At 41.2% G+C, this 72,089-nt stretch overlaps 1 protein-coding gene and 2 non-coding genes across 3 annotated transcripts; 2 read left to right on the top strand and 1 right to left on the bottom strand.

Moving 5' to 3' along the window:
- Window positions 1-17,615: 17,615 nt before the first annotated feature.
- LOC134290987 (uncharacterized) lies at window positions 17,616-27,899 on the bottom strand. Its single transcript, XM_062858229.1, has 3 exons — window positions 27,541-27,899; window positions 24,049-24,181; window positions 17,616-23,774 (listed from the first exon to the last, which is right to left on the bottom strand). The coding sequence occupies exons 1-3, from the start codon at window positions 27,897-27,899 to the stop codon at window positions 17,616-17,618; spliced, it is 6,651 nt and encodes a 2,216-aa protein (XP_062714213.1).
- Window positions 27,900-55,393: 27,494 nt separating this feature from the next.
- Window positions 55,394-55,475, top strand: Trnal-aag (transfer RNA leucine (anticodon AAG)). The gene has a single exon. It is a non-coding gene; the product is annotated as a tRNA-Leu (tRNA).
- A 306-nt stretch (window positions 55,476-55,781) lies between these two features.
- On the top strand, window positions 55,782-55,853 carry Trnae-uuc (transfer RNA glutamic acid (anticodon UUC)). Its single transcript has one exon. It is a non-coding gene; the product is annotated as a tRNA-Glu (tRNA).
- Window positions 55,854-72,089: the final 16,236 nt, after the last annotated feature.

Genomic DNA, 72,089 nt, shown 5'->3' with positions numbered 1-72,089 from the left:
AAACCGAAAGTCCCAGGCACGAAGCAAAAAGCAAAAACTGCTCATACTCTACCCGGGAATATTAAAGTCCCTGGTAAGGTGGCATTGGCAGTAGCTGAGAATCGTCTATCAAGGAATCTAAAAGTCCCAGATAGGAAAACTAAGCCCACTGCTACTCAAAATCCGCTATACACGGAGGTTGTGAGCCAAGTACGCATAGGAATAATACCAAAGGACTATCCGACTACAGCTCTAACAACACAACAGCTAATATTGGTACAAGACACCATTATTAACAAAGTAGTTGAAAATCGGGGAACAGATGTAAAACCAATTTTCAGAGGCTGCACCATAAAAACAGGCTTCCTTGTTATCAACTGCCACGACCAGGCTACAGCGGACTGGTTAAAAAGGATAACTCCGAGCCTACTTGTATGCGAGGGAGTTGAGTTGATAGCGGTCGACGAAAAGAACATTCCTAGATCGGAAATCTTGGTAGCCTACCTGCCGAAAAGCGCCACTAAAAGCAACGAGCAAATAATGTCATTCATCGAGTCACAGAATGACTTGGACACGGATTCCTGGAGAATTCTGCAAAGATCTTCCCCTAACGGGAATGATGTTGAGCTGGTTCTCACAGTGAACGAGGACTCGATGCAGAAATTGACAAGATGGGGATTCCAAATCAACTACTTGTATCACACTGCAAAACTACGTCGGGTCAAGAAAAGCAGGATCGACAAGCAGGACAGTAACACTGACTGTATAGAGGTTCAGGATATGGCAATGGAAACGGAAGTCGCCAGTATGATACAGGGCAAAGACCTAGGGAACACGCTGCCGGGCCCTCAAGTGGACCAGCAGCAACAAATTCCTGGGCCAAGTCCGGTAAATACTACTGGTGATGAATGTGAAAGTTCGTCTAAAACTGAATCCCAAGAAGGAACTGCTAAAACGAATCCGAAAAAGGATAACAACCGTGGTGAGAACAACAGTTGTTCACTGGGAATGCAAAAGAAGGTCCCAGAAATCTCCAAAGAGTCCACCACAAAAGGCACAAAAACTAAGCCGACGATCCGCCAGTCACAAAAAAGCGGATCGTCAACGCAATGACCAACATAAAATTGGTTCAGGCAAACCTACAGCATGCAAGAGGGGCATCAGGCGTACTTTTGCAAAGGTTTGCCAAAGAAGACCTCGACCTGGCGTTAGTACAGGAACCGTGGGTCAACAATCATAGGGTGATGGGCCTTACTACACCAAAATGTAAGTTACTCTATGATGATAGCCATCCTTCTCCAAGGACAGCTATCTTAGTAAATGGAAGGATTAATTTTACTCCCTTTACAGAATTTATCAAACGAGACATCGTAGCCATCAGGGTGGAGGTTCCAACAACCAGGGGTAAGTATATCGTTAATATAGCATCAGCTTACTTTCCTGGTGATGAAGAAGAAGCTCCGACGTCCTCAATCTGCGAATTTGTCACCAGCTGCAGACAACAAAACCAGCAATTTATTATCTGCTGCGATGCCAACGCTCACCACACTGTATGGGGAAGCAGTGACATCAACAAACGAGGTGAGTCCCTTTTAGAATATATTTCTGTTAATAACATTGATATATGTAACAGAGGGGACAAACCAACATATGTTAACTCAAGGCGACATGAAGTACTTGATTTAACACTTTGTAGCCAAATTCTAATAGATAGAATTACCTCTTGGGAAGTATCTGACGAGGTATCTGACGAGGTATCTCTCTCAGATCATAAGCATATCACCTTCTCAATAGAGAGGGGAGAGACCGTGAGGGAATTCTATCGAGACCCCAGGAACACCAACTGGGATCTCTACAAGCAAATTCTTGCGACCAAGCAACCTCTGCTGGACGAAAAAATAAGAACAGCAGAGCAACTAGAAGAAGCTTCTAGGATGGTCACTAACAAAATTATACAAGCATACTACGAAAGTTGTCCACAAAGGGAAAGGAGTTCAAACAGGAAAGTCCCTTGGTGGAACAACGCTCTACAAAAAGTGAGGAGGAAAGTAAGAAAACTCTTCAACAGAGCAAAAGCAACTTCGGATTGGGGCCAATATAGAAAGGCTCTAACCGAATATAGCACTGAAATAAGGAAAAGCAAACGAAGACATTGGAGATTCATATGTGAAAACATCCAATACACTTCAGAAGCGGCCAGGCTTCAAAAAGTCCTTTCTAAGGAACACTCAAATGGCCTAGGCAACGTTAAGAAGGATAATGGCACATTCACCAGAAGTCCTTCAGAAACATTGGAAGTACTGATGGAAAAACATTTTCCAGGCTCATTTGCTGTTGATGAAAATTCATCGGGACAATTGAGGACAAATTCTGGACGCAATATGAACAGAAAAGATGCACTCATGGAATCCCGAAAAAATTTCACAGTGGCAATGGTGGACTGGGCAATAAATTCCTTCGACCCTTTCAAATCTGCTGGAGAAGACGGCATTTTTCCGGCGCTAATACAGCACGGTAGGGACATAATCATCCCTGCTTTAGTTGAGATGTTTATTAGTAGCATGACACTTTGCTACATTCCCAGTTGTTGGAATAAGGTAAGAGTGATATTCATACCAAAAAACGGCAAACGGGACAAAACACAACCTAAAGCATACAGGCTAATAAGCCTAACCTCAATTATACTCAAAATAATGGAGAAGATTCTGGATGAGTATATCAAAGGCTCGTTTTTAAAAGCTCACAAGATAAATAAATTACAGTTTGCCTATTGCAAAGGCAAGTCGACGGTAACAGCCCTTCACACGTTGACACAAAAAATAGAAAAAAGCATCAAATACAAGGAAGTAGCGTACTGTGCATTTCTTGATATTGAAGGTGCGTTTGATAACGCTTCACATGCTTCAATCAGATCAGCTATGAATAAACGGGGTTTTCATGGCTCAATCGTTGACTGGATCACTGCAGCGCTGAGAAATCGATGTATTGTCTCCAGACTGGGCGAATCAACCATTAAAGTAAGTACGTCTAAGGGCTGTCCCCAAGGAGGTGTACTTTCACCATTGCTGTGGTCTTTAGTTGTTGATGACTTGCTTAATAGTTTAGTGGCAATGGGATTCGAAGTCATTGGTTATGCAGATGATATCGTGATAGTGGTAAGAGGGAAGCATGATGAAACGCTATCAAACAGAATGCAAATAGCGTTAAACTACACTCTTGCCTGGTGTAAAGGAGAGGGACTAAACGTAAATCCCTCAAAAACTACTCTTGTAATTTTTACAAGAAAAAGAAATGTCAATATAAAGGCACCGTCCTTGGATGGGGTACAGTTGACATTCTCCTCCAGGGTGAAATATTTAGGAGTCATACTAGATAAAAAACTGAACTGGAGTGAACATCTAGAGCATGTAGTAAATAAGGCAACAACTGCTCTTTGGGCCTGTCGGAGAGTGATCGGGGGAAAGTGGGGGCTAAAACCCAGGATAGTTCATTGGATCTACCTGGCAGTTGTTAGACCCAAAGTCTCTTATGCCTCTCTAGTCTGGTGGCCTAAAACCAAAACCAAAACAGCCCAACGAGTGCTGGCTAAACTTTAACGTTTAGCAACATTGTCAATAACAGGAGCTATTCGAAGTACTCCTGGTTCAACACTAGATGCCTTAATGCATCTGCTACCCTTGCACCAATTTGTGCAACTAGAGGCGAAGAAAAGTGCCTTGAAGTTAAAAAGATATAAGAACATCTTAGAAGGCGATCTAACAGGACATTTGGAAATCTTAACCAATGTTACTGTAAATCCACTAGTAATACAAAATGAAGACTCGATGGAACCAAAATTCATCTTAGATATACCATACAAAGTTTCGATTGATGATCGGAGCGTATGGGAATCAGGAGGACCAACGGTTCGACCAGGATCTATTGTATTCTATACGGATGGATCGAAACTGAGTGATAGAACTGGGGCTGGAGTATATGGACCCAGGACTAAACTCGCCATACCAATGGGTAAATGGCCAACGGTGTTCCAAGCTGAAATTCAAGCTATTTTGGAATGCGCTGCCATCTGTCTTAAAAGAAAATATAGACATGCGAATATCTATATCTTTTCAGACAGTCAGGCAGCTTTAAAGGCAGTCTGCACATTTGAATGTTATTCTAAGCTAGTATGGGAGTGCATTACACTACTGAAGGAACTGGCTGGAAGGAATACTGTAAAATTATTCTGGGTACCAGGTCATTGTGGAATTGCAGGCAACGAAATTGCGGACCAGCTAGCTAGGGAGGGATCTCTGGGTGCCTTGTATGGACCGGAACCCTTCTGTGGAGTATCATCAAGTGCTCTATCGATGGAGCTAAAAAAATGGGAGAAACAGAGCGTAGGAGCAAACTGGCATACTGCACCTGGAATATCCCAGTCAAAGAGATTCATCGTGCCAAGCGTAAAAAACACGAACACACTACTGAAACTTAGTAAACGCGAATTAAGTGTGTACACAGGATTGTTAACCGGGCACTGCCCATCTCGACACTTTCTATTGAAGCTCAAGAAGATTCAATCAGAAGAATGTCGGTTCTGTGGTTTCAACTCTGAAACCTCGGAACATCTACTTTGTGAGTGTAGTTTTCTCTTTAAGAAGAGAGAACGTTATTTCGGTGGATGCATCATGCATCCCCGAGATATCTGGTGGAATATAAATCCCAAGAAGGTAGTGGCTTTCATTTTGGAAGCTATTCCAGACTGGGGTATAATGCAGGCCTAAAAAAAAAAAAACAATCGCTAGTTCTTAATACTAGTGAGTGTACTAATGTACTGCATAAAGCAACTGGGTCTTACCACAATAGATCAATTAATGGTCGCAGTGGTTGTGTACCCCTACAGGGGAAAAAAAAAACCTCAGGCCGATTGTTTAAAAAAAAATGAGAGCGGAAATTTACTGAAGTGGCACATATATTATAAAAATTCGACCTAAAAGTGCTACGCCATTTATAGACGCTCCCTCACAGAGATATATTTGGACTTGACAACAGCCCTAGGTTTCGGTTTGTCAACCAGTTTTGAAGTATTCTATTTGGATGCAAAGCAATAGCCTTTTGGGGCCCTTTCACTTGCGCTTCGTTGCAATAATCTGGATCGTATTGGTACTAATCGATTTCTATAATGGCTCGATGATCTTCTTGCTTCCAAAACTTTGCTTTTGAAAACTTTAGAATGTATATCTGACAGAATTTTATAAGATTCACACATATAAGCTCAAGCATAACATTCAAGTCTTAAGCGATGCCCTAGCCAATCATATATATTATGAAGTATAGGCCCTTCGATCTACATGGATAACAAGGTATCAATTATGTATCAAACTCGGTATTGTGCATTTTACAAATTCAGATTTTTTCGTCTTTATTGAGACTTTCAGCCTGAGGCAGGTTCGTCTCTCGAAATGCAGTTTTGATTATTAAATGCATAGTAAACTTTATAGATAAAAGTGAAGTTCTAGACCATCAAAATTAAATTATTTTGAAGATTAAAAGTTTGGCCAAATTAAGCAATTTACTCTCATACCAAGAGCAGGCATATTTTCACGTCCGCATTTGCTACACAAAGCTATGTAAGAATAATTTCTAGAGCATCAACTATCTCCGAGGGTTCTCAGAACTTTTTGGAGTTAAAGCATCCAGTAAAGAAATATCGCGTACATGTTTGACTTCTTCTGTGAAATGCATGTGGATAACACGAAGTATTTTACATATGTATCACCGTCTGAGGTCATCAAAACTGTTTTGGATTTAAGGCCTTTGGATCTCGTAATGCAATTTTGGGTATGTTTCAATCTTAATCGAGTTCATTCCATGAGTTCAGAATTGTTAATTCGAAGCATTTCATACTTCTGGAACACTCCGAAGGATTCTTCTGAACTTTTTCTTTTGAATTCCTCTTACATTGCTGTCTGAGACTGTTTCTAAAATTTCTCCAGTGGTTCTTTCCGCAATACTTTCAGAGATTGCTAGATTCCTAGGATTTCTCTCGGAATTATTTCCGGTGTTATTCCTGCGGTTTACCCTAGAAAAATATGTAATTTTCTTGATTTTCTCCACGAGTTTTCTTTACTTTTTGAAGGAATCCTCCCGCAGTTCTTCCAAGGATTCTCCTCTCCTTTTTTTCAAAGTTTTTTTTTGCAGTTTCTCGTTAAATTTCTTTAGGAAATTTCTCCCAGGTAGTCCTTTCTAATTTCCTTCATGTATACCTCCCAGAACATCCTTCAGATTCCTCTCACATTTTCTTATTACCCGTAACTCCTACAGGTTTTTTCCAACAAAGCTTACAGATAATCATTCTGAAATTCATTCAAGGATTCCTTCCTGAGTTCTTCCTAGTATTTCCTCCGATTTTTTCCATGAATTACTTCCGACGTTCTACTTGCGATTTTCTCGGAATGTTTTTTTTTTATTATTCTAAAGAGTCCTTCCCGGATTCTGCCGAGGATTCTTGGAGGATTGTTTTCCCGGGATTTACCTTGGACTTTTTCATGAGATTTCCCTAGGTTTTTTCGTGATCAAAAAAAATATCTCCTAAGGCGTTCAGCAACTCTCGCACAAATCTTTCAGGCATTATTTGCGGAAATCTAGGGTTTTTTTTCTGGTAATTGTAGTGATATAAGTTGGATGATGAAAACGTTTTCATGATCCAACCCATATCACTACAATCGCCTCCTTCTCTTAACTTCATTTTAGAATAAAAGAGGAATACATATTATTTTGTTTTCTTTTATATACAGGCATACCTCGATAGTACGTACACCACCGCTTCGTTTAGTGTACGTACTATCGAAACGTACGTACTATCGAGTCACAAATTTTTATTTCAAATTTCATTTTCAAATCAAAGAATGTTATTTCTAGAACGTCAGGATTGCCAAAAAATTACATGTGGCCTAAGGGTCCGTTTATTAATTACGTAATTTTGCTTGTTTAGGATCCTATCTCTATTGGAAAAATCATCTTGTGCTCTGAGGAGGCTTCGTTGAGGCATCTCATCCTGGGAACTTGTATTGATTTTATTAGAATTATCTTTTAGAACCATCCAAACTGGTCTAGATATAATTAAATCAATCTAGATCAGTTATATCTTGCTATAAAAACATTCAAGAAGTATTTTCTCCTGCAATATTTATTGCCGTGATATTTTCAAAATCTTCTGAACATTGCTCCTTCTAGGACACCTCCAAGAGTTTAAATTTTTACGAGAAGGGATTCCTAGAGGTATCCCGGAGCTCTTGGAGGAAACCTGGATTTCTAGGAGGAATTCAAGGAAAAATTATTTGATGAATCTTAGAAAGAATTCCTGTAGGAATCTCGGAATGAATTTCTAGAGGAATCTTGGAATGAATTCATGGAGAAATTCCTGAAGAAATCCTGGAAGTCCCGCAAGTATTACAGAAGAAATTCTTGGTGAAGTTTCGGAAGGAATCTCAGGAGAAATCTCTGAAAGAAACCCTGGAATCTCATTAGGAATCGCAGAAGAAACTCCTGGAAGAATCCCTAAGTAATCCCAGAAAGAAGTCCTGGAGGAATCTCGGAACCCACACCTAGAGGAATTTCTGAACTGAAAGAAATTTGAAGCCTGAAGAAATCCCTAAAGCAAGCGAGATAGCGAAATGTCTTTCTTCGAATCTTAAAATTCGGGTTCACCCATAAACAATTGAGTTGGTACAGCCTATAGGACAATGCAAACCACGGTTGCTAAAGAATTGTTTTCTAAGTTTTTGATGTTTTGTGACCTATTTGTGTACGATCGGACTTCAAGAGATTTCTTCCAGAATTTCTCAAGAAGTCCCCGGAATCCTCCAGGAATTTCATCCGAGATTCGCCGAATATTGATTGATTTGTCCTTGGATTTGTCTTTATTCAAAAGCTTTCGCCGAATAGTTTCTTTTAGGATGTCTCTGGATTTTTTTTTTGACTTCCAGATGGTATTCCTGGAAATTCTAGCAACTTCACCCAGGATTTCTCTAGGAGTTCTTACGAAAATTGTATCAGAAATTCTTACCGAGATTCCTTCAAAAACTCCTTGCAACAATCCGTAATGATTTATTCCTGGAATTTCATACGAGATTCTTCCCGGAGTATCTTCTGGGAATTCTTCAGGAATTCCTTCTGAAACCCGTCCAGAAATCCTACAAGATCCCTGACAAGAGCTTCATTCAGTATTCCTCTAAAAGCTTCTCCGAGATCCCTCCAGGAACTTCTTCCGATTTTTTTTTCGGGTGCTACTTCTGATTCAAGTATTCCTTTTGGGATTCCTACAATGATTTCACCAGGTAATCCTTCTGGGATTTTTCCAGGATTCTTTCGGATATTCCTTCCGGGATTCCTCTGGGAATTTCTTCTGGGTGACTGTCAGGAGTTACTTTTCAGGAACTTTTTCCGGGATTCCTCTTAGAGCTTCTTCTAGGAATTCTTTCAGAAACTGATTCCGGGTTTTCTTGGAGAACTTATTCCGGGAATCATCTAGGGACTGTTTTTTGGTTTGTACCAAGAGCTCCGTAAGGAATTCCTGCAGACCCTTCTGGAATTCTTTCAGATGTTTGTAGTGGAAGCTTGTTCGATTGGTTACCCGCTGGTGGTGACGAATCGATCAACTTTTCAGTGCAAGCCGACATCCAGTTCTTCTTATTTGCGGACTTCAAAATTTGAGGTGTGGCTTTCTTCAAATCTTCACCTTAAACTATTTTTTTTCCTTAGGGGCTGTCCATAAACCACGTGGTCATGAGGGGGGGGGGGAGTTCGGTCAATGACCATTTTGTATGGACAAATAAAAAATTTTGTATGGACTAATGACCACGCGGGGGGGGGGGGGGGGGTTTGAAAAGTCCCAAAAAAATGACCACGTGGTTTATGGACAGCCCCTTACCCGCTGTTGGGTATGTACAATGGAGTTTATAAACTCCAAAACCTTCACAAGTTCTGCAGACCAGATCGCTCTGGGTTGCAAGCAACAACTATTTAGAAATCTTTGCCTGCGCGTGTATAAAGTACCATCAGATGTCCCGAGGTTTCATGCCCCGTGTTACAACAGATATCACTCTGAATCTGGCCTATATTTTTTAAGTGATACCTGCTCGGATAGTGTCCAGTTACTAGGGCAGTGTATGTACATAGAGCTCTATTATTGAGCTTTAAGGCATTGTTCCCCAATCTGTAGGTCGCGATCCCCCAGGGGGTCGCCGGTCTTCATCCAGGGGGTCGCGAGGGACAGTGGAATATTTTACTGTCATAGACAACAAATAAGGTAATTTCTATGGTGGGTCGCGAAAAGTACGTCTGCTGGCAAAAAAAGGGTCGCGCACCTGAAAGTTTGGGAACTTAAACTCTAAGGGTTTTTTGTTGATGTTATTAATCGTTTAGACTAATTGCAATTTTGACATCAGTATAAAAAACTATAAATTTTATCCGACGTTTCGACAACAGATTCGGTGCCTTCTTTAGGGAAATACGTGGTTTTTCTTTGTCTTAAGTGATGCTTGTTCTTTTACGATCAGTGTTAGGTTTTGGTCAGTTCATATCATATGAGTGGTCGACTACATAACAACGTTTGTCTTACTAACATTCCTTCCCATCCTCGATGACCGTAAGGATGTGGCCGGCGCCTTTATTGACCTTGCTAAAGTTGAGAGTTCTCGAACTGTGTACATTGTGCAATTTCGATTGCTCCGGTCAATCACGGAGTAGAAACTACAAATTGTGCGGTCATCTATGCTCAGGCGCTGTCCATAAACTACGTACACTTTTTTTGGCCATCTCAGAACCCCCCTCCCCCCTCGTAGATTTTTGTTCATACAAATTTTTCGAAATTTGTATAGAGCGTAGGCTTTGGCCAGACCCCCCCCCCCCTCCCCTAAGAGTCTATGTAGTTTATGGACAGGCCCTATGCGCAGTTCATATAATATGAGTGGTCGATATTTTAAAATATAAATTTATAATGTAGCCACTTTTAATTGCTCACTCTGCTTTCGGGATCGAATGTAAGAGCTTAACAGATATCTCTGTGATTAAAGAACACAATTTGTGGTATGCCGTTTATGCTACGGAATATTAAGCGTCGTCATTAGCGCAACAAATTGTGTTTTGAGTTAAAACTTTTCGTCTAACAAATAAAGAATGGCCAAACAATATTTTGTTTAGGATTTTAAATTTTTGGCCGCTTGCTTACAGATAGAATGCTGTTTAAAATGGCATTTTCTGCTTACATTGACATTGCAGAGTGCTACCAAATTACACCAGCAGCGAATAGTGTAGAGAACCACTTTTATAGCATCTAAAATTCAAAATCAATGGTTTGGATAAGCAACTTTTTGCGTTTAGTCCATGTTCTAGAGAGCGTTCTGAGATGAAAAACTTTGTTTTTATTACCACGCAAAAACGAGCCATCAGCCCTATTTTGTTTTGGAAGAACGATTTATTGATGGAGGAGCGCTCAATTGATAACTGTGAAAGTGCTTTTAAAACTGAGAAGCAGGCTATTCCAGTTGGGATGTAATGCCAAGAAGATGTTGTTCTTCTTCTTTATGACCCTACGTTCCCACTGGGACTTAGCCTGCCTCGCTTCAACTTAGTGTTCTTAGAGCATTTCCACAGTTATTAGTTGTACGGCCTTCTTTACATGCCATTGCATGAATTTGTATATGTATTGTGAGGCAAGTACAATGATAAAAATCCGGAACGGGAATTTAACCCGCCGTGTTCGGATTGCCGATCCATAGCCTTAAACACTAGGCTAACTGGAGACCCCAAGAAGATGTTATGATAACTAAAAAATATTACAATTCACTGGCAGACCTATGTAAAAACGGTCTTTGTTAAGAGAATAAAAAAAATTCATGTACGTGAGATATTTGAACACGCCTTCAATTTAACTATACTTATTGTACTAAACAGTGTCATAAGAGTCTGTGTAACACATATTCATAGCATAGAAGTTTCTACTATGCGTCTACTAATTATTAGAACTCTTTTTTGAGGATTGAAATATAAATAATTTTTGATGTACGTACTATCGAGGCAAAAGTGTACGTACTATCGAGGGTACGTATTATCGAGGGTACGTACTACCGAGGGTACGTACTATCGAGGTACGCCTGTAATTGAAAATAATTAACCAATCACAAACATTTTAAGTATGACCTTGAATGCAGAGGACAAAAATGAGCAAAATATCAATGTACACAGTATTTATCCTCGTCGGTTTTTCCCATTTTCATCAGTTTGGTCAACAATCTGCATTACGTTCAAATTTATATATTCAAACACGATCAAGTTTATTAAACCCATTTCCGAAACAGTTGACTGAACGCAAAGTTTCAGCTGAAAAACATATTAGGGTGCCTGTACCAGTTATCGCACTACCTAAGACAAACTATTTCTACAAAAATAAGAAGAAGACCGACGAATGTCATCGATATGTCAAATGATTGATTAGTTTTCATACTTTACAGGAAAAATATAGAAACGGAGCCAAAACTACTTTTAGTATTTATTACGGCGTGTGCCAATGATAGGAACCCTGTACCAGTTATGGACATATTTGTTAATTTGGGTTCCACTTCGCACTATTTACATGCATTCCTTACGGGGTTTGCCATAACTGGTACACTATGGCGAAATAGGGTGCAAGGAAGCCGAAAAGTTAAGGAAAATGATTTATTTCAATCATAATTTGTCAAGTTTGAATAATTGCAATCATCTTTTGTGAACGTGATCTGTTGTTCACGATTTTTTTCTGTCGGTTTGCATCTTTAAAGGATGAAAATCAACTATGGCGAATTTGAGGTACTATTGCCATAACTGGTACACTGAGCCTAGGGAAATTTTATTTCATCTAAATGCATGTAAAGGCCCTTTAACAGTTATTTAAAGCAAGCCAACTTCCAGGTATTCCATTGATTTTTATCGGTATTTTCTAGTTCTACTAACGGTTTCTCTCGAAACTTCTATTCCAAAATCATTTTTTGAGACTTCTTCCAGAAAAGTCTTAACGAATTCTTTTAACAAAAGCTGCAAATTCATGTGGATTAACGAGGAATTATGTATTGGAGGCAACATTTTTGAAATGCCAGCATTTGATAATCTTTTGCAGTGCAACAAATGCACCATTGTGCACGTTCTGACCAAAACCAGAGGATTTTGATCATGTGATATCATAAATGTTACGTTTTTCGAATAAACTTATGCATGAGGGACATTCATCAGAACTCGTCATGCTGGTTTCCTGAACCGGGATAAACTACGCCACTGTTGTAGTTCCAAGCTACTGCACCGCACCGAAGACATCGCTATACAACCATTCGCCCCCCCCCCCACCATGCTGTCAACCCGTTCGGTGAGCCCCATGTTGCAGGAGGACGTGACGGAGATAATCCCTGAGTGTACCTTTCTTTCCCGGGGCCGGGCCGTGCCAGCGAAGTCAGCACCAGGGCAACCTTTTTCCCTCTTTACGTTCAATTGAATTAGAAAGTTATAGTTTATTATGATTTTATTTTATACACGCTTCTTTTCTGTTCGTTGTGCGACAACGAAGACGACGACCAGGGACACGGGCCAGGCCAGAGCTTCAAACGCTTGGAGCACTTCGTACGATCGAGTCTGTTGGATTTAGCCTGTTTTTGCCTCAAAGTTGTTTTCTCGCTTACTGTTGCTTCACCGCGCGGCTTTGGCACCCGTTGTCGTCGTCGTCGTCGTCGTCGTCTACGCCACCAGCGGCAACAGCTCCACTGATGGATCGGAGATTGAGTGCACCCAGAAAGGAGTCCCTAAGGCCAGTTCGTTTGCTAAACCGATTTTAAAATGAAAATTATTGGGGTAACAGGTAAAAAGTAATGAAAAACTTTTGGATAATTCCTAAATGACCCAGACCAATATTTTGAAGAAATGTTTAATCTAGGAAATTTCTCGAAAACCTCTAAAGCTTTTGGCAAATTATCATCAAAAACTAACTATCACTCTTACAACACAACTTCTTTTTTGGGTGTCTACGACAGAGTTCACCAGCGCAAAAAAAAAAACGATCCGAGAGAATCGAGAAAGAGATGAAAAACAGAAGAAACGGTCAAAACCGGTCCTGGAGATGTTGATCAACAAACTGCGCGAAGACTTTATGAAACACCATTAAGACTAGCCATCGGAGCCGTTCGCGTGCGGTGCGATGATTGGGAGGTTGGTTTGGTGGTATACCTGGTCGGTTCATATGTACGACGTGACGATGGGGACGGAGGTAGGTACACCTTGGGAGTTGAAGGAGAGCTGCTGCTTGCTGGCTGTAAGGGTGATCGGTTCAGATTGGTTGAAGTTACGATTTTTTTTCTCTTGCTCGTTCATGACTGGGAAGTCGTGTTGAAGCACTGTTTTGCTACATGAACTTTATTACGAAAACAATCTGATTAGTATTTTTGTTATTGAACGAATTATCCTGTTGGCAAGAGCTTCAGCAGCATGCGTTTAGGATTTCCAATGTACTCAAGCCAAATGAGTATGCTGCGTAGTATTTTGCTTTTGGGCCATTAAATCACCACCGAAATGGCTGAAAATTTGACAGGACTCCAGTTTTGCACCAAGGATTGTAATGAAGACTTGGGAGCTTTGCGATCGAGTGGGCAACAGTCAATTCCACTTCTTCGACCGATTCACCGTAGACCTCGGACGATTGCCATTTCTACCGGAAACTTTAACCTCAATTTCTCGTCGTACATGACATTCCAAAACACTGGACCCTGTGAATATTGCGTAACCTAGTATAATCACTTGGCATAAAACGGAACCACACGATGAAGGCGACTTGCTCCGCCAAAGCTCCTCTCCTCAATGGGGCAATTGGGGCAATTGGGCAGCTTCACACGGACAAGCTCGTCATGATGCTGACTGTCACTGATGCTTGTGCTAGGGGAAGGACACGCAAGGGGAATAACACTAAACTATATTCACACCACACGGACCCAGAATGGAACCTTGCGGGACTCCTGAAGTTTTGTGAAAGCGCTTCCGTCCCACCTCTGTGTCGTAAACTAGAACTCGATTCTGGAATTAACTTCCAAGAATTTTGGGCAGGTACTCGGGTATCTCCAGAGGTAGGAGCGCATCGGCAACAGCTGTCCTACTAGCGCTATTGAACGCGTTCCTTCTATCCAGAGTCATTACTGCATTGCACTGTAGCGAATCCTCCTTCTCTTACGCTGGAGCGCTTTCTTTTCGGTTTTTGTAACCGACAGGATAGCGTCTACGGTCGACCTCCCCTTCTGAAAGTCGAACTGGCTGCTCGAGAGACCATTTACACCCTCAGTGTAACTCAATATTCTATTGAAGATGATCTTTTCGAGCACCTTCCCCGCCGTGTCGATCAAGCATATTGGTCTATATGCCAACGGGTCTCCGGGTGGTTTCCCCGCCATTGGCAATAGTACCACACACTTAGAAAAAATGACGGATTACGGTAAAATTTTACCGTAATCTCAACAGCTGAACGTACGGTAAAAAGTTCGGTGATTTTTCAAACCACAGAACGTACTGTGAATCTCGGGAAAATGCATCTGTCAAAATAACCGGAACCCAGCGTTCATTTCGCTTTTCTTCAGTTCGTGCTCGCTGCATCCGCCACCTAGTCCTTGGACATGCACGGCGCGGGTCTTCAATCGCCGGTGGTCGCCCATTTCTAGAGTTGACTTGCCTAGGCATCGCTACCAGCTCGCCACCGCTTAAACCGAGTAGAATTCGCTCGCAGCGGAGCGCATTCCTAAATATCTCGTCGTCGTCCAACTAGCCTAGCAGCCTCTTCCTCTACCCGCTGCATGCTGTTGTTGTAGTCGATACTGTAGCGAACCGCCAGGTGATTGCTGTGAGTGTAACTGATGTCTACCCTCCATTTCGAATTCGAACTACTTGTTAGACCAGGACTACAAAAAGTAATCGACTCCGCTCCGTTCCGACTAAAAGTATGTACTCTTAGTACCGACATTAGCCAGATTGACATCTAGCATAGCCAGTGCCTCTCCCAAGTAACAATCAGCATGCCTTGAAGGTATATTCATGTTTTATCCTGGTTTTATACGAGCATGCGAAAAAGCTAGTTGTTCTATATTAGTCTTATGTGGTAGTTTTTTTTTATTACACCTTTGGCACTCAATAAAACTATCATATAACTTCTGCTATAAACATCTTCAGTTGTTCAGACTTGCAAGTAGTCATGAATTGGTTCATCAGTTATTATATACCATTTCAATAAAACTTGTATTTGCGGTTGTTGTCGGAGAGATTTTTATGTAAACAAATATACAAAAGCAATGAGGCAATGCTTAAATCCAACAAAAGATTTCATGGCCGTAACATAGACCAAGAAATGGTGTGATAAAACCGTTAGTTTTATCATGAGCTCAGTTATGACCACCTCAGGAGGATTAGCCCTATTGGAGAAATCATCATGAACACAGAGTTTTATCAGAAAAATATATCGCATAGCTGGGATAGTTTATGTAAATACAGAAAAATTACAACTCAATTTTATGGTTTCACGTACAGCTTAAAATCAAACTTAACGATTCTACACGTTTCCGTCATTTTATTTTGATAAAAAATATATAATGTCTTTGAAACTCCGCTATGTTAAAAAACACCTTTTTTGCACCCAATTCCACCGAGTTAATCAAATGCATTTAACTTCCAATTAATGCACAGTTTGTGTGGCGCACTTATTTTTTGTTGTGATTTTCGACCGGAATACTACTAGTATACAGATGTTGGCTTTCTCGGTCTAGGGTCAATCTAAACGGCTAGTTTTGGATTACCCGACGTTTCGGCCGGCTTTATTTGGCCTTTATCAAGGGAAAAACTAAAAACATTGCACATTTAGCATACTTTAACATTGAACATCGTGAGTACGAAGTGATATTCCAAGCCCATCTCTTCGGGACGTCTGTTGAATTATCTTTCCTCCCATCCAACAAACATGAAGCTTAACGTAGCTAAAAACCTCATAAACCGAGCTACACAGCTAACCATCAAGTCGTCAATGGAACAAGTCAAACACAAAATTTTCCAAATCCTACGACAGAACAACTACCCTTCGGCATTAATCAACAAACTAACAAGCCACATCAGGAACAACCAAGCAGCGCTCATCACGGCAACTCCCTCCAATCACAACATACAACATAGCCACCCACCACAACAATCCTCGCAAGCAGATCCAGGAACAACAACAATCCTCCCAGTATCGCAGCACACTCTACAAGCACCAAACAGTCAGCTACCAAACGAAGCCGTCTACAAATCCATGCCAAACATCCCAATACTGAGTCGTTCCATATCAGAGATCCTAAAAAGAGAATATCCATCTGTTAAAATAGCCATATACAACATAAAAAGCATAAAAACACGTCTCAAGCCTGTAAAAGATGCAGTTACATCCCTAGAACAGCATAACGTCATTTACAGTATATGTACCATGTACCAATTGTGATTAAAGTTTACATAGGTATGACGACCAATCATCTCAAAAAGAGAATCAGTGGACACAGATCCAATGTAAACAAACACTCCAATACCACAGAACACGATACACAGCCCAAAACAGCACTAATACAACACATGCTCGAATGTCAACACACATTCAATCTAGACGGTACAAAAATAGTTGACAGATCTGACCGTTCTTCTGCCTTACCGATGTTGGAAATGTGTCACATACACAACACTTCCAACACGGTAAACTTCCGAACAGACGTAGATGGGCTAAATATCACGTATGCTGGTATTTTACACACAGTCAAGACAACCCAATCACGTGGAAGACAAATCAGCAACGATAGACCATATACCACAGTAGATACAGTAGATCTAACAGATGTCGAACAATAGCTCTAAATCTAACCCTCCATGTTTAAAATAGCCGTTGAGTACCATCAAGTAATGTAGTGTTCACCTTCTTCTTCTCTTCTTTGTGGCTGTTCCCGATCGTCAGAACAAACACCGTTCTTTTAGTTGCAGACTTAGCAGCTACAAAGCTGTAATTTATTTATGTTATTTAGTCGGTGGTCAGTTAACAGATGTTGAATAAAGACTTACATTTTCAGTATTTTTCTGTCGCTTCCCAGGTATGTCGGTTATCGGGAAAACGTGGATAGATAATCTATTGAAATTTACATAGTTTAATTTTAGGTTATATACTGTTTCGCACTGTCTGATCAAAGTTAATTTCTATCACAAACGTACCTCAACTGACTGGAAATATTATTCACTGTGCGATGCTGACTACGTCCGAAAAACTGCTGTAATCTTATTCACTATAACAGAATAATTTTAGTATAATAATTCAAACTAATTGTTAACAAGAAACTCACTTCAAACTATTGAAATAATCCAGTAAATACAATATTAAATGCCTGCCAAACTGCTGACTAACTGTGCACAAGCGAAGTCTGAATGAATCTGTTTTTCTTCTCTGTTCTGTCTGCTGCTGCCCGAACTGTCAGTCCGCCCGGTGACAACCGCTCAGTTGCGAGGGAACGGACGGTGGTTTCACCGCCGTTTCGCGGTCAACAGTGTTGCCGGTAACATTCCTCGCCCCGTGAACCACTTCCGTTTCCGGTGCGACTTCATCCGCCTTCTTGTCGTTTCTCCCAACATCCAGGACTGCCAGCTTCACTGGCGAAGACTCCTCGAGCTGTCTGTACTACTGCACGTCGAACTTGACCTGCTTTGTCCGGAAAGACCTCCAGAATCCGTCCCCTTTCCCAACTGTTCCGTGTCTGTTCATCTACTATCACGACTAGGTCACCAGGCTCCAACGGCTTCACGTTCTCAAACCATTTCGTCCTCCTTGTTAGCATCGGCAGATATTTCAGCACCCATCTGCGCCAGAACTCGTCCACAATGTTCCTAGCGACTGACCAGCTGTCTCGAAGACAGACTGACTGATCAACTGTAGGCTGCTTTATGCCGCTTGAACTGTACAGCAAGAAGTGGTTCGGAGTGAGCGCTTCTTGATCGGCTGCTTCTAAGGGAACGTAGGTCAGTGGACGACTGTTAACAATCCCCTCTGCTTCCAACATTATGGTTTCGAACACCTCGTCACTCGGATGATGCGGACTGTCGGATATTGCTGCCATTGCTACTTTTACGGACTTTACCATTCGCTCCCACGGACCTCCCATATGCGGGGCTGCAGGAACGTTGAAGTGCCACTGCGTACGGGCGTTGGTGAACGTAGCCGCACAATCCTCGTTAATGGTCTTGGTTCGCTGGATCTCTTCTGTCAACTGACGACTAGCTCCCACAAAGTTGGTACCGTTGTCCGAGAATACTTCTAGCGGAGCTCCTCGCCGATTAACGAAACGCCTGAACGCCATTATGCAAGACTTCGTTGACAGACTGTGTGCTAGCTCCAGATGAACTGCTCGAACTGTGAGGCATGTGAACAAACATATCCACCGCTTCACAATACTGCGACCGACTTTCACTTCGAAATGACCCAGGTAGTCCACGCCGACGTACGTAAATGGACGAATGAAGGGAGTCAGACGAACCTTCGGAAGCGGTCCCATCATCGGTGGAACTGGAGCTGCTTTCTTGATTTTGCAGTACTGACAGCTACGACACACGCTGCGCACTACTGTTCGCATCCTCGGAATGTGAAAACGTTGTCTCAACTCGTTGCACACTGTCTCGGTGTTCGCATGAAGGAATCGCTGGTGGACGCTAAGCACAACAAGATATGTGATCCGATGGCTTCTCGGTAACACGACTGGATGCTTCGCTTCATATGCAATCGATGGAGCTTGTTGAATTCTGCCACCGACGCGTATAACTCCTGTTTTGTCCAGAAATGGAGACAGCGCACGTATTGAACTGCCTTTCGCCACACATTTTCCTTCGCCCAACAGCTGAATTTCTTCCGGATACACCTGTGCTTGTGCTTGCCGCCATAGTGTTTCCTCTGCTTTCGCGAACTCACTCTGGCTGAGTATTTTGAGCGACCTTGTCCCGCTTTTCAGGTGTTTCCATGCTGCTACAGCTCGGTGGACGTATGCTGTCGCTCGTAGTAGTCTGGTCCAGTTGGAAAAACGTTGCACGTCTACCACTTCCTCTGGTGTACGGTGTACTGCTACAAGGCGAATTTCCTCGGCCGCGGCGTCTGCTTCCCCTGTATTTCCTGGCTGTTCCGCAGGCCACTGACTCTCCGGATCATGCAGGAACGCTGGACCCTGGTACCAACGGCAATCCGGATCGAATGAAGGCCCTCTATTCCATTTCGTGGCATCGTCCGCAACATTTTCGCGAGAAGGAACGTAGCGCCATTCATCCACACTAGTCAGCGACAGGATTTCGCCGACACGGAACGAGACGAACTGATGATACCGACGACTATCGGAGCGAAGCCAAGCAAGAACTGTTGCTGAATCTGACCACAGGAAACGCCTGTGAATGTTGATGGTTAGGGCCGAGCAGATGTTCTGTAGTAAACGGGAACCCATCATGGCAGCCTGTAATTCCAAACGTGGAATAGAAAGTGCTCGAAGAGGCGCAACTTTAGTTTTTGCTGCGATCAGCGAACACTGACTCTCTCCATCTATTGTGATTCTAAGGTAGGCCACACACGCACAGGCGGACACGCTCGCATCCGTGAACACATGGATCTGAATATCGCTGACTTGCTGTGGGCTGAAATCTTTGAAGAAGCAGCGCGGAACGTTTACTTCGTTGATCTGCTGATACTGCTCCATCCACCTTGTCCAAAGTTCGCGTGGTTGCTCCGCAATAGGCTCGTCCCAGTTTGTACCTGTCCGCCAAATCTCCTGCATCAGAATCTTCCCTTGGACGACGAAGTGTGCGATGAATCCTAAGGGATCGTAGAGCTTCATCACGATACGCAGGACCTGGCGCTTTGTTGGTATCGCCCAATCGGCACCTAGAACTTCCTCCAATCCCTGGCTATTGAATGTGAAGGCATCTTCCGACGGAATCCATGTGACGCCGAGAACACGTTCGTATGTTCGGTCTTTGTCTACTGGCAGTGGTTTACTGATCGCTGTACTCGTCTCTCCTAGTCGGTCTAGCACTTCCTGCTCGTTGGACAGTATCTTCCCAAACTGGAAACCGGCTGCTGCATGGATATCCTTCACTTGCTGTACCAACTGTACTGCTTCTTCCACCGAGTTGACGCTGTCGAGGAAGTCATCCACGTAGTGGTTCTTGGTCACTGCTTCCACTGCTCTGGGGTACTGTTCGCTGTATTCAGAAGCATTCCAGTTCTTCACAAACTGCGCTGTACATGGCGAGCTGGTTGCACCGAACATCGCCACGTTAATCACGTATACTTGTACTTCTTCCTCCGGACTACTTCTCCAAAGAAAGCACTGCGACCATCTGTCTTCATCACGGATGAGGATTCGGAGGAACATTTCCCGAATGTCGGAGCACACGGCGACTTTCCCCTGTCTGAATCGCAATAAAACGTTTACTAGCGGTACGAGAAGATCCGGACCCTTCAGCAGCATATCGTTGAAGCAGACTCCATAAGCTTTCGCGGCCGCATCCCAAACCATCCGAATCTTGCCTGGCTTCTTGGGATTGATCACTACTCCCAGCGGCAAATACCAGACACGTCGAGGATCCAGGCTGCTAACTTCTTCCTGTGATGCTTTACTGATGTACTGCTTTTGCTCGAAGCTGTTGATCTGCTCGTTCACTCTTTGTCGAAGTTCTGAATCTCTGGACAGACGCTTCTCCAATCCAACGAGTCTGTTCATCGCCATCTTGTAGCTCTCGGGAAAGTGGATATTGTCCTTTCGCCACAGCAAACCAGACTCGATTCTAGAACCTCGGCGGACTATGGTTGCCTCCAAAATGCTGCGCGCTCGCTGATCTTCGTCGGACTCAAGGTGCTCCGTGACCACAGCTTCTTCGACGGCGAAAAACTTCTTCATCGAGTCGTACAGATCACTATTACTCATCTCCTGACCGACGTGCAGGTTCAGCTGTTCCACGGATCCTTCACTTCCCGAATTTCTTCCGTAGACGCACCAGCCGAGACGAGTTTTCGTTGCGACTGGATCACTTCTTCCGCCTTCACGAAGCTTCAGACTGGTGAGGAGATGCACGTGTTCGATGCCGATGATCATTCTGGGTTTCGCATTCACATAACTGCTGACGGGAAGACCTTGTAGATGTGGATAGGATCCTGACAGATCGGAATAGTTCAACGTTTGACTGGGAAGTCCTAGCTCACGCACCGTCCGTACGTTGCTCAACTGGAAGGTATTTTGTTTCCCAGCTCCGGAAATCTCCACGTTGACCCTTTTGGAGCTCTTCTCTTGTCTGCCGATCTTCCCTGTCCATCCTAACCAAAGGTTTTCCGGCTCTCCGTCAATCCCCAACTGAACTGCAACTGCCTCTTCCAGTAACGTCGACGATGATCCGTCGTCCAGAAACGCGTAGATTTCTACCTGTTTCCCGTCTCCGTAAATCGTGACTGGCAGATAACGGAAGAGAGAAAACGACTTCGTGTGGTGGTAGTTATGCTGTACCGCTTCGGTTGGCTTCGTTGTCTCGGCGGATTGGCTTCGGCTTGTCGGGTTACTGTGCAGCAGCATGTGATGACGAAAACGACAGCCGTCCACGCCACATTCCTTTTTCGAGTGGCATGGCCATTTCCGGTGAGGAACTAAACACAGACGACACAGGTTCTTCTGACGCATTGCTTTCCACCTCGCTCCGATATCCAAAGACTTGAAACTGGAGCAGTTCAGGATCTGATGATTGTCCTTTCCGCAATACGAGCAGGCTTTTGACACAGACCTTCCTGTCGACGTGTCCTTTTCCTTCCTGGCTGCATCGGACGATTCGTTGGCGTGAGTGAACAACTTCTCCCTTGGCTTCGGCTTCTCCGCGCGAACTTGTTTATGCTGGTTCTGTGCGCAGTCCACGTCGATAGTGAGCTCCGACGCCAAGTTCACAAGGCCTGCCATGAAACCGTTGAAGGTCGCCAGGTTGACATATGCAACGCCTTGCTTGTAGGTTCCCCACTGCATCTTGAGAGATGTGGGCAACTTATCGACCAACTCCTGAAGCAGCATTGGGTTCGCCAAATGTGCTTGCTGATCGGCCAAGATGATGTGGTCGACCAAGTTCTGAATGGCCAAACCATAAGCCACAATCGAACTCAGGTTCTCCGCTTTTGGGGCTGGAACGTTCCTCACTTTCTTCAGAAGCGAACTGATCAGAATTTCCGCTCGCCCGTAGAGTTTGTGGAGCGTTTCCATCACATACGGAACTGACGCTGGTAACAGCAGGCGACTTCGTACGGCTTCCAATGCAGAACCTCCCAAACTTCGCTGTAGACGGGCCAAATTCTCTGCATCGGTATATCCGCATACCTCCGTAGTATTCTTGAAGGAACTGTAGAAGATAGGCCACTCCTGGGGATCGCCATTGAACTTGGGCAACTCACGGGGCATTACCTGTCGCGCCGCAAGTTGGGCACTAGTTGGTCCCACTGCAGGACTCGATTGAGTTGCATTCGGCAATCCGGCTCCAGCTGATGATGGTCCAAAGGAATTCATTACTGGAGTAGTCGACGAATAACCTAAGGGTGCATTCCCGTGGAGAACTGCTGAACTATGCGGAACTCCTGGATGTGGAACACTACCGAAACAGCTTTGCGATGAATTCACTCGAACGAAATCTCCAGAAGCTACTGCATTCGTTGGTGCTAGATGCGCCATTGGAGCGGCCGTGTAGTACGGATGACCTCCGTAAACTGTTGACATCAGGCCGCTGGAACCAACACAGGATTGCGATGCTGTACATGGAGCTGAGGACACTACTGTATCCCGTGCAGCGAAAGTGACTGTGGGTAATGTCGCCGCTACAGAATTGGTGTTTCCAACTCGAATATCCAACAATCTCGGAAGAATTGCGCTGATATCTGACGAAGCTACTGGTCGTTGCGGGACTAAAGAAACGAAACGTTCTGCTGCTGATGCCGGAACAGAAGACACCATGGAAACTCCTTGCCCAGATAATAGCTGTTCATAGGATTTCGCCAGCGTTGGAACATTTCCAATGGTTCCCGAAGCAGAACACAGTGGATTCACGTTCGACGGAACAGAAAACTGTGACGAACTATTCGGCAACGAAACTGCTGGTAATTGAGATTCTCCAATTCCAACGGGTGGTTGTACTGATTCACTAACTGTGTGAACCGGCAGGGCAGCTTGATCTCCAGACGACGATGGCTTCGACTGTCCAACTTCGTCCACCACAGCTCCCTTCAACCACTTCTCCAACTGGTCACGTTTACTTTTCACACTTACTCCGGTTCGTCGACTTTTTCCGCTTACTCCGCTCCGCTTACTGGATGCATCCTTTTCGTCCGCTATCTGCATCAGCAGAGTGTACCTCTGCTTCAAATACTCCTGCTCTTCATCCAGTTGCTTCAGTTTGGCTGCTTCTTCCATTTGCAGCCTCTTCAGTCGAGCTTCTTCTTCCCTTTGTTGCATCTGCAGTCGAGCTTCTTCTTCTTTTTGCTTCATCTGCAGCTCTTCCTCCGCCCGCATCTTGTTTAGCCTCCGTTGGTCCTCTAGGTGCTGCAGGCTGAGCTGCAACCGTTGAGATGCACGACTACTACTCTTACTCACAGAAGATTCATTGAACGACACTCCCGATTTCGATGTAACATCGGTGCCGTCCCAATCGGCTAGACAGTCACCGCACTTCCAACTTTTATCCGCGATTGACTGATTCACACCCGCGCACTGAAAATGTACCCACGATTCGCATATATCGCAACAGACCCAATTATCATCGCCCACAATTTGTTCGCATTTTTTGCATGGATTATCAATTCCCCCCGTGTTGGTAACATTCTTGCTCTTTTTCGGCATAATTAAATCAAATTGCCCTAGCTCCACTGTCTACCAAGCAAGCTTACTAACTATCAAATTGCACGGGCCACTACTGTGGTACGGGATCCGAGATGGGAGCAAAAAAAAAGAAACTGTGTACTGACTTGATTTACTGCAATCAAACCTCCAGCGACGACGACGACGGCGGCGGCGGCGCGATGATGATGGTCTTCAATCGTGGGTCGTTCAGTCGGCGGACGTTTTCCCGGTTGTTCTCCTCGGCAGGGACCAGCGATGGGCAACAATCAATCATCCAACTTCGGATGAAAATCTTTGTAGAATGTTCCCGATCGTCAGAACAAACACCGTTCTTTTAGTTGCAGACTTAGCAGCTACAAAGCTGTATATTTATGTTATTTAGTCGGTGGTCAGTTAACAGATGTTGAATAAAGACTTACATTTTCAGTATTTTTCTGTCGCTTCCCAGGTATGTCGGTTATCGGGAAAACGTGGATAGATAAGCTATTGAAATTTACATAGTTTAATTTTAGGTTATATACTGTTTCGCACTGTCTGATCAAAGTTAATTTCTATCACAAACGTACCTCAACTGACTGGAAATATTATTCACTGTGCGGTGCTGACTACGTCCGAAAAACTGCTGTAATCTTATTCACTATAACAGAATAATTTTAGTATAATAATTCAAACTAATTGTTAACAAGAAACTCACTTCAAACTATTGAAATAATCCAGTAAATACAATATTAAATGCCTGCCAAACTGCTGACTAACTGTGCACAAGCGAAGTCTGAATGAATCTGTTTTTCTTCTCTGTTCTGTCTGCTGCTGCCCGAACTGTCAGTCCGCCCGGTGACAACCGCTCAGTTGCGAGGGAACGGACGGTGGTTTCACCGCCGTTTCGCGGTCAACAGTGTTGCCGGTAACAGTGGCTCTACGCCCCCACTGGGACTTCGCCTGCCTCGATTCAACTAAGTGTTCTTTGAGCACTTCCACAGTTATTAATTGAAGGGCATTCTTTGCCTGCCATTGCATGAATTTGTATATTGTGAGGCAAGCACAATGATACACTATGCCCAGGGAGTCGAGAAAATTTTCCCGACTAGAACAGGAATCGAACCTGCCGTCTTCGGATTGGCGATCCATAACCTTAACCACTAGGCTAACTGAAGACCCCGTAGTGTTCGCCTGTGCAGTCCAAAACATTTGTAAAAACTATACAGTGTATCAAACAATTGTCCGTACAGCAAATTTTTGGACAAAATAATTTTTCATTCAAATGTTTATAACTTTTTGATACGTCAATCAAAAACGCTGAAATTTTGATCAATCATGAATCATATATTAATGGTCCATTGGTGAAATTTTAAGCGAGATCGAATAATTTTTCTGCAAGGTATAGAACTTTTAGTAAAATTTATAAGATTTTTGAACACATTTTTAAAACATTATATCTCAATATGTACTCGATGAAACTTTTTCACTTTTTTTGTATTACAGCCTAAACCTAAGGCTTTCATATACAGCTGCGTTTGAGGTTTTATATTCACTACAAAAAATACGAAAAATGTGCTTATGTAGTTGACGACATTTAAAAAAATACCATATTTTGCACATATAATCTGCCAAACGTTTTCCACCAATAAAAGTGCATTAACTGAACGAAAAATGCATAGGACCTACTCTTTATATGTAGTTTAGTAGGTCCTGTATAAACATATTTTATTAAGAGAGTTTAAAAAAGTTGAAAATACTTGGCACTTTTATTGATCAAAATATGATAATTTTCCAAATAATACTCTGAACATATACAGATTTTTCATAGTTTTTGTAGTGAATAAGCTGCATATGAAAGCCTTAGGTATAAGCTGTAACACAAAAAAAAATTGAAAAAGTTTCATCGAGTACATATTGAGATATAATGTTTTAAAAATGTGTTCAAAAATTTTATAAGTTTTACTAAAACTTCTATAACTTTCAGAAAACTTATTCGATCTCGCTGAAAATTTCACCAATGGAGCTTCAATATATGGTTTATGATTCGTCAAAATTTCAGCGTTTTTGATTGTCGTATAAAAAAGTTATAAACATTTGAATGAAAAATTATTTTGACCAAAACCTTGCTGTACGGACAATTGTTTGATACACTGTACGTATGGTAATTGTAAGTCTAGCCAATTAATGTCCCAAATCCTTCATGTAATATGTTTTGTCCACTCAGGCAGAAAACAAGAAGCCCACACCCCCTATGGCGGCATTAAACCATAAGACAAAAAACGGTTGACTGAGTAGGTACAAGTAATCGATGTTCAATGTTAAAGTATACTAAATGTGCAATGTTTTTAGTTTTTCCCTTGATAAACGCCAAATAAAGCCGGCCAAAACGTCGGGTAATCCAAAACTAGCCGTTTAGATTGACTCTAGACCACGAAAGCCAACATCTGTATACTTATTTTTAAAGACGGGACCGAAACGTCGGGCTATGCCAAACTAGCCGTTTCAATGCTCTTAGACTGAGAAAGCATCAACAGTTCAACATTTCCTCCCAGTCGTATACCTCCTCCTTATTTTTTGTCTTTATCACAGTCACATTCACCACAAATTTCCCATGGCATATCTCCTAACACGTATTAAATAGAATTCCAGATCGGCATCTTTCCAATTGATGGCTGGATAAATAACCAAGCATAATTTATTCTGACGATCGAACATTGATAGTGAAAAATAATCAAAACAAATATTTGACAAGTCAGAAGATCGTTTTATTTAGAAAGTTGTATCGGGGATAAGATAAAACTATGATACAACCCGAAATCCTAAGCCGGTTGGCATACAAAGTCCTGTAGATCATAATAAGACTGGGTAAACTAGCCAGATCCTGGGCCATTGGAGGCATATAAGAGTTCGAGAGGACTTTCAAGTCAGCATCAATGGTTTTATGGTTAGGGTTTTTGGATCGCTTAAAAACTTCGATAAAATCAAAATTGTTACTTGGGCTATTTAGCAGGCTCTGATTTCGCTGGCTCGTAAAACGGCTTCTCCATTCGTGTAAAGAATTAGCCACAGTTAAAATTCACAAATAAAAAGAAAAAAGGCTTCTCCATTCCACGGCCCTGCTATTACCAACGGCCTTCGCCTTGTCGTCACGGTTGTCATACAGTCCAGAATCTGTGTAAACTGCTCGATTGACCACCGCGGAGGCGCATAACAGCTACAAAAGAAGACCCTGCTTGCGCTTACTTTAGCGACCACGAAGCCCTCGTAGGTAGTACACAGCAACTCCTGGACGGGATACTTACCCGTCGTCTATATAACCGCACTTTTCTGGACCCATCCGTGACCCAATTGCCGTTACCGCAGAAACTGCTTGACAAAGTAGTTGCTGATCTGCGTCACCGTGGTTCAGGTTCAGCTGCATTACCTGCACTGCGGTTTGTCAGCTGTGGCTCTTCATAAGGCCGGGTTCGCGGATTTCCCGGAACAAATCAAGCACATGGGTGGACTTCTGCACCCTTGTGCCTTGTGGCCTTCACCACCACATCGCCTACACAGCTTGCTCCTGTCAGGGCCTTTGAAGTCCCATGACTTGTGTCCTGGATCCAGAAACCAAGAGCATGCCTCCGGTGGCTCGTGCAAGATCAGTTGGCATACTGACCAGCTCACGTTGAGCCTCCCCACTTTAACGGACTTGTTAGCGTCCGCCACAAGCTGTGCCAAGGCTACCTGTTTTCCTGCCGGGCCCTTCCGTAGCCAAATGACTGCGGTGGCAACCTGTACCTCGCACTGCCATGACGAGTTTTCCGCGTTAGTGATCTCGTCCAGATTCTTCACCGTCAGAATCACCGCCGCTGTAAGAGCCCTCAGCTCGACACCTTCGCTCTCTTCGCTCGACACCTTCTTCAGTCTTCGGTATTCGGCGCCATTGCGCTTCTTGTCGCGTTTGTGCTCAAGGAGCATTTCACTAGTACTGCGTACGTTAGCTCCCAGATCCAAGAGCTTGGCGTCGCTTCTCATCGCCTTCATGACTTCCGAGTACTTGGATTGTTCAGTCTTGATGACGAGCGCGTCACCCTTCTCATGATTGGCACCTGTCCTCCTACGATTCTTTTGCCTTGTGTCCCTACGCTCCTGCACGTCCTGTGGTTTTTCTTCTTTTTTTCTTCTTCCGCTCTACTTTGGTCCAGAAGGTGTACTAGCCCTGGCCCGCCCTAACGTGTGGTTGCTGAGGACCTATTAGTGGACGCAAACCCCCTGTTTCCTTCGTTACGAGACGGACCGGCCTCCCGGCCCACCCTCCAGCTTATTGGGGCGCCTCGCTGGGGTCCGACTTACCGGAACGGCTGCCTCACACGATTCTGCGAATGCTTGGCCTCCATCTGGGTAGACTTCTGAATCCTCATCTTCACGGGTTCTGCCGCTGCCGCAGTTGTCACGAGTTTATCGTGGTCATGCCTGGTCGCCATCATTGACTTACGAAGTCTAATAAGGGCCAGTTTGAGGTCCTTGCTGATATTAGACTTTGAGGACGCAAATTCAATGATGGAATAAGCTGCAGAGAAACCCATTCCATGCTAGCATTACGTGCGCAGCTACCTGCTACCGTCTCCGATCTCCTCAAAGGAGATCTCGTTGACAAACTCCTTACGAAAGGGTTCGCACTACTGCACAATGGTTTATTTTCCCATTTTCACGCTCTTAATTAATAGCTCGTAGGATTGAGGAAATAGAGCAATGGTGTCTTCGACAAAGTAGACGGGAATAACCAGCGCCATCTTACAGTTAGAGTTTTCGGATCAATCCCCCTAAAAGTGAGATAGAAAATTATTTTTTTTAATTTGTTGAGATAGAGGGTTGACGTCTTCGGCAAAGTTGTAGCATTTTTAATTCCAAACAACTTTCTTAAAGACGTCAATGTTGTATTTTTTACACCAATGGAGATAGAGGCCTGTGTTTGAGACGGGCTTGGTGGTCTAGTGGCTACCCAAGTAACAATTTAAATTCCTTTTAGATTTGTTTATTTTTATGGAAGCTTTATCATAGCATGAAGAATTCATGAAACATTTATGGTTGTTTTTATCAAGAGAAAATAATCTCCGTTCGTATGCGGTTTTTAAGTTTTCTTCAAGTTAATTTTGAAAACTCCGCATAAAACAACTTGATTCCCTAAGGCATTTGATCTTATTATGAGTTTTAAGACGTATTTGAAGTTATTTTTAACACATAACATCAACAAACTTTATTAAAAGTATATGCTTCGTTTATTCAAGTACAATTCATCTGAGTTATTCTCCTTTAAAAACTTCTTAAAGCTTTCAATTCTTGAGCTAGAGCCACTAGTCTGGAACAAGAACTAAGCGGGGTAATAAAATCTTATTAATTCAATTAATAAATTATGCAATAAATTGGCTTTTTTATGCAAATATAAACACTCAAACATTTTTGCTCACTGTTAATTTTGCCGTTTTGATGCTCAAAAGTAATCATATCGACGAAATATTCATTTTATAGCCAATCAAAAATGCGAGTAGCTTGCTGAGGTCGTCCAACCTTCAGCCAGTTACTCACACAGGCCACAGCAGCTTGAATCGAAACTAAAATGGGTACTTACTGTGACTCTTCTCGTGCGTATGCTAAATAGTGTAATATGTACTAGTAAGTTTTAGAAATGCACTTATTAAATAGACGAAATTATAATAGAATTGGCAGTTCCTGAAGCAAAATGTACAGAAACAACTTTCTAGCTCCAAAAAGGTAAACAAACAATTGTCGAAGGCTGTTACTCTTGAATAAAACGAATAAGTTTCATTTAAGACGAACAAATCTGCCTTAAGATCATCACTAGTAAAAACAATCTTCAATAAATGCTGTAGATTTCATGCAAGGTGACTTGGTTCCATCATTGTTTTGAGGTGGTTTGGATTAAAGGTAATAACAATTGATGGCGGCTGCATGAGTTTTGTTCGCCTGGAACGGCAGCCATGTTTAGAAAGAATTGAAAAAGTGGCGTAGCCTTTTGTTTTTACAGGAAATTTATGTCTTCGTATATTAATGAATGATATTATTTTTGAGGCGCTTCGTTATTTTCGTATGTTTTGGGTGGCATATCAACGACAAAGTGGGTATGGCACGGAAAATTTTGATTCCCTGTCATCAATGATCTGTCAGGCAATTTTGATGCATTAGCCATTTCAATTTGATGAAAATTAATTCGCAGTTCAATTGACATTTCATCCATGAAACAAAACTAGTTCGCATCTGCATAATGCTGAGGTAAACGATTTCATTTATCATGCACTATTAGCATTTTTGAGAAAGACAGCTAAAAGATCAACATGCTTCAAGCTATTCTTGTTAAAGTTTTATGAAGTTCTTATAACCAATCATCAGTGTTAGTACATCAATACAACTAGTTTCAAAGCAGTCTTCAAAACCAGTCTTGAAGATCTCCTGAAGAGTGGGCCAGATTAGTCTTATGGATAGTTTATACCTATTTTATCTCGAATTTGCAGAACAAAGAGCTTTATAGCTAAGTTTTATTATTCAATCTTAGAAATTACTTCAGGATTGCCACAAAAGTATAATTGTTACTTGGGTACCGCTTCTGATTTATATGCAGAAGGTCCTGGGTTCAATCCCTGGCCCGTCCCTTTCCTCCTACTTTGTATCTTTCTATATACTTTCTCTCTGCTCTCTACATATACAACTCATGTATATAAACATGTTCATAGCCGTCGCTAGAACAGAAACGGGTTGAAAAAGCCGTTTCCCTTCCTTCCCAAAACTTTCAAGCACAGTGTCACAATCCTATTAGAAATCGCCTACAAGTTATGCAATCAAGCGAACTGTGCCGCACATCTTCAAAATAATAAAAACACACAATTCTATCACCTTCCCCTGGTATCCACACACCAATGTGTGAACCATCTGCCAACCAATTCCCACCAACACTCCAACATCCGCATGAGTTTGTGCTGGCGCAGAGGTATATTCGGCCAGATGTGGATACAAACGATTGCAATCATCACTTCCTTACCCCTTCCCCACATTGACATGCAACCTGACGTGGCAGGCGCCATTGTCGCCTAAAAATAGAAGATCACCAACGCTCACACACTGAAGATGCCTGCTAGTCCCCGGCAGTTATCTCATTGGTCCTTGTGTGAGTGTAGCTGGTCTGGCGATACTGGAGTAGCATCCACGGGCGGTCAATCAAGCTCAATGGAGATAGAGGCCTGTGTTTGACAGTTAGCCCCCCAAAAACACGTTTTTTAAGTAAAACATACATTTGTTGAATTTTTAGACCCATACAATGTTCTACAAAGTTGTATGTATTAATAAAATACGCAACTTTGCCAAAGACATCAAAGCTGTGGGAATTAAATGAGACGAGTTATAGATTAATTTATGATTTTTTTCATCCACTTTTAGGGATTACAGTCGAACCTCCATGAGTCGATGTTCCTTGACTCGATATCGACTCATGGAGGTATTTTTTTCCATACTGAAAAATAATTTCTGGGTTACTATGATGGTCCCCCCAAAAAGCTTCCCAAAGGTTTTTTGTTCCTCTACTCGATATTTCCTTGAGTCGATGGTCCCTTCAATATCGACTCATGGAGGTTTTACTGTAATATCTTTCTTAGGGGCAAAAAGGTGCAGCTGAGGATATCCTTATCAGAAAGTACATCTAAAGAGCTTTCAAATAAGGGTTAGTTTGTCCGTCCACGATCGTTTACTGGGGAGATATGACAATAATAAAAAATGTCCATATTACGATTTAACTGCATTCAAATTGTTAATGCCAGTTTTGGACAAATCTCAATGTGATTTGGGCCCATAGTTCCATTCGTGCAGATATTATCTGATTTCAACGGAATATGGGTTCTAATAGGATGACCCATATAGAACATTTTAAGAAAATGGCATTTCTATAGAACTTCGGGATATTTCGGGTTTCCCGCTGTCGTATTCAAACATAGCCACTTTAAAACGGACACACATTATTTACTATTTCACGACCGACTTGAAGATCGAACACGATGTCGACCGTTCATCACAACAGTAGTCACAAAACTGAAGCATGATTTCCGACCCAATGACATTTAGCCGTTCCATTTTCTATTGTGTTCCTCGAAAAGTCACAGCCCTAGCTGTCATGTGTACACTGTAATTCAAATTTACTCAAAGTCTGCACAACCCAACTCTATTCACTACATTCGCCTTCTTCTCCACTCTTAACGTCGTGCAAAATTTTACATAAAAGACATCATCATCATCATCATCATCATCATCATCATCATCATCATCATCATCATCATCATCATCATCATCATCATCATCATCATCATCATCATCATCATCATCATCATCATCATCATCATCATCATCATCATCATCATCATCATCATCATCATCATCATCATCATCATCATCATCATCATCATCATCATCATCATCATCATCATCATCATCATCATCATCATCATCATCATCATCATCATCATCATCATCATCATCATCATCATCATCATCATCATCATCATCATCATCATCATCATCATCATCATCATCATCATCATCATCATCATCATCATCATCATCATCATCATCATCATCATCATCATCATCATCATCATCATCATCATCATCATCATCATCATCATCATCATCATCATCATCATCATCATCATCATCATCATCATCATCATCATCATCATCATCATCATCATCATCATCATCATCATCATCATCATCATCATCATCATCATCATCATCATCATCATCATCATCATCATCATCATCATCATCATCATCATCATCATCATCATCATCATCATCATCATCATCATCATCATCATCATCATCATCATCATCATCATCATCATCATCATCATCATCATCATCATCATCATCATCATCATCATCATCATCATCATCATCATCATCATCATCATCATCATCATCATCATCATCATCATCATCATCATCATCATCATCATCATCATCATCATCATCATCATCATCATCATCATCATCATCATCATCATCATCATCATCATCATCATCATCATCATCATCATCATCATCATCATCATCATCATCATCATCATCATCATCATCATCATCATCATCATCATCATCATCATCATCATCATCATCATCATCATCATCATCATCATCATCATCATCATCATCATCATCATCATCATCATCATCATCATCATCATCATCATCATCATCATCATCATCATCATCATCATCATCATCATCATCATCATCATCATCATCATCATCATCATCATCATCATCATCATCATCATCATCATCATCATCATCATCATCATCATCATCATCATCATCATCATCATCATCATCATCATCATCATCATCATCATCATCATCATCATCATCATCATCATCATCATCATCATCATCATCATCATCATCATCATCATCATCATCATCATCATCATCATCATCATCATCATCATCATCATCATCATCATCATCATCATCATCATCATCATCATCATCATCATCATCATCATCATCATCATCATCATCATCATCATCATCATCATCATCATCATCATCATCATCATCATCATCATCATCATCATCATCATCATCATCATCATCATCATCATCATCATCATCATCATCATCATCATCATCATCATCATCATCATCATCATCATCATCATCATCATCATCATCATCATCATCATCATCATCATCATCATCATCATCATCATCATCATCATCATCATCATCATCATCATCATCATCATCATCATCATCATCATCATCATCATCATCATCATCATCATCATCATCATCATCATCATCATCATCATCATCATCATCATCATCATCATCATCATCATCATCATCATCATCATCATCATCATCATCATCATCATCATCATCATCATCATCATCATCATCATCATCATCATCATCATCATCATCATCATCATCATCATCATCATCATCATCATCATCATCATCATCATCATCATCATCATCATCATCATCATCATCATCATCATCATCATCATCATCATCATCATCATCATCATCATCATCATCATCATCATCATCATCATCATCATCATCATCATCATCATCATCATCATCATCATCATCATCATCATCATCATCATCATCATCATCATCATCATCATCATCATCATCATCATCATCATCATCATCATCATCATCATCATCATCATCATCATCATCATCATCATCATCATCATCATCATCATCATCATCATCATCATCATCATCATCATCATCATCATCATCATCATCATCATCATCATCATCATCATCATCATCATCATCATCATCATCATCATCATCATCATCATCATCATCATCATCATCATCATCATCATCATCATCATCATCATCATCATCATCATCATCATCATCATCATCATCATCATCATCCTGCAGGGATCTCTCTCTCTTTTCGTCCGGCGGAATTACTATCCGCTGGGAAATCACACTCTCCCAACGGATACTCTCTGGTAACCCAACTCTTGTAGGGAAATCTCTCTCCCAGAAAACGGAAGTCCGCTGGGAAATCACACTCCCCCAACGGTCCACTGATCTTGCGGGAAATCACTCTCTCCCGTCTGGCCGAATCATCATCAGCTGGGAAATCACACTCTCCCAACGGATACTCACTGGTAAACCAGCTCTTGCAGGGAAATTTCTCTCTCCCAGAAAACGGAAGTTCTTTCTCCCGTCCGGCCGAATCATCCGCTGGGAAATCACACTCCCCCAACGGTCCACTGATCTTGCGGGAAATCACTTTCTCCCGTCTGGCCAAATCATCATCCGCTGGGAAATAACACTCTCCCAACGGATACTCTCTGGTAAACAAAAAAATCCTGCAGGGATCTCTCTCCCTTCGTCCGGCCGAATCACTATCCGCTGGGAAATCACACTCCCCCAACGGTCCATTGATCTTGCGGGAAATCACTCTCTCCCGTCTGGCCGAATCATCATCCGCTGGGAAATCACACTCTCCCAACGGATACTCTCTGGTAACCAAACTCCTGCAGGGAAATCTCCCCTTCCAACGAATAGAATCACTTGCCGCTTTCTCGCGCTCTCCGTCGAAATATAACCGAAAATTTCACCACCGGCTGCGCCATGTCGTATTCAAACATAGCCACTTTAAAACGGACACACATTATTTACTATTTCACGACCGACTTGAAGATCGAACACGATGTCGACCGTTAATCACAACAGTAGTCACAAAACTGAAGCATGATTTCCGACCCAATGACATTTAGCCGTTCCATTTTCTATTGTGTTCCTCGAAAAGTCACAGCCCTAGCTGTCATGTGTACACTGTAATTCAAATTTACTCAAAGTCTGCACAACCCAACTCTATTCACTACACCCGCCAAATTATAAGGCCTTTCAGACTATAAAAGCCTACAAGGTGCCCCAGTAGAAGACAATTAGTTCGTAAATTAGCTAGTAACTTAACCGAAATATACTGTTTGTTAATATAAAGTGTTCAGTACATACCGCTTGGCAATAAAATATGTGTTTCGTGTATTAAACTGACCTCGTTTTCTGTCCGCGTATCCGTGAAGACGTTACCCTGTGTACTTTGACCAACCTGTCCAGCATTCGTAGCAAGGAACCACCAGATTCACGGCATCGACCCTACAGACGTTGGAATGTGCGTCAACATTTTTGGTCCTTCGAGCCGGATATTTGTTGTGCCGTGAAGCCATGTTTTGGATTACATTTGCCGTCAGCAACATAAAAGCAGTAGCAGAGATTTGAAGTAGCTACACAATCATCTGTTGAGTTTCATATGTCATCAAGAAGACGGCGTGCATGCTTGCTAAAGTTGGAGGATCCTATTGGAACGGCCATTTCAAATCATTTTTATTCAAACATGGCCGTTGTACTAAAGCCTCTTCCTACCTTATGCGTATATCGTGCAATCAACGAAGAAACTGGAATCAACGATAAAATAAAGTTGTTTGAGCGAATATCCGTATGAAAACAAAACTGGATTGTTTTCGAAAAAAAATCGTTCTTATCACCGATCAATCTTGACCCACGGAGCTGCAATGTTGGCAGCAGGGGCGTTTAATTTCGTTTCAATGAGACACTTTCATGCAACATTTGAATGAGTCACTTTATCTGTTTGACACACTATTCGAGTCTTTCTTTTCGATTCGGAAAACGTTCTCATTCATCGTAGCACTCGGTAGTCTCTCTTTGGGGTGGCGTTGCTTGTGCTTAAAGGCTCCCCCAAACCGACGCGACTCTTTTCCAGCGACACGACTTTTTGTCGCTATGTTTTGTCGTGAAATCGCTGCGCACTGATTTTAAGGGGACCTTCCACACTGCGACGACGTCGTCGCAGGCGACAAGCGACAGTTCAGCGATTTTTGTACTTGTCGCCGGTGTGTCGCGGCGCTGGTCGCTGCATGCACAGTTTTCGTCGCTGTCGCGGGGCGACTAAGTTTTGTTTGTGACTAGTTTTCGCGTTGGTGTAGATGGTTGATGCGACGCATTTATCGCCGTAGTCGTTGAGAAAAATCGCGGCGATAAAAAATCGTGTCGCCGGAAAAGTCGCCTTGGTTTGGGGGAGCCTTAACTCGGCAGAGCAGTAGTGTCTCACTCTTGCGCGTTAGTCTCTCAATGGTTACAGGCGCCGATAATTGGATTTAAGCGGTCGAACTTGTGTTCCTTTTTCATAAAACATAATGATCTTTCTATTGGCGTGCACGACTATTTGAAAAATTGTTTTAAATAGTGATTTTAGCACATTGGAATTTTTCAATGACCCACAATTGAAATGAAAATCCAAAGTGTTTCACTTCAATTTTCAAACACACTTGTTTCAGTAGCAATAATGAACGAGCGTGTTGCAGTGTGAGTTATGAAGCATCGCAGCAGTCCCGTGACATGGAAAACAATTTGCTACAGCTTTCGTGCGTCATGTTTTCCTTTCGAAATTGCACGTCCCTGGTTGGAAGTGTGGAGTAAATCATTCGTTTGTCATGCAGATGAATGGAAACTGATGCAGTGTTTCTCAACTATACATTCTTGCGGACCAATTCCCAGCAGTATTTCCACTGTGCAGCAGTTGCCAGAAGACATCGACGGGGTACACACGGGAGCCAAAAGGCTGGCTCCCGTTTCCAGAGCCATTCATCACTCAAATCGTTCAGCAGTCATTGCTTTACTGCCGAACACATTCGACCGCTTCTTGCGCCTATGTCAACGTCCACTTTCCGAAAACAGTCGAGGAATGGCAGTTATCAGCACCAGTTCAGAGGAACGTTGAGTTCCTCTTAAATTCAAGACTAGGGACAGTCTTTAGCGCAAGGCTGAAGATTTTCGTCAGAGTAGATCTACAGTCCAGTGAAGTACACACTGGAGCTCTGACGGAACGTTCCAAGTACAGACCTACTACCGACCTTCAGCGCCAGGCTGGAGAAATCATCATGGGGAAGTTCAGCAGTCCAGCGGAAATCTGCCGTTGGAACCGTGACGAACTACAGACCGTTGATACTAGTTCGCTGGAGTTACGGTCTTTGATTCAGTCCAGTGAATCAATTCACTGGAAACGTAACATCAGCGAGACATCGTACGATCAACGTTTACAGCAGTCAACAGGATCAATAACAGTTCAGCAGTATCAGTTTTCAGGACTCCCGTAACAAGACTCAGCAGAAACTACAAGGTGGTTCCAGCAACGAGGCATTGTCAGTTTGTCCTGGAGCTTTCGCTCCAGGGCACAGATAAGTATTGACTTTCCAATTGCAACCCTGTACATTTCGACATCCAACACAAATGTATTTACACTACAGATGAAGGAAGACGTGACTGGAGCAGCTGAATCCACAGTAGACAGGATTAACGGAGAGCAGATCAATCGCAGAAGTTTCGACCAGATCGGCACAAATGAAGTAAGATGACAGATCAACAGACGGAATCGGAAGAAAGTTCAAAAGAAGAGAGAAGATGAGGAAAGCAAGAAGCGGTTAAAACAAACGCATCCGAAGCAGCAAATCAGAATAAGTTTAGTATTGAAAGGCACGTCCTCTCAAGGGGGGCGGTATGTTAATGCCAGTTTTGGACAAATCTCAATGTGATTTGGGCCCACAGTTCCATTCGTGCAGATATTATCTGATTTCAACGGAATATGGGTTCTAATAGGATGACCCATATAGAACATTTTAAGAAAATGGCATTTCTATAGAACTTCGGGATATTTCGGGTTTCCCGCCAAATTATAAGGCCTTTCAGACTATAAAAGCCTACATGGTGCCCCAGTAGAAGACAATTAGTTCGTAAATTAGCTAGTAACTTAACCGAAATATACTGTTTGTTAATATAAAGTGTTCAGTACATACCGCTTGACAATAAAATATGTGTTTCGTGTATTAAACTGACCTCGTTTTCTGTCCGCGTATCCGTGAAGATGTTACCCTGTGTACTTTGACCAACCTGTCCAGCATTCGTAGCAAGGAACCACCAGATTCACGGCATCGACCCTACAGACGTTGGAATGTGCGTCAACACAAATCTACGTTGACAGTAAATTTCATGGCTACTATGATCAAATAATAGGTAGACTTCTCTAATCTAATTTGCGCAACAGTCCTGATTGTTTTAAATACCAAATTTGTTCTAAAAAATGTTTTCCACAGCCTTTTTATATGATTTATACTATTTAGTACAAAACTCATTCATTGAATAAAATATTAAGATTTATCGGGGTTTCATACGCTCTCACAGAGTAAAACAACTCACGAGTTCTTATTAGAAAGTACATCTGAAGAGCTTTCAAATAAGGGTTAGTTTGTCCGTCCACGATCGTCTACTGAGGAGATATGACTATAAAAAAATTGCAATCAAATCTACTTTGACAGAAAAATTCATGGCTACTATGATGAAATATAAGTTAAACCCACTTTCGTCTTATCTTAATAAAAGTTTATTGTGTTGACTTTCTTCATATAAAATTTCAAATTGCTTTACAGAAGAACTCGTGAGTTGTTTTACTCTGTGAGAGCGTATGAAACCCCGATAAATCTTAATATTTTATTCAATGAGTGAGATTTGTTCTAAACAGTAGAAATCATATAAAAAGGCTGTGGAAAACATTTTTTAGAACAAATTTGATATTTAAAACAATTAGGACTGTTGCACAAATTAGCTTAGAAAAGTCTACCTATTATTTGATCATAGTAGCCATGAAATTTACTGTCAACGTAGATGTGAATGCAGTTAAATCGTAATATGGACATTTTTTATTATGGTCATATCTCCTCAGTAGACGATCGTGGACGGACAAACTAACCCTTATTTGAAAGCTCTTTAGATGTATTTTCTGATAAGGTTATCCTCAGCTGCACCTTTTTGCCCCTAAGAAAGATATTTATCCCTAAAAGTGGATGAAAAAAATCATAAATTAATCTATAACTCGTCTCATTTAATTCACACAGCTTTGATGCCTTCAGCAAAGTTGCGTATTTTATTGATACATACAACTTTGCAGAACATTGTATGGGTCTAAAAATTCAACAAATGTATGTTTTACTTAAAAAACGTGTTTTTGGGGCTAACTTTCAAACACAGGCCTCTATCTCCATTGGTGTAAAAAATACAACATTGACGTCTTCAAGAAAGTTGTTTGGAATTAAAAATGCTACAACTTTGCCGAAGACGTCAACCCTCTATCTCAACAAATTAAAAAAAAATAATTTTTTTATCTCACTTTTAGGGGGATTGATCTGAAAACTCTAACTGTCAAAAGATGGCGCTGGTCATTCCCGTCAACTTTGCCGAAGACATCATTGCTCTATTTCCTCAATCCTACGAGCTATTAATTAAGAGCGTGAAAATGGGAAAATAAACCATTGTGTACAGCTACCTACATCGCTGCTTATTTTTTTATTATTGATATTGCTCATTGAATTCCACGAATAGCACGGGAAAACGGCCAGAGCCCTGCATTAACGCGGTTACCCGAAAACGCCCCTGAAGTGACCCAGATGCCCCCTGAAACCCGTAAGTCTCTCAAAACGCCCCTGAGACCCCATGAGACGCATCTGAGTCCCCCTGGTATCAGTAGGTCGGCTCCAGAAGCACGTTCTCTACCATTTGGGACAACACTGACTTCCCCTGGAACTTCCTTGAGACCCCTTGTAGCCAGAGATCCCCTGGAACTCCTCTGAGACCCCCTGGAACTCCTCTTAGACCTCCTGGAAGTCCTATGAGACCCCCTAAACCGCTTCTGAGTCCCCCTAAACCCCTTAGACCACATAAAACGCCCAGAAGCTCATGTAACTCGTCAGTTCCTTGGAACGCACCTGAGATTTACTGAAACGCTTTTGAGACCCCCTGGAAACCCTCTGAGACCCCCTGAAACGCTTTTGAGACCCCATAAACCCCTGAGACCCCATAGAACGCCCAGAACCCCATGTAACTCGCAAGTCCCCTGGAACGCCCCTGAGACCTACTGAAACGCTTCTGAGACCCCCTGGAAATCCTCTGAGACCCCCTGAACAGGGATGTCATATATGCAGATTTATCTGTATTATGCAGATTTTTGAGCACCTATACAGATTCCGTTTTATATGAAATACAGATTTTCTTTTGTATATTTTATTTTTTTATTTATTCGTTTATTTGGAAGGCTCGGGCACCACATGGGCATAACTGAGCCGAAATCTTTTGTTTTTACATTGATTTTATTTCTTTTGTATAGGATACAGATTTTTCACCAAATTTTGTATGGAATACAGATTTTTGAACAATTGATACAGAAAATCATCTGGCATCTCTGCCCCTGAAACGCTTCCGAGACCCCCTGAAACGCTTCTGAGACCCCCTAAGACGCCCATGAGACCGCCTGATGTGACTCAGAACTCCATGAAACGCTTTTGAGTCCCCCTGGATCGTCTTTGAGACCCCTTGAAGCGGAACTGAGACCCCCTGGAAGCCCTCTGACCCTTGTGAGACCATCTGAAACGTTTCTGAGACCCCTTAAAATGCTCCCGAGACCCCATAGAACGCCCTTGAGACCCACTGAAGCAACTCAGAACCTCCTGTAACTCGTGAATCCCCTGGAACGCCACTGAGACCTACTGAAACGCTCCTGAGTCCCTCTGGATCGTCCCTGAGATCCCTTGAAGTGCTCCTGAGACAACCTGGAAACCCTCTTAAGGCCCCCTGAAAAGCTTCTAAACGCTTCTGAGACCCCCAAAAACGCTTCTGAGACCCCCTTTGACGCCATTGGGACCCTCTACAATGCCCTTGAGACCTTGAGGCCTCCTGATGCGACCCAGAACCCCCTGTAACTCGTGAGTCCCCCGAAAAGCCCTTGGACCCTTAAAACGCCTCTGAGTCCCCCTGGAACGTGTCTGAGATCCCTTGAAGCCCCCTTGGAACTCATCTGAGGCCCCCTGAAACGCTTCTGAGACGCCTGAAACGCTTCTGAGACCCCCTGAAACGCTCAGCGGCTCAGAACCCCCTGTAACTCGTGAGTCCCCGGTATGCCACTGAGACCAACTGAAACGCTCCTGAGTCACCCTGAAACGTCCCTGAGACCCCTTGAAGCACTCCTGAGACCCCCTGGAAACCCTCTGAGACCCGCTGAGACCCCATAGATCGCCCTTGAGACCCCTTTATGCGACCCAGAACCCCTTGTGAGTCGTGAGTCTGGGGCAAGAAAGGCAGTCTTAGCAGGGAAGGCATTCCGCACTAAAAATGTGCACAGTGCAGCTCATTTCCATAATAAAACCGCGCACACTTGCACACACACACAGAGCAGCATGCCATCCCTGCTTCTGAGACCCCCTAAAACGCTCATGAGTCCCCATAGAACGCCCTTGAGACCCGCTGGAACGTCTTTGAGACCCCTCGAAGCACCCTTGAAGCCCCCTTGAACCCCCTGAAGCCTCCTGAGGCGTCCTGCTTCGCTGTGAAACCTTCTTAAGTTACCTGAAATGCCTTGGGACCCTCTGAAACCTCCCTTTGCACTTCTTCATAAACGCCTCTTGGCCGCCATTATAATAGTTATCATCAATTCCTTATGCACCATATTGTTTCCGAACAGCTCTCCCTCATTTTATGCACAGCATAAAAAGGTGAATGAACTAAAACTGCATAAAATTGCTTACACCTAAACAAGAGGTTCTAGTGTAATGTCCCAAGTAACCAAAAGTTCCGCTTCCCATGACAAAATGCACTTTCAAGTTCCGCGAAGTTCAGATAAAGTTCCAAACGGAACTTTCTGGCTGCTTAAGAGGCTAACGATGAGCCTTGCTGGAACTTCGGTCACAAGTTCCGGCAAGGCTAATTGTTAGCCTCTTAAGCAGCCAGATAGTTCCATTCGGAACTTTATCTGAACTTCGCGGAACTTTAAAGCTGCTTAAGATGCTATGTCGGAACTTTGTCGGAACTTTCAAGTTCATAGAAGTTCAGTTCAGTAGCATTGTGTTTCAATGAAGATTAAATTTATTACTTTTACAGAAAACAACTGTTTAAGTGTACACGAATAAAAGACAAATATGAATTTATCAAATCAAAAAATCAAAAAGGCTTGAGCAAAAAAAAAATTGCCGCCCATCGGATTCGAATCGACAGTCGCTGCGTGAGAGCCCTACGCTCTACCACAGTACTACAGCTGCGATTGAGTGAAAAGCAGCTAAAATATGACTTGAATCGATTTTCTGTCGGCAGCTAGTTTTGCATATTTGTACAGTAGTGAAGTTAGCTTGACTTTGTCAAGTGTCTTCAGCAGCGCATCGGTAAGTCGGCAGGCTATCACGCAGGAGAATCCAGTTCAAATCTACAAAGCAGCGACATATGTGAAATTATAATTATCAGTAGCAATTTCCAGACGTGAATCACACCCCCACCAACAGGGTGTGATTCTGAAAAACACATTTTTGTTTCTGCATGAATTTTGACAAAGTTCTGCCAGAAGCTGCTTAGAAGGCTATCCAGCGTGCTTATGTGAACTTTCAAGTTCCAAAATTACTTAAAAATGAAGCTGCTTAGAAGGCTAATGAGCGACCTCGAACAAGCTGCTTAGCTTATAAAATACCCTTTTATCTGAACTTTTGGTTACTTGGGGTGTTAGTAATATGTAGAGTAAAATTATTTCCCATACCAAGAATCGAACCCGGGGCCCTTCTGGATGAAAGCCAGATATGCTAGCCACTAGACCATATGGGAGGAGATGTCTTCAAATTAGCAAAACGAAAGACATATTTAGCAAGACAATGATTTTTTTTTTCATTCCGACATGAAATGAACATCACAAGTTATTATTGTAATCGAGCAATTTCTAAAATTGTAGAACCTCTTCTTCTGTACTCTTGCAGTAGGTAACACTCAAGCTCCAACCATTTCCTGTTACGAATGGAAAACCGACAAATAATCCAATGCAAGAAGGAGTTATAAATTTGATAAAGTCTAAAGGAGTAAAAACAGAGACTTCAATCCAAAAGGGACACCAAAAGCAAAGCAAAATTGATCGAGAATCCCAGATATGAGCAAGCAGCAGAGAGATGGGACCCGGAGATTTGGCTGACCCTGCTGCTGCTGCTGCTGCTGCTGATGCATGCGATGACCATCAGCAGCGAAGCGATTCGAGCACTAGGTATAACACACACCGGCGCGAAGACCCGAGCGAAGAAGGTGCGGTAAAAACATAAATTGTAAAACGATCCAAAACAGCCCTGCGGCGAAAGTGGAGCTCCGAACGAAGAGAAACCAAACAACTGTAAAAACGTGCATATAGGTTTTGGTACCCATAAGAAGCCATCTGAAGCGGACGAGCGAACGAGAACGAGCGGTGGAGACTCCAACAAGGGGGTGTGCACAGCACACACCACACTCTGAACTGACTGCGGGGATGAGATTTTGTGAATCCATCATCAGCGCACACAAAACCGCTCCGGGGGACACTTATTATAAATGGACGGTAGGCAAGGCACACTGATTTCTGTTGGGTTATTTCTTAACGTGAGGTGAAAAGTATTGAATTTATTTCTTTTTACTTTCGTTCGTTTGTTGCAATTTGGCTTTTTCGCCCGAAGAAGCCAATAAAATTATGAAATGTACCTGAACCGACCGAGAATAGAACTCAGACACCTTCAGCACGATTCTGCAGAACACCCGCGCGTTAACCGCTTCAGTTACCCCGTGATTTCAAACTATCGTATTCTTCGTATAAAGTGCCTTGTAGGTGAATCACTCTTGTTTTGCTTGACTTGAATAGGCAATGGGTTGTCCAAACTGAAAACAATCATATTATTTGAATCTCGGAGCCGAGAACGTCAGAATACATCTAGATTGACAGCAGAGCAATTGTCCTACATATAGCAAAAACCGTTTAGGTATTGTGCCTCAATCAATATATTTAAGCCTCATTTTTTGCACACATTCAACTATTGAACCAAAAGGGCAACAACGAAGCCAACTTTGAACCAGCATTCAAGCCTGTGTGTACATGAGTTGTGCGTGTCCTCCACTTTACCTATATTCTTTGCCTTCGTTCAATCTCCGTCCACCCGCTGATTCTCCTTTTGCCGACCACCTTTAGCTGAAACGTGCTTCGTTGAGTGCTACACTATGACAACCTCCTCAAGTAAGCAACCCAGAAACGACTCACACCGAACGAGCGCGCATACACGATCAGCAGCCCCTCTTCCATGCTTCTACCATCCTCCATCACACCGAGATTTGAGTTGATCACCGCATCCATTCATATGGGGGGACTGGTGGTGAAGAAGCACAGGCCACCGCATTCAAAACCGGTTATGGAACCTAGAATTAGGCATAATATCTAATAAAGTACTTCTGGCCCCTCGTTCCCATTCCACTCCCCACTAGCTTCTCTCGACGGACAGGGTCTCCCCAAAGGGGTTGCTTGATCGTCGTCAACGAGAAGAGGCTTTGAACGGAAGGATCGTTCACTGACTATGGAAAATCGTAAAAACTATATTAAATATATACAGTTTCTATGTAAGTGTATTTTACTTCTTTTTCATTACTGCAAATTAACGGTGATCCTAATGTTGATAGCCATTAGGATTTTATTAGTTTTCGAAAAAATGTTGAACCTTGGATGCACTGAAAGTAAGGGAACGTCCATAAATTACGTCACGCAAAAATCGATCATTTTCAACCCCCCTCCCCCCTATGTCACACTTTTTGTATGAGACCTCTGAAATTTTTCTATGGGTCGTCACACTTTGCTGAACCCCCCCTCCCCCCTCAAAGCGTGACGTAATTTATGGACGTTCCCTAAACAACTTGTTTGCGAAAAAGCGTGTTTCTTATTAGTTTTCGTAAACTTTACAATATTGCTGGTCTTTTTCTCCAAGTATAATCCCAAAATCTTTCTTTAAGAAATAAATTTCTCTCGAAATATAGCTTTTTTCTGTGAAGTTGTTCCAAATTCATTAATTCATATTGGTGAATCACTTTGTAGGTCTGAATGGAAAAAAACCCTAATTAATCCACCTAGCGGTGATGGTGCCTTTCTCGTGCCTTAGAATACACATTTCAACACAACTCAAGTGACATGTTGATGAATATCGCACTTTCATACGTTTAACGGAAATCCATTTCATGGCATCAGAGATCATATCGTTTATCTGGTTTTTGATTTTTGAGCCTTAAACTCTTATTTATGCACTCCAGACTTCTACCCCATACCAGATACACCCATATTAAACAGGGTGTCCGGCCATTTGGCCGAATGCCGTTTGGCCGAATGCCGTTTGACCGAACGCCATTTGGCCGAATGCCATCTGGCCGAATGGTGGTTTGGCCGAATGCCGTTTGGCCGAATTATGTTCAAAAGAATTCTTGGGAAGTTTTTGACATTCCAATTACCAATATGATCATCAGAAATATTTCCTTCTTTTAATCATAGGCTATTCTTTCTAGTTATACTGATGTGAGGAATAGTGGCATGGTCACTTAAGTTCACCATTTATTTTCGGCCAAACGGCATTCGGCCAAATGGCATTCGGCCAAATGGCGTTCGGCCAAATGACCCGGAACCATTAAACAGTTTCAGAGCCTAAACCTCCATTAAACAGCTGCCATCTTGAAGTTTATGCCGCCATCTTGAATTTTGAGACGCCATCTTGGATATTTTAATCGCCATTTTTGGACTCTAAACTTCGTCCCAATACCAGATATAGCCATATTGCATGGTTTTAGAGCATAAAACTCTATTAAACAGCAGTCATTTTGAGCTTTAAGTTGTCATGTTAGATTTTAGACCACCATCTTGTATACTCTGTTTGTCATTTTTGGAGTCCAGATTTTTTTTCCCCATATCAAATATACCCATATTGCATGGTTTCAAGTTCCAAAACTCCATTAAACAGTCGTAATCTTGAATTTTGAGACGCGATCTCGGATATTTTTGTCACCATCTTGGATATTTTAATCGTCATTTTTGGACTCCAGACATCTTTCCAATACCAAATATACATATATTACATGGTTTTAGAATCAAAAACTTCATTAAACAGCCGCCATATTGAATGTTGAACCGCCATCTTGGATTTTAGACCGCCATCTTGGATAGTCTGGTCACCAATTTTGGAGTCCAGACTTCTTCCCCAAATCAAATATGTATACTAGCGTGGGACACGAAAAGACATTTTACTATATTTAAGCGCCAGCCGTTTTAAGTTTTCATACGATTTACTATGGGGAAAATCACTTTTTCAAAGAAAAATCGCCGCAGGTTGCCCTTAACTCCTAAAAATATATCGATGAATGATTTCTGTTGGAAATTTTGCGAGGAACAAACCCTCTGAAGACCGCAAAGCGATCTAAGGCACGTGGAAAAAGTTATTGACTGAAAACCGAATGGCATGCCAACGCTGTTTAACATGCAAGGAATAACAATAAATAATAAAATCTCGTCATTTTATTGATCGGGTAAGGCTTAATAACTTTTTCCACGAATGTCGTATCGCTTTGCGGTCGTCGGAGGTCTGACTCCTCGTGAAGTTATCTACAGAAATCATTCAACGATTTATTTTTAGGGATCAATGGGTGTCCTCAAGCGATTTTACTTTGATGAAGTAATTTTTCTCCATAGTGAATCGTATGAAAAACTAAAAATGGCGGGCGCTAAAATATAGTTTCTTAGATCGATCTGAAATTTTGCACAGTTAATATGGGACCAAAATGGAACTCAAAAAGTATACAGGAGTTGGAGTTTTTCCATTTTTTATATTTTCCCATATAAACCGTGTACCAGGCTAATGTATACCCATAGTGCATGGTGTCAGGTCCTTAAACAGTCGCCATCTTGAATTTGGAGCCGCCATCTTGAATATTAGGCTGCCATCTTGAATTTGGAACCGAAATCGTGGAATTTCTGGTCTCCAGAGTTCATTTCTGCATAAAATTCGTAAACTATGCTAAAGGTTACAAAAATCGCTGCAGTTTGATGTGTCGCATGATAGGTTGGTTCAGATTTATATACGGCCAGTTCCACCGGTGCTGGTCCGGATCACAGAAATGGGCATAACTCCGGAACGCCTCAACCGTTCTGAACCATTTTTAACAGCAAACAATGCGGTAAAATTCCGGTTCGATTCGAGCTATAATCCGAAATATCTGCCAATGGGAAGTGCCTTAAAAATGAATGAACTTTTTTGCGCACAGACACACATACATACACACATACAGACTTCATCTCAATGCGTCGAACTGGGTTGATTGGTATATGTGACTTGACCCTCCGAGCCTTCTATCGAGAATTGGTTTTTTGAGTCAACATATAGTCTTTCAGTACACTTCGGTGTACGAGAAATGCAAAACAATACTTTTGAGCTTATTTGGTTTAGAAAACTAAGTTATTTAACTAAACCAATAGATTGTAAGATTTTTTTGGATAGAAAATATAAACTTTCGAATGAGGGTTTAAAAGCTGCGATAAGTTTGACCATTTTCAAGTTATAGCCAGTTTGAGGCAAGCAAAGTCAAAAACATGTAAAATTCAATTACTACGTAACGGTTGAGATTTGAAAATGCCGTGGTTTGATGTGTCGCATGCATGGGTTTGGTTCTCTTTTATGTATGGCCACTTCCGACGGGACATCCGGAACCGGTTCCGGAGCACTACCGGTTCAGATATAGTCTACTACTATTTTCCTGCTTACCATTTATCACATGATCGGAAATGCCGTGGTTTGATATGTCGCATGCATGGGTTTGTTGCATTTTCATGTCTGGCCCCTCCCAGGGGTACGGATCCGGAACACCTAAATAGCCATAACTCCGGAACGGCTGGACCAATTCGAACCATTTTCAATAGGACACAATGGGACTATATGCTGCGTCGAACGAACTATCGGTCATTAAAATCGGTTGAGGTTTACTGCTAAAAAGTGATGTGAGTTTTTTTGTACACACACATACACACATACACACACACGCACACACATTCACATACACACACATACACACATACAGACATCACCTCAATTCGTCTAGCTGAGTCGATTGGTATATGTGACTCGACCCTCCGGGCCTTCTGTCAAAAAGTCATTTTTGGAGTGAACATACACTTAGTATACGAGAAGGCAAAAAAATTGATATCACGAACTAGAGAACCATTGGAACCATCTAAAATTATACTAAATGTTGCCGTGTGTGGATTTTATTGCGTCAAAATGCACGTTGGGTGTAGTGAATAACAAGTGCGCACGACATTGGAGTGTTTGTGCCAAATGCGCTGTAGTTACGCGCATGAGATTCTGTAAGAAACTCCTAAAAGGAATCCAGAAATTCTCCCAGAGATTTCTTCTGCTATTATTCAGGGATTTCATCAGTATTTCCTCAAGGATTCCCTTTAAAAAATCTTTGGAGGATACCCTTAAAAAGCTTTAAAGGAAGATTTTCTCCAGAGATTCCTCCAGATTTTAAAAAGATTCTTTCAGAAACTACTCCAGCGGTTACTTCCGGTGATTCCTTCAGGAACTTCTCCAGGGATTCCACTGGATAATCCCGAAAGACTATCTTTAGGAATTTCTTCAAGGCTTTCTCCAGAGATACCTACACGATTCTTTTGAGTGGTTTTTGTAGGAATTTCTCCAAAACTTCCTTCAGAAATTCTCACAGTGGTTTTATAGGAGCTCCTGTGCATTTTCCCAGAATTCCAAGATTTTCTCGAAGGATTCTAGGAAATTCTTCACAGATTCGTTCATAAATTTCTTGAGAACAAGCCCGTTTGAACTAGAACCCCTATAGCCACAGCAAAGGCGTGGGTATTCAGCATAGAATGGCCATGCTGATGATAACGGGTTCCATTCCCGGTTGGTTCAGGAACTTTTCGTCAAGCAAATTTCCTTAACTCCCTAGGGTACAGAGTACCTTTGTGCCTGCCACACGATATACACATGCAGAATAGTCATTGACAGCGGAAGCTCTCAGTTAATAACTGTGGAAGTGCTCAAAGAACACAAAGCTGATAAGCAGGTTTTGTTACAGTGGGGACGTTACGCTAAGCAAAAGATAAATATAGTATAAAAAAAAACTTTTTTTCAGTTATACCTCAGGTATACTTCCATGAATCTCGTCTCTAGTGATTATTTTGGGAATTCGTTCAGAGATTTTTTCAGCCTTATCTCAGAATGTTACTCAGGGATTCTTTTTTGCAATCATTCAGAGATTCCTTCAGAAATTCCTACTGAAGTTTAAAAACAATCCAAAAGTTCCTTCAGAAATTTTTCCAGTGTCCTCTTCGGACATATTTCCAGGAATTCTTTCTTAGAGTATTCCTTCAAAGATTTTTTTTTCAGAAAATCTTCCAGGGATTCAAAAATTCTTCCAGTGATCGAGAAATTTCTCTAGCGATTCCTCCAATAATAATTTCCAGTGGCTTTTTAAAGAAGTCTTCTGTAGACATTCCGCTTGAAAATCCTTCATCATTTCTTCCAGCGATTTTTTTTCCATAGATTCCACTAGAAATATATTCTTCTAGAGATTATTCAAGTCAAATCATCCTTGAATTTCTTAAGAAATTCATGCAAGGACTCTATTCCTAAATCTCCCTGGAATTCCTATAGAAATTACCCCACGGAATTTTTCCAAAAGTTCTCACATCATTTTTTTTTCAAAGGTTTCTACAAGGATTTTTTTTAGAAAGTCTTTCATCGATTGCTCTAAACATGTCTCCTTATTTATAAACAGAAATTGCTTATGAGTTTTCTACTAAAATTCCCATAGCGATTTTTCCAGAAAATTTTCCATGATTTTTTTATAGACAAACTCAAACATTTGAAATTCAGAATTTTTCCAAAAAAATCTCCAAAGTTTCCTTCAGAAATTTGTCCGAAGTTCCTGGAAGGAATGCGTCTAAGATATTAAATTCCTCCAAAGTTTCCTTCTTAAATTCTTCCAGCAACTCCTTTTGAAATTCCTCCAAGGGTGGACATGGACATTCCTCTAGAGATTCCTTCGGAAACTTCTCCAAGAACCTTGCAAAAATTGTTTTCAAATTTTATTGATGAATGTTTAAGGATTTTTTCCAGAAATTATTTTAGAAAATTATCCACGGATTTCTTCAGATTTTTTTTAAAGTAATTCCTTCATTAAATTTCCCCTAAGATTTTGTTAAAAACTGCTGCTGATTTAAAAAAATCAGAAATTATTCCGAGAATTCCTTCTAATATTGTTTATGTTCAAGGGATTCCCTTAAAAAAAAAGCTTTCGTGGAAGATTTTTATCCAGGACTTTCTTCATATTTTTACAAGGATTCCTTCAAACAATTGGAAATTCCCCGGGAGTTCCATGAATTCCATCAGGATGTATTCCAGGGATTGCTTTGGAAAATCCTGAAGGAATATCAGGAGTTTTTTTTATGAATTCTTGTGGGTATTCCTCTATTATTTTTTTTTTTGAGGATACTCGCAAATTCTGCGCGAATTTATGAATACGTCCTATTGGAATATTTACAGCATTTTTTTTTTAATCTTTTAAAGGCTTTTTCCTGGACTATTTACAAGTTTTTTTTTCTGGATATAACTTCAGCAATACGTCCACAGATTGCTCTTGAACTTCCTTCAGAAATTTTAATCTAAGTATTTTCAAAAAAAAATATTCTAAAAATGCCTCCAGAATGTTTTTAGGAATTCTGCCAGAAGTTTTTTTTTCAATGAGTTTCTTCAAGTATTTATCCAAGAATTTCTTAGAAAAATTCCCCTATGACTTCAACAGATATTTATTATTGATTCCTGCGGATTTAAAAATTCGGATTCAAATAACTTTTCCAGAGATTTCTATAGGAATTCGACTTGACATTTAACTAGAAATTTCTTTAGTGATTTATTTATGAATTCCTGCAGAAATTAAATTGAAAATTAATCCAGAGATTTCTTCAGAAATATCTCCAGAAACATTTTCAATATTCCACAGGAAAAATCACTACAATAATAGTCTTACGGTGCAATACTGAAGTCATTTCCCAGGGAGCATATCAGTATAGGGTTGTCGGAAGTTGGAAACATTACCCCAGTAGCACACATGTTCAACAAATGTGCGTACGACTCCTATATGACCAAATTTAGTTATACAAAAATTTCGAAAAATACCAAATCTTACATTCGAATTTAGTTGTTTTGGACTCCCAGAATCTACGTTCAAATTTTGAGCAAAATTGGTCAAGCCTAAGGGGGCGCTCAAAAGGCTTGAAGTTTGTATGGGAAAACTTGACCAAATGTATGCAGAAATCTCAAGTTTTTGAATTCTGCCGCTCGATGATGCTGTAAGCATTCAATATTCAAACCCTTTGATATTTTTGTAGGTGACTATATGGCAAACAACTTTGTCGAAGACCGCAGAGTGATCCGACGGCTGTGAACAAAGTTATACCCTAGGCAAAGTGAGCGGAGTATGGAGATTTCATTATTGATATTATTCCTTTACATGTACTGGAAAAACAACAATAAAGTTTATCCTCACTTTACCTGGGGTATAACTTTATTACCAGGCGTCGGATCACTTTGCGGTCTTCGACAAAGTTTTTTGGTATATAGTCATCTACAAGAATACCAAAGGGTTTGATCATTAAACGCTTACAGCACCACCTAGCGGCAAAAATCGAAAACTTAAGATTTCTGCATACATTTGATCAAGTTTCCCCATACAAACTTCAAGCCTGTTGAGCGCCCCCTTAGGCTTGACCGATTTTGCTCAAATTTTGAACGTAGCTTGTGGGAGTCCAAAATAACTAATTCCGGAGGTAAGACTTGGCATTTTTCAAAATTTTTGTGTTTCATATAAGTGTGGGCCACCTTAATGGGGACGTATGTGCTTTGTAAGGGATCAGATATCCTACACTTTCAAGAACCACAAATTTCAGAAAAATCTCCAAACAGAACTTTTTGGCTGTTTAAGAGGTGCAAGTGTGTTCATGACAGGGTTCTCAGTTCCCACTTTTCATCTTTATTCACATTGCATTGAAAGCCACTCAGTAGCGAACGATTGTCGCTCTTGTTTGTGTGCCTGTTTGTCAGCGCCAGCGGCTAGAGCAATCTCCGGCAAGCGGTTGGAAGCCACACTCGGAAATTATTCAATCGCCCTCATTCGCATCGCAAGCGATCGGCCGACGATGCGATTCATGATTCCATACAATGTTTTCATCTTTGAAAAATAATCATTATCTCCTTTGCTTATCTAGAATGTTTGTTGCATCTTTTTCGACTTGCTTCACCAAAGTTGAGTGAATATGAATAAAATGAGATGAATATACAGAACCTTGGCTCACGAGTAATTTCAGGTTACATAAAATTTAAATTTTAGGAGCATCACCTCACCCAAGTAACACACATGTCACAGAAGAGTCACGGCGGCGCAGGTTTTTGTTGCGCAGAAATCACCGTGACTAACTTCAAACAAATAAACACTTACTTGCTAGAAGTAAGTCACAGTGACTTCTGCGCAACAAAAACCTGCGCCGCCGTGACTCTTCTGTGACAAGTGTGTTACTTGGGCACCTTCCCAAGTAGCATCTCAAGGATCTTTCAAACTGCACAGAAGTTCATCAGGTAGTTTATTCAGCATCCTAAAAACTGCCTCAGATGGTGCTCGGTACATTGTATTGCCATTTCAGCGTCTGATTGTTCTAAGAGTCTAAGACAGCCTAACCTGAGTCCAACATGGGGAACCTCAAATTGTTCCGTAATCACTGTACCATCCCTAAGCAGCATACTGTTAGATGAATCGAAAAAAACTTCTCTGATTTCTGCACGATGCGGAAAATCTCCAAACTGTGTGCTCTGACTGTGACAGTAAATGAGGGAAGCCAGTACCAAATGCGTCGTCGTCGAAGTAAATGACTGGCTTTTTTTGATTTCTTTAGGCGAGTTTGCCACTAAACATGTAATCTTCCAAGATAATGAATAGATAGATAGACAGATAGATAGAATAAAGATTTTTTTTCCCGTAGATTGATATTTGAAGTAATTTACCTGTTGAACAATTATTCTCCAGGAATAATTGTTAATTTTGAATTACTGGTATCAAAGGTAACGTTCTGCTCCACAGTCGTATACACTCAGCGAAATAAACTAGCGAAATTTATCAAAATACCTTGTGATAGCCATAACTGTAAAGTATGGATGCCATAAGAATACCTAGTGAAAAATGATTATGCTTATTCTTTATTACACCACCAAACCTAACCTCACAATGATTGACGATTCTCAGGTCATTTTGACAGATCACACACATGCACGAAGAAGACAAAACATATCTATTACCAGGGATGGGAACACTCACTCGCAAAGAGTTACACTCACTTGCTATTTTCTCAGCTTAGAAGCGTGCAATCAAAGAACGATGTATGGACGACTTTTGCCTTGTGGTTTTGTCTAAAATTTTGCCGAATAGAGTAGAGGTCGCACACGAATTTCAAAGTCGTGACAGAGCTGTGAAAGCGACTCTCCACGAGGTGAGTGTAATTTACATTCACTTCGTGGAGAGTTGTCTTTGCAGCTCCCTCACGATTTCAGTATGCGTGTGCGACCCCTACTCTATTCGGCAAAGTTTTAGACAAAACCACAAGGCAAAAGTCGTTCATACATCGTTTTTTGACTGCATGCTTCTGAGCGGAGGAAATAGCAAGTGAGTGTAACTCTTTGCAAGTGAGTGTTCCCATCCTTGTCTATTACTATACCGACCTTGTTGTCGTCCTTTTTATGCTCGTATTACATTTGTCAAAATGACCTGAGAATTGTCTGTCAGTCATTTTGAGGTTAGGTTCGTTGGTGTAATAAATGGTGACTAATTTCATAAGAGGGTCTGGGACCATTTGGGCACTTGTTGTTGCTATAACTCTGCTAATTTTTAACCAACTGATTTGGTTTTTGGAACACGTTGAAATATGTACAGTAGGTAGCCATGTACAAAAACTGAGATCAATCGGTTAAAAATAGAATGAGTAACAGCAGCAAGTGCCTAACATAGTTCCCCATGCCTAAATGGTTCCAGACCCGATAGACATATGAGAAGAGCAGAATTTTTTTTTAATTGATGAAGACTGTAATAATCGATCCATGAACGTCGGGATCACTGAGCTCGTGTCCTATCCACACGGCTGTCGACGCTAGAAGATATTAAGTTGATAAATGTGTATAGAAGCTAAGCTGTGAGTTGAATTTGCGTCATGGAGCGCCATTATGAAATTCATTCGAATCGTTATGAATTATTTAAAGGCAGTTTTATAAGTTAGGCCTTATGAAAATCTTTTTGGGTGAGTGATATACTAAACCTTCATATACCCCAACATTTTACTCCGTTCTCCTCTTCTACCGTCAGCGTATCGGCACGATGCATGCTCTGCTCTGTCGGCTATAGAGAGGCACCACACGCGCGGGTGCAGCAGCAGCAACAGCAGCACCAGCAGCGGCAGATATTCTGCACAGGCACAGGCCGGGCATCGAGTTAAAACTTACGTGAGCAAAATTAATCCTATTAGATTCTGGTTATTTTTCTCCTGCTGTGTGTACTGCCGAGTTTTTTTTTTCTTTTTTTTCCGCTGCCTTCTGCCGTTTGTATCTCTGTTCTCGTTTTATTTTATTCAAATCGATTTCTACCTCTTCGCTCGTTCCCTTACCGTTCTCGACCGACAACAATCATCGTTCGTTCGTTCCCTACACATTTGATGTGTACAAACGAAGTCGACATCATAAACCAGCAGCAGCAGAGAGCCTCGCCAGTGGCTTGTATGAATGCTGAAAGATAGAACGCGGAGAACAGCAAACGCGTGAGCGAAGATAACAGGCCAACAAGGTTTCAATGATGGATGGATGGACGGACAAGGAGGGCGGACGGTTGCGAGGCAATAGAAGAATGAGCATGTAACGAAATGAGACGGTGATAAATGAATCAACGGGTAGTGTGTCAGTCGATTATTATTTTTTTATTGAGAAGATGGACGGAAAAGTAGGCACAAGGGTAGCGTGGCCGAGCGGTCTAAGGCGCTGGTTTAAGGCACCAGTCACTTCGGTGGCGTGGGTTCGAATCCCACCGCTGCCAGCAACTTTTTGATCGCATCGAAGAGCGTTTCATGGGGCGTCGATAAAGGTTACGAACGTACCCGTTCGTATGTACATGAACCAATAGAAATACTTTATAATATGTAGAAAATGTTTTATAATATGTAATGGTAATTTTTATTACCATGCATTTTAACTTAATGCTAATTATCTTCTTAATAGAATTATTAAATTAATTAAATAAATAATTAAAACATTTAAATGTCGTAAAGGAAAATAAGGTATCAAAATTAATAACGGTTTTTTTCTTGTGCTGCTTAAGTTCTACAGCACCATTGACATAGTGTCCCATATGGTCTAGTGGCTAGGATATCTGGCTTTCACCCAGAAGGCCCGGGTTCGATTCCCGGTATGGGAAGTTTTTTGAGGACAAAAATCACGGATTTGCCTATATCTAAGGGGGAGGGGTGCTCTAGCAAATATTAGTCCTGTTCTCTCCCAACGTTGTAGGTTTGTTAACAAACGAGAAGAGAAACTTCGAGCGAGTGTTTGAAAACCTACGTCATTGAACAGGAGGACGACAGAATCCAACAACAACAATTTCAAATCGTTTGTTCAAGCGATGCATGGCCCAAAAATTTAGTAAATATGTCAATAATATGACTAGTTTTGGACTTTTCGGAAGAGCACAAGCAATAGGCCGAAACACCGATGTTTTTGTAGTTCTTGCTTTGTCTTCAATAATAACTGATAGAAAACCAATCGGAATCAGCATAAAACTAAAAAGATAGGACACCCAAAGCTGCTCAGAAATCGTATACGAAATACGCTGCGAGTCCCATAAGAAAAAAAATCAATAATAGTAATGATCAACTAATCGGCTTAAAACATTTGAGTACAGGTAAATCGACAAATAAAAACAGCTCCTGGTATTGACACTATGTATGGCCAAAGTGTGAAGTGTGAAGCAGCAAAAAAAAACAAACACATCAACAAGTTATTCACTAATCAACAACCAGCCTCGCTTTATTGCCGATCGACCGGTAGCGCTGGTGTAGCGGCGGTGGCGGCCGCCGGCTGCAAAGTATACGATTGTCGCCGCGGAAGTTTACCGCGCCGTCGTGGTAATTTGACCTTGAATTCTTCAAACTACCACCGGCCTATACGGCGGCGCGGCGACACACTGTTTATCACGCTTTGTATTCTGATGTTGATGGATTTTGTTGTTCTACAATTTTAAGCATAACTAATGTTCTGGTCGTCCCCGTATTTCTGCCGGTGCAAAAAAGGCAATTCGTATTCTCTTTGGATCATAATTTTGTGGTAGAGTGCAGAGGGGTAGAAGTAAGCTCTTAAGGTTTGAACAAAACTTAACCCTCCTTGTGCATTGGGGACATTTTTGACCCAAACCGTACACTACGTCAGCGAGCTGTTAAAAAAAGTCAGGGACACGTTCAATACTCTTTGAAGGAAGCACGACACTACAAATGTTGATCGGATTTTAGAATGTTGAGGGGCGGCATGAATAATTTAGTGAATATTTTCTAAAAGTTTTAGGTAAAATTTTAGTTGCCCAGAAAACTTATTAACAAATTTGATGAGTTTTAAGAAATTGCCTGATTGTTTTGGTATTTTTTTTACCAATTTCATATATTACTAGCTGTCCCGGCAAACTTAGTCTTGCCAGTCTTGTGGTGGTTTGACAACTGTTGAGGTTATCGCAGCAACGCACTCTAGATTGATTTCATTTCGATCACGCCAAATTTCTTCCCGGTTCATAAAAAAATCAGTATTTTCTCAATTTTCATAATTTTTTGAAGGATTTCATAAATTTTTATACATATAAACACAGCCACCATGAATACGAATCGAAACGTGCAAGGGTCATGCTGATCGGTTCATCCTTTCTTGAGTTTTGTTGCCTCAAAGAAACATCAAACTCATTTTTATATATATAGATTTATCATTCCTCATCATTCATTTACACTAAATTCTGTTTTTACGCGATTTTTTGTTCCGCGTAAAAAAAATCGTGTAAAAAAAGTTTTCAAAACTTTTTTTATCGGATCATCCTGAAATTTTAACAGGGTATCAAGGATGATAAGAGACATCTCTGGTAGAAATTTGAGCCCCATCGGAAGTAAATTGCGACCAGGAGAGAAGAATCTTTCCAAAAACACATCGCGTAATTTCGAGAAAATCGTGTAAAAAAAATCGTGTAAAATAAAACCGCGTAAAAAAAGATCGTGTAAAAAAAGAATTTAGTGTATATAGCATTCAGTGTACGCAGAATATGCCACCGCAAGCGAAAAATAGGCAACAAAGGCACGGCAACAACGCTTTGTTTTTTCGTTAGCAGATAATGACAAAATCGCTCCCGAGTTTGTTCACAACAAAAACGGTAGGAATATTTGTCTCGTTCTATTCACATCGTGATTTTCGCATTGTTTTACAACTGAAACTCAACTCTGAGGTTTGCAAGAGTCTTATTTCGTCCAAATGCTTATGAATTCGATAATGTGGGTCGAAAATTTCAGCTGAAAAGCCGGAATATCAGCACACGCACGGCAAGCGATGTTTGTTTTATTGCTCTCGCCGCCTGACATGCGTTTGTTGCGGAGTGCCTTTGTTGCCAACATGCACCGCTTAGGACAAAGCGTTTGTTTTTCGGCGTGATCCGTTTTTCGTACCCTGATAGCATTACATTAACATCATAATAAAACTGAATCAACAATTCTTCGCCACAACACTCGGTTCGATGCTGCAGGTTAGATGCCTTGCCAGATCATTCTGTACCTGGTCCGCCCACCTTGCACGCTGCCCTCTAGGTCTTCATATACCATCCGGATCTCTTGCGAACACCAGCTTTGCAAGGTTGTTGTCCGGCAATCTCACAACATGTCCCGCCCATCGTATCCTTCCAGCTTTTGCCACCTTTCGGATGCTAGGTTCGCCGTAGAGTGCAGCACTCTTCGCCGCCACACGCCGTTTTCCTGCACACCGCCAAGGATGCTCCCAAGAATTCGATGCCCGAACACTTCGAGTGCTTCCATGTTCACCTCGAGCATAGTTCAGGTCTCGTGCCCGTAGAGGACCACCGCTGATAAGACCGCGTTGTGTACTTGTTACATTTAGTGCGAGGGTGAATCTTTTTCGACCGCAGGATCTTGTGGAACCCATAAGCTCGACTTCCACTGATGATGCGCCTTCGTATCTCACGGCTGACGTTGTTATCTGCCGTAAGTAAGGATCCGAGGTAGACGAAGTCCTCCACCACTTTGAAAGTGCCCCCGTCTATCGTGACACTGCTGCCTAATCTTGCCTTGTCATTTTCCGTTCCACCTACCAGCATATACTTCGTTTTTGACATGTTCACCATCAGTCCGACCTTTGCTGCTTCAAGTTTCAGGCGGGTACAATTCATTATAATTCACCCCACCTTCCGTAGAACAATCAGAGGGTGCCTGGAACCTGATATTCACGGGATTTATGGAGTATTTGCTGCACGGTGAATATCTGGCCCACCGTTGAGCAGCCGTCGACTTTATTGAGCTCATCCTCGTCCGGCGAGGCTGCTGTAGTGTATTAGCACTAACCGTCCCGACTTTCTGGCACGTTACGTCATACTCAATTATACAACACCAATATTAGTAAAGATACCAGATGTTCCTACCTCAGATGGAAGACCTTGATTGATTCATTGACAGGTAGCGAAAGAGAGACAAGAGATTAGTCAGTGACAGACGGATGCGGAGGTGAATACTACAACAGGCGAACGAGGATGGAGTCTGAATAGCACGGTGCGGTGGGTTGTTGTTTTTTTTTGTTAGCGGACAGTTTCCGGATCAAGTGAGGAGCGGCCAAGTAAGGAACCCATCTGCATGATTTGGATTTGACCAAGAATGGACGGTTCTCGGTAGCCGGTGGAGAGATGTTTATTTTGATGATCGTGATTTGCACGATGAGCGGAAGTTACCCAGTAAAGTGTTTATTTTTACTCATTGGGTGGCTTGCATGCAAGAAAGGGAAGATTGCATGCATTTGTATGAAAAAGGAGAACTGGTCAAGTGTGCGCTGCAATACCTTTTGAACGTCTTATAGCTGCGCATCTGTTGATTATATCGGAGTTGCGAGAATCGTAAGGATTCTCCGTGTTCAGAAAATCAGGAGGATTTTCTTGGGTTACGAAGATCGGAAAGATCTTCCAGTTGCGAGAATCGCAAGGATTCTCCGTGTTTTGAAAATCAGGAAGATTTTCATGGTTTGCGAAGATCAGAAGGATGTTCCAGTTGCGAGAATCGTAAGGATTCTCCGTGTTCAGAAAATCAAGAGGATTTTCATGGGTTGCGAAGATCGAAAGGATCTTCCAGTTGCGAGAATCGTAAGGATTGTCCTTGTTCAGCAAATCGGGAAGATTTTCATGGGTTACGAAAATCAGAGCATCTTCCAGTTGCGAGAATCGTAAGGATTCTCCGTGTTCAGAAAAACAGGAGGATTTTCATGGGTTGCGAAGATTGGAAGGATCTTCCAGTTGCAAGAATCGCAAGGATTCTCCGTGTACAGAAAATCAGGAGGATTTTCATGGGTTGCGAAGATCGGAAAGATCTTCCAGTTGAGAGAATCGCAAGGATTCTCCGTGTTTTGAAAATCAGGAAGATTTTCATGGTTTGCGAAGATCAGAAGGATCTTCCAGTTGCGAGAATCGTAAGGATTCTCCGTGTTCAGAAAATCAAGAGGATTTTCATGGGTTGCGAAGATCGAAAGGATCTTCCAGTTGCGAGAATCGTAAGGATTGTCCTTGTTCAGCAAATCGGGAAGATTTTCATGGGTTACGAAAATCAGAGCATCTTCCAGTTGCGAGAATCGTAAGGATTCTCCGTGTTCAGAAAAACAGGAGGATTTTCATGGGTTGCGAAGATCGGAAGGATCTTCCAGTTGTGAGAATCACAAGGATTCTCTGTATTCAGGAAATCTGGAAGATACCCGGGTAGTGAAAATCGGAAGCATCTTCTAATCGTAAGTATCCTAGCGACTCTTCGTATTAAGAAAATTAGGAGGATTTTCTTGTGTTGCGAAAATCAAAAGGATCTTCCAGTTGCGAGTGTTTTCAGGGTTGCTAAGATCTGAAGGACCTTCCATTTGCGATAAACTTGAGGAGCCTCCTTGTTAAGAAAATCTTGAAATATCGGAGAAATGCGAAGATCGGAAGGATTTTCCAGTGACGAAAATCTTAAGGATTCACCATGTTACGGAGGTCGGAAGGATCTTCTGCAAGAATCGCGAGGACTCAGGAAGTGTAAAGAATTTGCCATGGGCATGTAGAAGCGTATAAGTTACGTAAATATGAGGAACATCATCGGGTGGCAAAGATACAGAAGATTTTTCCTGTTGGGAGGTACGGCGTTCGATCTTTGGAGGAATAACTCAAAAATGGATTCTTAAGCTTTCATCCGACGTTTCGGTCGCTATATCACCAACAGTCGAAATTCGAAAAAAGAAGAATTTTCCAGTTAAGAGAATCGTGATGATACTAGAGGACCCATATAGTCGATGTGTTAAACGCTGGAGTATTTAACTAGACTGAGAGTGCCTGGGGTTTATTGCAGAATATTCAAGTAATTTTTTAATATGGAATTTTACTTGACATTCTTGAACGTAAAGTGTTTTAACCACACAATAATGTGGCATGCTACACGATGAAATAATGCAAAAAAATGTGATTGGCGAAGAGAGGTCTCTGAAAATAATTTTATCGTCGCAACACTGAATCGAAGTCGCGACTCGCGCGACATGTGAAGTTACGGATGCGAAGTAAATTTGAACCAATTGTTGGCATTGCGCATCATTCAGCTAGTTAAGAGCTACTACATGTCCGAATCGAGTAGTGACACATAAAAGTGAGTAAAAACTCAATTTTCGCACTCCCGGTCACTTCGGAATTAAAGAAACAGCATAATAGTGGCAGCGTTCATGTTATACTGAGCTGAGAAGCTAGTTTGGTCCCATTAGGACCGTTACGCCATCAAGAAAAGGAATCGAAATAAGGATTCACTGCATTTTTGGGAATTAGCAAGGAGTTGTACGTTTGTGATTGTTTTATATTTACGAAAATACTGATTGTTAAAGTATTCGTGTTACTGAAGCTGAAAGAAGCGGCCGAATTCGAGAAAAGATAGAGGCAATGAACGATAGTGCTAAGATTGGATCGTTAATGAGTCTAAGGTTGAAGTGGTTTATGAGATGACGGCATGCACAGGATGTCTGTGTAGTTTTGCAACATGGGGTAGGCAATAATCATGTGGTGAGAATTCGGTTGCATTGCTGAACGGTATATGATTCAGCTGGATTGAGAAAGATTAAATAATAAATTATCCAGAAGAATGGTGTCAGTTGAGTTTTTAGAATAGTGAGGGAAATGGTGGAAGATGAACAGGATGGGTTGAAGGACATCAACTGATATTGAGAGTTGAGAATCGTGACGTTAAACATACCTTATTGTCATGCATGCTCGCATGCTAGATGCATAACTGACAGTGAATTACTGTTCCGCCTCATTCGTTTTATTAATTCGGAGACTGCAGGTTAGATTCCGATCGAAAAAAAAAGGTTTTTGGCTTCATTGTGCAACACAATATACAATTTCACGCAATGGCAGATGGGAGGAGGCACTTCAATTAATAACTCTGATAATGCACAAAGAGAACGGGGTTGAAGAAAGTCACGTCGGGTTCTAGTGAGAGTCAGGATCCAAAAAGAAGCAAAAGCATCAACTAATGAAATGATACGTTTAGTTCTGAGTGAAAATTTCGAGAATCACAGAATACACTTTTGGTAGACTGTTGTGTTTTGAACAACTCAATTAAAAAAATAAAAGTGTGATTAATACTCCGCATAACAACCGAAAGGTTGAGTGAGTGTATTATAGGTATGTGACCCACAGAGGTGAATTACACTTTGAAAACTTTACGATCTATTCCACTAATTCACAAACTAATGCATAAGTTTAACAAAAAAAAAAACAGCATGGATTTGAATATCTGATTGCTATGGAAGCGTTGATTCTGATCACATTGTTTGAGTGGATAATTTCAGTAACTAACGACTGGAATAATCTTTCTTGGTAAGCGCTATTCCCGTTTTCTCGTACACTGGAGACAAACTTCAATATAGCATCCGATTACTAATTTTGAAAGTTTCAATTCAAACAGAGTGTTTAAATAAATTATTTGGAGGTCGTCATTCTCAGATTGATTTTTAAGCGTCAATCCTAAGTATGGAAGTACTTGTGAAGCCCAATTCTAATCATGTTTTGCCGGCAAGCACTGTGACGAATAACAGGAAATAAGAACTGTTATATTCTTCAGATAAAGAAATGCAAGGCAAAATTATGTTTGAAATATAAATGAATTTCAACATATACTTATCTACTTTTGACAAGACGAAATTCCATTTTTTCCGAATGAACACCTGATCCACACGTATGTAGACTTCGAGATGTTTCGATGATATATATAGAGTTAATTTGGCATAAGTATACGTGGATTCAGCGGCGTTACAATAGTATTGATGTCTCCGATGTTAAAAATAATAATTAGTACACGAAGTAATGAAACTCGATAAATGTAAGAAAACGGATTCATGTAGGTGCAAGGTAACATGAACTTATGTTTTGATTTGGCATGGTAAAGGGTGAGTCGTTAATTATTGTGCCACCCTACCTTCAACTGATTCGCAAATTGTCTACAGTTAACGAAATAAAACCAAATTTTTACAGTAGTTTAGTATATGTATGTATTTCAACTTTTTGGTATAGGTTCAAATTTAGGATGCGTTTTAGTGAAATTCACGACATTTTCAATGAACGCCCTCCATGTGGACATGTTTAGGCTCCACTTGAAACAAATAATTAAAGCTCTCTGGTTTGTTTATACGCATCGTGCCTGATTTTCACCCAGCTCCAAGCTTATGTTTCACTGACAACCATTCCAGAAACCTATTGACGAACAATAAGATGATCCGATAATGTATAATCATTAATTGTTCCAGGGCACGATACCATGTTTTTAGATTTTAGCATGTGATTGTACAACATCATTTTTAGAACTGTTAACTAAATTTATTCTATACCGACTGAAATATCACTGATAACTGCTCAGTTCAATATATGTACACAATAGACTATAAGGAGAAACTGTGCAAAATTTGGTTGATTTTGGTGAAGTAGGAAAAAAGTTACGTTAGTTTGAAAATGGCACAATAATTATCGACTCACCCTTTATTGCCATTATTTAGGCTAAGTTTGGTCTTGCGCCAATATGGTTGGTTATATTTTATTTCGTATATCGCACGTGACATTTAGATGAAGAGAAGGAAGTTGAAGTGGTATGAAGAATATAGTTACTGCATAGATAGCTACAGACGTCTATTAACAAAAAAATAAAAATAAAAAAGGAAGGAAGATTATGTCAGAATCATCGTACAGTAGACGTTAAATAACTGCAACATGTTTACGTTGTTTAATGATCGAGATAATGAGGAGGATAGGTCAAAGGTTGGACTTGTTGTTAAATGAATTAGATGTTTTTTTGGATGATCGTATACGTTAGATTATTTAGATTTGTAATTGATCCGAAGTGCTTTAAGAACAGACTTGTTAAAATCCTAAAATGGCCGCCACAATGGCCGACTTTGGCACCTACTCACAAATCTCTTCGTAAACAAAACCAGCGCACCTTATCTTCTTATTTTAAGCTAATTACAAGTGAGCAAGAACAGAATAATAAAATGCTTTGTTGTGTGGAGCTTGCTTCTTGAGATTTGTGCTTTTGAAGTTTTGATGCATTGTTGAAGCGGGATGTCAAGACGTTTGTCCTTAAGAATAATATGTAGTGAATCATATGGAACCTAAAATTATTGCAACTTTTCTTTGGTATAAATGAGTTGCTCTAACGGCGCTTTTGGCCTAGATTTATGTAATTATATTTGACACTTTATTTATTGTTAAGGGGGGTTGTAGTGTATTAGTACTAACCGTCCCGACTCTCTGGCACGTTACGTCATACTAAATTATACAACTCCAATACTAGTAAAGATACCAGATGTTCCTACCTCAGATGGAAGACCTTGATTGATACATTGACAGGTAGCGAAAGGTAGAGAGACAAGAGATTAGTCAGTGACAGGCGGATGCGGAGGTGAATACTGCAGCTGCCTCGAGATTCTGCCCATATTCTGCAATGACATCCGGTTGCTTCAGTCACTCTAGATTTTACCAATGCGGCCGTCAGTACCGTACGTGCCAGTCACGAAAAGTTATTGGCTTATCTTTACCATCACCATGTAGTAGTTAGAGTCAATGCTAGTTCCGCGATACGTCCTGACGTTGATAATATCGGAAAAATACCGTCCGTCAATCAGGATATGGTCGAATTGGGATTCTGTTTGCTGTGATGATCTCCAGGCGTAAGTCGTAGGCCGTTCTCGTTCGTTAGCTGGACGTTCCAATTCTCATGCTTAGTATCATACGAGCGAATTTTTCCGGGAAATATTAGCAGTTAAGACTGCTACCATACTCGGTGAATACAGCATCCAGAAGGTGGTCAAAGCTAGAAGGGTTAAAATATGCTAGAAGGGTATTGTGTGCAGGATGTGCTTCAAGGAATGCGGGTTTTCGATCGTTCCGTTTGGTAAAAGAAGACAAGGAGCGCAGTGGGATAAATGGGTGGACCAGGTAGAACGTGAACCGACGAGCATCGAGAATGAAGAGCAGCAGCTACAAACCGAGTAATATGATCCTCACTATATTTGCTTTGTTTTTATTAACGTGTATTTTAACATTTAGCTAATTCTACACTTACTATCTTTGCTAAGTTATCTTTATACCTATCGTTACAAACGGATACACAGTCTTGAATAAGCAAACGTTGCTTATTACTTGCCCAACGTTTCGACACGGGGTGATTGTCTTTTTAAGGTAGAAATAGAATTTAAAACATGTACTAATTGATGTGTTACATAATTTTGTCACGATAACTTACACTAATTTGATGGTTTTGGGTCTTACGTTCCGTCTAACTGTAACGCAAGGTGGTGCGGGTACTAACAATATTGTAACGAGCGCTCGGAACGTCGACATGATTTGTGATTAACCGAACGATCAGTTGGTACGCTCAGTGTAGGTTTGAACCGCTCAGTATACGGTCGCCTTTTGTTCGTCTTTGGACTGAAATATATACCACAGTGATTGAAATAAAATCTGCTTTTTTGCTGCCGCCTACGAAGAATATCATCCGCAAACCAATCGTCATGTTACAACGTGGGGGCTCAACCGGGATCCAACCTGAGGCCATGGATCTGCCTAATGCATCGGAGTTGCATATTTTGAAGCAGCGTGTACGGCAGCTGGAAAGCACAATACAAAAATTACAGAGTTTTCTTCAGTCTGTCTTCAACATCAACCTACTCGGCGATAGAAGCGAACAAAGCGTAGAACCGAACACTGCACCAGATGTTGGTGCCGTTAATACAGATGAACAACCACCAGCTCAACTCGCAGTGAAGAGAACAGGGACGTCGTTCAGTATGGCAGCTAAACACCAGGGCAATACAATCAAAAAGCCTTGGTACAACGACAAATCCAGTCAATATACCGCTGCTGAATTTCTGCAAAGATTCGAAACATTCGTTCACACACAAAATGAATCTCCACCTGATGAATGGTTGTTAAATACAGTGTTTGACTGTTTGTCAGGAGAACCTAAAATATGGTACCGCGCATTTTCATACAAATTCGCTGATTGGAGTTCGTTTAAGGTGCTATTTTTAAGGCGGTTTTGGGGAGGCCAAGCACAACGGTCGTTTATGGAACGCTTACAGCACGGTACATACCACCGACAAGGAAGACTATCAAAAATGAGTACTTATTTTGCTAGAATAGTGAACCAATCTAGATATCTTACAATGCCGCCAACTGAACAAAAATTGATTTTCCTATTAAGATTTCATTTTCCGAGAAACATTCATAACATATTGTCATCGCTTACAGAGCTGGAGCAGGTTTATAACTTCCTAGTTGGTGAAGATTTAGTAATAAATAGTAATTCTTAAATGTTATTATTGACAGGAATGCTTAATCTATGTAAATTTTGAGGAATAACTGAGCCAAATGATCGTTCTGGAGGGGGGTGTTGTAACGAGCGCTCGGAACGTCGACATGATTTGTGATTAACCGAACGATCAGTTGGTACGCTCAGTGTAGGTTTGAACCGCTCAGTATACGGTCGCCTTTTGTTCGTCTTTGGACTGAAATATATACCACAGTGATTGAAATAAAATCTGCTTTTTTGCTGCCGCCTACGAAGAATATCATCCGCAAACCAATCGTCATGTTACAATATGTAGGGATATATTTTTCACATGATATCAGTATTTGTGCGTTACCGACTGTGTGTGCTTAAAACTATCAAATTCGATTTGGTAAAACGAAATATTTTGCATGAGTCGTTAATTTAGATGTTAATTGGCCAATTTACCTTTTAATTGCTTAAAAAAATATTTCCATGGTTAATGGCTGGCAGTCAAAAAAGCCCAAAATCGCATATTTTGCCCTGTAAATTGAGGTATAGCTCAAAATTCTGACGTACTGGAGCAAATCTGAGCCCGGATTCGGATTCAGCGGCCCAAAATCTGTCACAGACACATAAGTTTGTTCTTGAGGCAAAAAAATGTTTCGCTGTGTTATCTGCAATCTTATTTATTGGTAGGGTAATTTTCCAATTGTTGCTCGGCTAAAAACTCGCCTATTGTTGCACACTCCATGTTATTCTTATGAGGTGTGCAACAATTGGCGAATTTTTAGCCGTGCAACAATTGGAAAATTACCCTAATGCGAGAAAATAGTAGTTCGAAAGTTTGAAAACGGCAATCTTTAAGCGATATTTATTAGCTTCCTTTTAGTTCGGGTTGTCTTGTGAATCTTCAGCGCGAGTTTCGGTTTTTAAACATCAGCAATAATACAACGGATATATCACGATTTTATAATAACTCATACCCGGTATATTATTAAAATTCAATACACAAACATACAATAAAATTATTGTATTCTTCCGACAGCCGACTACCGGAAGACTTAACCATATAAAGGGTTGCAGAGCTCGCATCACTTACTAATATGAATCCAGATCTACGTAACTGTCTACCTTCTCCCACTAACAAACTTCGATTCTGTGACAACCGTGGAGGAGGCCCCACATTTCCTCGATTGTCACACGGTGTCTAGTAGCAACGCATGTCACACTTACATTCTTTCCCTTCCCCGATGACCATAAGGACGTGACCGGCGCCGATACTGACAATAAAGGGTGATACGATCAAAATTTGGTCACACAATTTTTTTCATAACTAAAGCACAATTTTGATTATAGAACTACCAATACTGCTCCGATTTTTATCAAAATTTTACAGTATAATACTATTATGAAAATATGTTCTTAGTAAAATTTTGAGCCATTTTGTATGAATACTTTCAAATTGAATGAATTTTTTACACAACATTTTGATATGCATACTTCACATACAGAAAAATTTTCATTGAAATCGGTTAAGTATCTCTGGCTCTATAAATAAAACAGTAAAAATGTGTTCTTATTTGTGAATCCTCTTTGCACAAAATTTTAAAATTACAGATCTCAGGGTTCAACAATATCTCCGCAAATACTAGACCGATTTTGATGAAAATTTGATGGTACAAGCTACATATAATGTACCATTACTGGTTCAAAAATCAGCTGTTTTGGTGTACGCAGTCTCAAGTTATGAAACAAAATGTGTGACCAAATTTTGACCGTATCACCCTTTATAATGTTCTGAACCCTCGGAAGTGCACATTGAGGATGGGAAGCTACACCCAGGCCCCATCTCTTCGTTTCCTGTGCAATTTTGATTGCTCTAGTCAGTAACGGAGTAGCAACTACGAATTGTACGGTCGCTAACGTTCGTGTTCATTACCACGCGTTGGCTTTCGGTAATTCTTTCGATTGTTCCGGTACATCCTGCGTCCGACGACTGGAGACTCAGCGTGTGATGTGAAAGAGTGAACATTCGACATGGTTTGAAGCCTATTGGATGCTGCAACCAAAGGCAAACACAGAAAACCAGCTGATCCGGTGAGTTCATTCCTTGTTGTTCCCTTTTATGTTTGATCATGACATATACTTTGGGATTTCAGGGGGTAGCCCATGGAAGCTAAATGAACTGATTTCCGGGCAAACGTTCGTGGGGTGGCCAGGCTTTTGTCACGAGAAAACAACCATGACGTTGTTTACCGAAGGTCTCCTGTGAATTTATCTAACCCTACTACAACGAACCATCAGGTATATCATTCCTTTCCGGTATGACTCTGCAGCCTTAGGTCTTAAGTAACCAAAAGCTCAGATAATAGGATGTTTTATGAGCTAAGCTGCTTGCTAGAAGTTGCTGTTTAGTCATAAAAGGCAGCTTCATTTTTGAGTTATTTCAAACTAGTAACATAAGTAAGCTGGATAGCCTTCAAAGCAGCTTCTGATGGAACTTTCCCAAAATGAATGTAAAATAAAAATGTACTTTTGAGATTTACCGCGGCCTCTGTTGTTTGCTTGTATAGCGTGAATCCGGAACAAACTTTCTTTACATGACACACTCCATTGAAGGTTTGAACCGGGTCCTCCTGCGTGATAACCAGCTGTTGTACCACTGCGCTGCTATTGACTCCTGATATGGTGAGGCTAACTTATGTGCGAAGTTCCTGCAAAGACCATTGTTAGCCTTAAGTTAAGCAGTCATAAAGTTCCATTTGGAGGAACAAGAAGAAGACACTAACCCCGTGTTGAATCGAAACGTTGGACAAGTAATAAACATCGTTTGCTAATTCAAGATTGCGCAGATTGATAGTTAAAGCTATACAGGGTGCGGCAGGAAAAAAATGCGAAAATTTCAAGGTGGGCTTCGTGGCCGAGCGGTTAGCGGCGTCAGTCGTTTAGGTGTCTCGTAAGCCTCGGAGTGTGGGTTCGATTACCGCTCCAGTCGGGGAAAACTTTTCGTCATACGGAAAATTCTCCACTGGGCCACTGGGTGTTTCATATGTTGTCCGTTGTCTAATGTTAGTTATGTTCAGTCTGTGCGGCCTCTGGCCGAAGACGGTGTAGTGTTTTTTAAAAAAAAAATTTCAAGGTGCTATCACAGGTTTAATATGGGATATATATGACAATTATTTCATGATAGTGTATCAGTCAATGTCTGTATTATACTACAAATTAAAAATGATCATATTTGTTTTTTAACTCAAAAAACTGCACGCCCAATGGTCATAAGACAAAATGGCTAATATAGTAGATATTTTAACTGTAATCTGATGAAAAACCAAGCCATACTAATCCAGAAACATGTAGTATCACATACTAGATAAAATCAGAACACATATACATATTATGATAATATAGAGAAAACACTAGTTTACAGCATTTTTGAACTCGGTAAGCTGATGATCATTTTTGGTGTAGAATCATGCCCTGAGTTCGAAAATGCGAAGGAAAAAAATTACAGCAGAGCGGAAATTTTTTCGACTTTCCATACAAGGTTGATGATTTGAAATCGATTTTTGTTCTAATTTTAAGCAAAGTCGCTCACTTCAAACATCTCATTCTCCGTAATCAATGCTACGATTAAGCTGAAATTTTTACTGTAACTCGCCTACATATGATTTGTCAAATAAACGTCGAGAAAGAAATTTTATGTTAGTTTTTTCTTATTGAAAAAAATACATTTCTTCAAAAAATTTTGGGAATTTTGCTAAAATTTAAGAAGATCGTCCCTAAAATTCGCCAATATCTTGATTTTCATCAATCTAACGCAAAACCTGTATTTAGATGATCGAATGGTATTGTATTCAGCTTTCAATTTATGGAAAAAGATTTAAAATTGGTTGAACAAAACGTAATATATTTGAATTTTAGTAAATCACATATTTTGAAAAGCCGCAAAACTCGATATTGAGCTAAAACTCAAAAACTGTTCTACTTAAAAATTTTTGTAGGTCGGTTTCAAATTCAGCACTAAATTGTGCTTCAAAAATATTGGTCGTTGACAGAAGTTCACGACTTTCGTTTTATTTTGTAAACTTGTGAAATTAATGTATTAATTTTACCAGATATGAAATTCAGCAACCTATTTACTTTTCAATGGTTTGAAAATCCAAATTGTCTTCAGTTTCAGGCGCTGTCTTGTAAAGGCCAGTGACCGAATTAGAAAAATAACTTTAATACCTTTACAGAAAATAACCCTGTTAGAGATCATGGAACGTTAAAACATAGATTTGTTACCGTCAAATGGACGAAAATGAGGTTTGAAGTTCAAAAACACTTTCGCATTTTTTTTCCTGCCGCATACTGACAATCGAACCCTAGGTCGAGCCTATACTTGAAAATTAACTTTCCAGTTTTTGTCAAATGGAGATGACGTTCCTTTGGAGCCGGCCTTTTCCTGATACTTAGCACAGAATTGATTATTTGAAGATGTCGATTTTTTGCCCCGCGTTCCTCTAAAGCATGCCATTTCTGTTCCGAAATCCATCTGCAAGCACACACGAGCGGATCGTTTATTTTGATTGTTTTGTGCGTAGGCTTATTCATATCTCGCTTACGCAATACTACTACGACGACGACTGTAATACTATATTCATTCTAACTTTTTCTTCTGTTTGGTGATCTTCCTCAAACCGTACGTTCCGGTCCTATCTCCGTCCGTCCCATCCATTGGGGAAGAATGGTAACGTCGGTCGGTCGGTCGTCGTCGTCGTCGTCGTCACGTTCGGTGGGCTCACCATGAATATTCAAATCCTAAACTCGTATTCTGTTCTCTGTTCGTTGCTGTATTAAATTTAAGCCAACAAACTTGGCCGCCCGGCCGAAAAGCGACCTGGTGGTGCTCTTAGTTTGTTGTTGCCGCTTCTGCTGCCGAGAAGAATGTTTCATACCATCATGTCGAAAGCGAAGAAATAATAAAACGGGCCAAAATCGATGGAAAAGTACCGCCGAACAGCGGGATTTGATGTAGGCAATTGTGGTCATAACTACGATGAAAGAAATGTTTGGGATTTGAGTTGTACTTCCTAGGAATCACCAAATGTGTAAACATTATTTGATTCATGTTTGATTTGATCATGTTCAACCATATTGTGAACGGAACTGCTTGGCTCATCCAATTTGCTATCTATGAACATTCGCAGTACCTATTTCCAGCATTGCCTACTAAATCCGTGCCACTGGAGGTAACACAATTGCAAATTGAAATCGTCAATACCGAAGTACGTTACCGACGCCTGCCTCTTATGTGTGTAATTTTAGGAATCTAAAATAAATAAATACATGGAGTGTTTCAAGTTAGAGATGCAGCATACATTATTAATCGGTGAAGCCTCTCTTGAGTACACTATCAATATAATAGAGTGAATATCGTTAAAAACGTGGGTAGCTGGTCACAGAACGATGGAATCTACAAGGATTACATGCAAATTTTGGAGCAAAGTGCAACATTCACTGTACTTCTACAGGAACAACGGCGACATAAAGAGTACCCTTTCAAATAAACGTGAGCTTAAGGTACAAATACTTCAATTTGAATA

This window comes from Aedes albopictus, chromosome 3 (genome assembly GCF_035046485.1).
Source record: "Aedes albopictus strain Foshan chromosome 3, AalbF5, whole genome shotgun sequence".
Classification (NCBI taxonomy): Eukaryota; Metazoa; Arthropoda; class Insecta; order Diptera; family Culicidae; genus Aedes; species Aedes albopictus.
This window is presented reverse-complemented; position numbering and strand designations above follow the sequence as displayed.

Bases quoted from the DNA above. Each gene is read 5' to 3' on its own strand.
- LOC134290987 (XM_062858229.1), bottom strand. From the start codon at position 27,899: ATGAGAAGCGACGCCAAGCTCTTGGATCTGGGAGCTAACGTACGCAGT. The intron at 24,182-27,540 runs GTCAGTATGCCA...TTTCATCCGAAG, and splicing joins GGGAGGCTCAACGTGAGCTG to TTGGATGATTGATTGTTGCC. The intron at 23,775-24,048 runs GTTTGATTGCAG...GTACATTTTCAG, and splicing joins CGTCGTCGTCGTCGCTGGAG to TGCGCGGGTGTGAATCAGTC.